This window comes from Pinus tabuliformis, chromosome 1_1 (assembly GCF_031772625.1).
Source record: "Pinus tabuliformis cultivar Carrire ecotype Pingquan chromosome 1_1, CPIR1, whole genome shotgun sequence".
Taxonomy (NCBI): domain Eukaryota; kingdom Viridiplantae; phylum Streptophyta; class Pinopsida; order Pinales; family Pinaceae; genus Pinus; species Pinus tabuliformis.
Genome location: NC_142297.1, coordinates 643,333,921 through 643,406,009, shown reverse-complemented (window position 1 = coordinate 643,406,009; position 72,089 = coordinate 643,333,921).

Sequence of the window (72,089 nt, the reverse complement as noted above, 5' to 3'; positions counted from 1 at the left end):
AGAGGAATACAAGGACCCTCGTGGTTCCCATTATGTAAAAAGCAGGAAGAAACAATTGAACACGTATTCTTAAAGTGTGATTACATAAGAGAGGTTTGGGTAAATGCAACATTGTCGCTTTCTTCTAATAATAATTGGCCAACATACATTCAAAAATAATTTGTTTCCTGGAAGAAAAATTATGCTAGGAATCTTGCGAAGAATCCCTTCCTTAAATACTATTAGAAAACACTTCCAAAGTTCATTTGATGTAAGGTATGGCTAGCTAGGAATAATCTCATTTTTAATAACATAAAAAATAACTCAGTTGTTACAGTAGTGAAAGCCTTGGTTTTACACCCAGAGTTTGGGGCCCTCAAAAACACCAAGGATAGCTCAAAGTAGGACTTAGGTTGTGCTAAAAGAGCTCTTGTTAAAATGTCACAAACTGTTGTCAAGTCTCCTGCTAAGTTGGAGAAGAGATAAGGTAATATCAAGAACATTGGAAGCTGAGAATGCCTTAGATAGACATAAAAGAATGGAAGATGAAGAGGGAAGGGATGATTCTTCACTTTGACATTGCATCTAAAACGAATCTAGGGATCGAAGGAGGGGGAGGAGTACTTCAAGACTCTAAGGAAACAAAAGTTGTTAAGTATTCATGGGGATTAGGAAGCATCACAAGTAATCAATTCGAATTTAATGCCCTCCTAAAAGGCATTCAACTAGCTAAATAAAATCAAATAGTTTCTCTCATAGTGTTAGGAGACTTCTTGCTCATTATTCAACATTAGTATAGGGCACTTCTTCAAAAGACAAAATACCAGAAAATATATTGCAAAGAATTAGGAAGCCAGGGGATCGATTAGCATCCACAAAGTACTATCATATACTTAGTGATCTTAATAAAATAGCTGATAATTGTGCCAATGAAGGCTTCCAATTAAGAATTGGTGTGTTAAAAGTTAGTGGTCGCAATAGACCATCAAATATCCCATAGATTCAATGACAATAAAATTTAACCCCCTAAGGTTGGGGGGTATGTGTTGATTTTTCAAGTGCAATAGATACAAGTAATAATTTGTGAAACTGATAATTACTTCCAATGATGTAGATACTATTTTAGCTCTTCAGATGATCATTAAGAAATTACACTTTAGAAATTAAACCATACAAGAAATAGGACAATATATATCACAATGCACAAAGATAACACAAGATTTACCCTAGGAAAACCCACTTGGGGGAAAAACCAAACAAAATTTTACTTAGATAAATTGTTTAGTTCAACAATAGATACATCTAATTCTTCTAGTCAAATACAAAGTCAAATTGACTAGCAATACAACCCTAGTTGAACTACCCTCTTGTCAAGTCACAAAGCTTCCCAAATAACCCGGTCCTATCTAATCTGCCTAGGCTGAAATTCAACCTTCTTCTCTACCCAGAAAAACATAGACTTGGTACCCATAAATAGGCCTGATTTAGAAACTTAGATTTCCGTGTCTGCTTTAGAAACTCGAATTTTTGCTTCTGCTTCAAAAACTCGGCTTTCTGCCTAGAGATGTGTCTACTTCAGAAACTTATCTTTTTGTGTCTTATCTCCTTCTCATAGATGAGAAAAATGTCTTATCTTGAGTGATCCAAATTGTGTCTTGTGGAGGAGGACAAGTGGAGTATATATAGTCTTTATGGTCAAATGAGTACCACTTCAATAGGGGCTGACTTGACTTGAGGAAGGGTTGACTTGATCACTTTGGAGCCAAAAATTCAAAATTCAAAATTTAAAAATTTCTCTTTTGATATTGAAATGGAGAACATGTCTTAAATTCATTACTACATATATTTCAACGACTAAAATATTAATTATGAGGATCAACCATAGCTAGAAAATTCAACACTCCCTCTTGGTTAGGGATGTATTCATAATGACTATCTAGATGTTCACTTGTTGACAAAGTTCTCTAATAAAAGGTTAAAATAGCTCATCATCAACACCAGTTGATTACCACAATACTAGTCAACAACTCTGACCTATGGTAAATCAATAGCATTTACTAGTTACCATAATTTTGATCAACACCTTTGTCCCATGGTACATCATTAGCATCAACTTGTCACCATAATTTTGGTCGGTGCCTTCGAACCATGGTATACAAACTAGTCCGGGTTTACATTATCCTGGTTAACATATTTTACCCATTTTAAAAACCCTAGGGACACACTCAATTCATTTGATTAATCCTTGTGCAAATCCCAAAGACCATAGTCTACATGAGTAATTATAGGCGATGAAGCTAAATGTGCTCACACAACCTATCTGGAGAGTAATTCTAATCTTGATGCTGAAAGACACCCACTAAACTCTATGGTTTTGTAATTATGGGAATCTAATCATATTGGACTATTCTTCTTAATCCTAATCCACATACTTGACCGAGGAAAAATTACTATCCCTTACTGGACCATTCTCCCTAATCCTGGTCAACATACTTGACCCAGGGAGAATGATTGTCCCTAATGTTATCATATCAATACTCCCTCTCACCAAGGGATTCATTCTCAACAACTATAAGCTTGTCCTTGAAATACACAAACTTTGCTCTAGACAAAGGCTTTGTGAGGATGTTAACTATCTTCTCATATATAGAGATGTATAGGAGCCTCACTGCTCCCTTCTGCACCATTTCATGAATATGATGGTACTTGATCTTGATGTGCTTCAGCCTTTCATGGAAAACTGGATTATCTGAAAGTTTCACACAAATTTGGTTATCACAATATATCATAGTCGGTTCCAGCACCTGATCAAATAGTCATATGACTAGCTTACAAAGCCACATTGCTTCATAACTTGCTATATTGGCTGCAATATACTCAACCTCAAAAATGTTGAGTGCAATAGATGTCTGCTTCCTGTTCATCCAAGAAATCATACTAGAACCCAAACTGAAACAACCTCCATACGTACTCTTTTTGTCTTCTACATTCCCCACCCAATCAGAATATGTATATCCATGCATATATGTATCACCATTTGAACCATATCTCAAACCATAATTAATTATACGATGTGGATATCTCAATACATGCTCTGGTGCTATCCAATGATCATATTTTAGTTCCACCTAGAATTGGCTCAGGGTTTCCATTGCAAAGAAAATATCTAGCATGGTATTAACTAAATACATCAAGGAGCCAATCAATTTCTAATACATGTATGGTTCATCTAAATCTAACTTAGAGTCTCTCAACTTCTTTAGGTTAGTTACCATGGTAGTTTCCATATATTTGCATTCCATCATTCCAAACTTCTGAAGGATCTTGATATTATACTTTCCTTGGCTAAAGAATACCTTGTCAGGTTTATACGATACTTCTAATTCCAAATAGTAGTGCATCAAGCCAAGATCCTTCATATAATATTTAGAGGCCAACTCCCTCTTACATTGAACAATGAGATTCTCTGCACTTGTCATAAATAAGTCATCAACATATAATAATAGAATCACAAGATTATTTTTCTCAACCTTGATATAGATATTTGGATTGGTATCAATTTTGGAGAAACCAAGCCTTGTTAGGTAGCCATCAATTCTAGAATATTGGGCTCTTGGTGCTTGATTAAGTCCATACAAATCTTTCTTTAATCTACAAATGTGAGACTCCTTCCCATGTGTCTCAAAACCTTGAGGTTGTTCAGTGTACACTTCTTCCTCAATCACACAATTGACGAAATAAATCTTCACATCCACCTGATGTAAATTCCAAGCCAAAGCAGAAGTAATAGAAATAATATATCTAATAGAATTGTGCTTGGAAACAGGGGAAAAGGTCTCATCATAATCCTCTCCCTCTTTCTAGGAGAGTCCTCTAGCCACAATCTTTCTTTTTACTTGTCAACATTGTCATCCATTTCATGCATGCTTAATCTTGTATATCCACTTGGAGGTTACCATCTACTTCTCTTTAGGTCTTGGTACAATTTCCCATACATCATTATTCATAATGGATTGGTACTCCTCCATCATTGCATCTCTCCAAACTTGTTTTCTATATGCTTCCTCATGGCTCGAAGGTTCATAATCAATGAGATCTGTCGTAAAAGCTACATATCCATAATACTTCTTAGGTCTCTCACTTTCACTAAAGGTTCCATGTGAATTTGCATGTCCTTCTTCTTCTTGCAAGGTGGATCTAAGTCATGCTGACCATTTCTTGATTTCAAGAACAATAGCTTGATCAAGTAATTTATTGGGCATTTTTGGCTCTTTTTGATGATCTACGAGATATTATATAGGTTTACAAGGACCTGACCCTTCCTCCTTGGGAGCTTCATGTTATTTTTCATCATCATCAGTATCCATGAGAACTTTGGAATTCCAATAGGAAAAACTTTCATCAAAGGAAACATCCCTTCTCTCTTCAACTTGTCATAGTTCCTGAACATAAATCCCATATGCCTTTGATGACTTTCTGTATCGAACAAATATTTCATTCTTTCTTGAGGGGTCTAGTTTCTTCCTCTTCTCCTTGGGTACATTAATGTAAACAGGGCAACCAAATATTCTCAAATTCCTAATCTCCAGCTTTTGGCTAGTGAACGCTTCTTCAAAAGTCTTATCTTCCAAGATTCGATGAGGACTTCTATTTTGAATATACATTGTTTTCAAGGATGCTTCTCCCCATAAGAACATATGAAAGTATTGATCATGACTCATTTCTTTAAAAACTTCTTCAATGGATCTATTATTTCTTTCAACAATTCCATTTTATTGGGGGTTGTAAGGGACCATCACATCCCTCTTAATCTATGATTCTTTGCAGAAAGCTATGAGTTCCTTGGATGTGTATTATCCTCCATTATTTGATCTCAAAGTCTTGATTTCCTTCTCTGACAAGTTTTATAAATAGGCCTTGAACTCTTGAAATATTATTAAGACTTCATCCTTGGTCTTCATGAAGTATATCCATGCCTTGCGGGAGAAATCATGAATACAGGTAACATAGTACATAAATCCTCCTAGAGATTTTACTGGCATTAGACCGCATACATCAAAATGAATTAGATCTAAGATTTCCTTGGACCTACTGTCACTACTTGGAAAATATCTCTTGACATTATTTCAAAGTGCACATCCTCTATATACTCTTCCATGCTCTACCTACAGTTTTGGAATACATGAAACCATCTGATTCAATTCTGGAAGAGATTTGTAGTGAATTTGAGCATATCTTCTATGCCATAGTTCACATAGATTAATATCATTGTGGAATAATTCTTAAGCTAGTTGTCCCAAGAGTTTATACACCCTCATTCATGAACTCCAATTATTCTAGAAGAAACTATACTTGAGCCCTTGGGCCATACAAGGACTTTTCCATCAACAAATGCTACTCTATATCCTTTATCTTCCAAACATGAAATAGAAACCAAATTCTTTTTCAATCTGGGTACATATAATATTTTGCTTATATGAATGTTTTCATTAGATTCCAGCTCAATGGACATTGACCGAACACCTTTGACTACATAACAATTGTTATCTCTAAGTTCTACTTTCCATGAAGATTTATTGTATACTAGATTTGTGAGATTCTCACAATCTCCTGTCATATGGATGGAGGCACAACAATCTACCAACCACATATCATTGTTATCTACAACAAAAGTGCAACAGAACATGCAAGTGCAAAGAAAATATATCTTTGTTACCTCGATTTCCATTCTTGGATTTATTTGGATGATCATCATGATTAGTGTTTGCTATGGAAGCATGTTGCTTTCCATTGTTTTTTCCATTATTTGATCTTTTAGGAAAATAATTTTTGTAGTGACCAAATTTGTGACAATGATAACATTGTATCTTTGACATATCTTTCTTTTCTTGTGGAGCAAGTCTTCTACCGACATTTCTTCTTTAGAAACCAAAATTATTTCTTCCTCCAACCTTCTTAGAATGAGCTGCAAATTCTTGGGAGTCACCTTATTGAGGTATCTAAATTTTTCCTTTTGATATGAATCTAGATTATTCTTGAGTACATGAGGTCCATAGTTCTTCAAAAATTGGAATCTTTTCTTTGCCACAAATATTAGATGCAAACAAGTCTAATGACTCGGGAAAATAATTATGTGTTGTAGTAAAAAGCTCTTTATCAGAAATAATTTCATCAATTGCTTGAATTTGATCTCTTAGTTGATATATCCTCATGAAATATGAGGCCACATTATCATTTCTTGTTATTTGAACATCACGAAGATCATTCTTAAAACTCATTGCTTGACCAATGTTGTTGATGGTATATAATCCAACCAGGGCATCATACATATTCTTTTAAGTGTCAATATTTGAGACATGGAACCAAATGATATATGATAGAATCCACAATAATATTCATGGATGTGATGTCATCCTTATTTTATTTTACTTTCCCTTCATTATTTGTAGGTTTAGTAACCTTTCCCTTCACAAGACCCAAAACATCATTCTTTGCAAGAATGAAGTCAATATTTGTCTCTAGGCCCTAAAATTTGTATCTCCTTCCAACTCGTTCCGTGTCTTGATAGATGAACCCATGGTCATAGATGAATAATCAAATTATAGATGTAGGTATCTTCAAGAGTGTGTGAAAATTCCTAGATATAAAAATCTCTGGAATCCTACTGCAACCAGTTGAATCTACTTCACCTAGATCGTAAATTACATTACAAACTTATTTCAGATTTCTTCTTGAAATATTGAAGCAAATTATCGAAGCAACCTACACCAAATTAAATGTGATTATGAAACACAAAAATGAGCAAGGAAATACAAACAAATAGGACACCGTTATTTTTGGACAAATGTCCCCGGAAAAATCCAATGCAGGAAAATCAATGCAGTAGCTCTGAGGGTTTATTATTATTAATCAGTAGCAAATTCTGAATACATCTCTGAATACCTCATAGCGTTATTCAGTTACAGAGAGAAATACTAGTAGAAATAATTGTGAGGTTACCTCACACTATAATTGAAATCCTGGCTGATCCATCCCTAGACTAATTACCCCCAACTTTTCTGGCTACCTCTGCGTTGCGTTTGTGCAGTATCTCTGTCAACCTAGTGTCAAGCTCTCTGGGACTATGTCACTCCTATGGCTGGTCGATTTTCTTCCCCATAGATTCGATTTCTACCTCTCGGTCTCACACCCCGGCTCCTGGCTTCTGAAATTTGAATTCCCTCTGCAAATTTCAGACTCCTCACTAGCTTCTGCGTGGCTCTGCATCAGCCCCTCTGGCTTAGCACTGCCACTACTGGATTACTCACTTCCTCTCTCTGTTGATGATTCTCCGGTAGAGAAAATCACTCTCTCTCTCTCAAAGCTATCCCTGCCCCTTCTGACTTCAGAAAATTGATTTCTTGATCTCTCTTGGTGTGTTTTCCAAATGACCCTCAAGCCCCTTCTCATATCTTCCTATTGGACAACCAACAACCTAGATGAACTCGTAGTAAAAGGCTCAGATTGTTTTGACTTGATCTCCATATTTTTCTAGAAGTTACATCCACAATTAGATTAATATCCATTAATATTTTAATTTTCCTAAGTTTAGACTTAGGAACTCCATTAAAATATTAATTACTTTAATAAAATCATATTTAGGTGGAATTTCCCAAAACGATTTCTGGGTTCTTTGGAATGCATGTGCCCAAGCCTCCCTGTAAAATTTTAGGCCTAGATCACATCCAATGCTACATTAAATCAACACTCCCTCTTAGCGAGGAATGTGCTTTAGCAATATACTGCAGCTGCATATTGCTTCGACTTTGAAACATCGTCCTCTGCGCTGCTGATGTTGGACATGTTGTCCACCAAATATTGCATTGCTGTTGTAACTGTAATGTTTCCTTTGACACTGCCACTACCAATGCTACATCTGTACTACATCTCCCTCTCAAATGCTGCATCTGCTATTCTGCGAGCACTGCCACTTCTAACACTGCATCCATACTGCAACTCAATTGTTGAGAGAATCAACTAAAAAATATTCAAAATTACTCAACTAACTGTGTTCAGTATGATACCACGTGAATGTTGGAATTGATTGCTGCTAGTCTCTGCACTGGCCCTCTGAATCTATTGTGTTGTTGGTGACCTCTTCTTTGTGCCATCTGCACTGCTTCCAACTCTACTCTTTTTTGTTTAGTATCTAGCGCTCCTAGCCACTACAACTGTCTCCCCGACACTCCTCGTCACTATCCTACACTAGTCCATCCTGCTATTGCAAAATTGGGCTCCTGTAGCAAGGTATTGATCTAAGAGGTGGAATTCTCAAGGATCTTGCCCATTTTTAGTTTTTTCGAGCTACATTTCCAAATAAACCCACCTCCCTCTTGGAGGTATCTTGGCTGTCATGGCTAACTCCTCCTCCAATTCAATATTTGCAGAAACAACCTTAGGATCGTGCTTCTCATCCTTGTCCTTTTTCTTCAAAGGACACTAGGAGGCATAGTGGCCCATCTCGCCACATTTGAAACACTTCACCTTGGAGACATCCTTCTTTCATCTATGTTTCCCCTACTGCCCCTTCGATGTAAGGGCTGCATTCTCCTCCTCCTCTTTGGGCTTCAACCCACTGTTGCTGCTGCTTCCGTCAAGTTTGACCTTGACTAGGTCTCTCCTCAACTCTTCTTGTTTTAGATTTGCCCACATCTCATCCCAATTAGGCAATAATTCTCTACCCATGATACTCTAGACAAAGACTTTCCACTCATCTGAGACATAATTGAGGGCTAGTCTCATTAACACTGAATCTTGAGGTCTATACCCCACAATCGACTACTCATCACGGGTCTCTTTCAACTTTTTGAGGAATGGATCCACACGTTCTCCCTTCTGCATCTGAACAAATCTCAACTTTTTCTCTAAGTACATCTTCCACTACTCAGAAGATCCTTGATACAACGTGGACAAGGCATCCCACATCTCCTTAGCAGTTGCTTTGCTAGCAACATGGCATACCACATGATCCTTAACTCCATCCAGGATCATCCTCTTGGCCTTTTCCATCTCAACCTTGTACTTCTTTAGCAGATCTGCATCTGTAGGTTCAACCACCACATTGTTGATGTACGCCTTGAGGGAATGCTCATCTATAAGGAAAGATATTATAGCCTTCCAGATGACGTAGTTCGATGCTCCGTCCAACCTATCTTGATCCCTCAAGCCACTAGTTTCCATATCCTTTGAAAACTTCCAAACAACTCCCTCTTTCTCCCTATTGCGTAGCTTCTAGGCTGACTTACGTACTCCTTGATGGAGCTGGTGAGTCTTTTGCTCCTCTGCTGCCCAACAAATGAGAAATATTGATTCCCTCGATAAGAAACCACTGAGGAAATATTCCCTCACTATGCCATCTGCTTCCTTCTTCTAATGACTTTTTTGCCGAGCACTTAGCTTGCAGAAAATTATGTCCCTCGAGCTTTGTGCTGAGGCTCTACGTGGCTCCCTCTACCTTGGTAGATTCTCGATCTGACAGTCTTACCTCTCCGTCAACTCACTCAGATAGAGAGAACCTCAAAAATATATCCCTCCTATCTAGAACTGCGCAATCCCTTAGGGGATTCAAACCGCTGCTTGTTGCAGCAAGTTGGCCCTTGCTTTAGTGCTAGATCTTCTCTTCTTGTTTCACATCAAACAACTCTGATACCATGTGAAAATTCCTAGATCTAAAAATCTTTGGAATCCTACTACTACTAGTTGAATCTACTTCACCTAGATCGTAAATTACATTACAAACTTATTTCAAATATCTTCTTGAAATATTGAAGCAAATTACTGAAGTGACCTACACCAAATTAAATATGATTCTGAAATATAGAAATTGAGCAAGGAAATACAAACACATAGGACACTATTATTTTTGGACAAATGTCCCTGGAAAAACCCAACGCGAGAAAACCAGTGCAGCAGCTATGAGGGTTTATTATTATTAAGCAGTAGAAAATTATGAATACATCTCTGAATACCTCACAGGATTATTCAGTTACAATGAGAAATGCTAGCAGAAAGAATTGTGAGGTTACATCACACTATAACTGGAAATCCTCGCTTATCATGCCCCAGTCTAATTGTCCTCGACTTTTATGGTTGCCTCTATGTAGTATCTACGTCAGCCCAGTTTCAAGCTCTTGGGGACTACGCCACTCCTCTAGCTAGTCGATTTGTTGCCCCTGAGATTTGGTTTCTTCCTCCCGGTCTCACACCCTGTTCCTGGCTTCTGAAACTCGAATTCCCTCTGCAAATTTCAGACTCCTCACTGGCTTTTGTATTGCCTTTGCGTGGCTCTATGTCAACCCTTTTGGCTCATTGCTACCACTTCTAGATTATGCTGCCACTGGTGGATTACTCTCTGCCTCTCTTTGTTGATGATTCTCCAGCTCAGAAAATCACTCTCTCTCGAGAAGCTATCCCTACCCCTCACCTGAAATAAATCTCCTCAATCAAATTTTCCTCTTAAGAACTTCTCACTTCATAAAATCGATTTCTTGATCTCTCTTGGTGTGTTTTCCAAATGACCCTTAAGCCCCTTCTTATATCTTACTATTGGACAACTAATGACCTAGATCATGGTAAATTTTAGGGGTGAAATTTAAGGGGTTTTGCATTTTAGAGGGGCAAATTTTTTATAAAACACCCATTTCATATAGTTAGCCCAACTTTTATTTAAAAATAATTTTTTTTTTTCATTTTAGACCAAAAAAGGGGCGGATAAACCATGCAAAGACTCATTTGACCTAATTCGCCTGGTTTGGGAGGTTATATTCCCTTACAATCGCCCGATTTTCTGCTTTGAAATGTTAAATTCGTTGGAAATTGGCCATTTTCCAGTTTGGGAGGTGGTTTGGGAGGTTGCCTTTGGTCCCAATCGCCCTGATTTATTGGTTTTCAAATGGAGGGAAAGGGTGATTCGGTGAATGGTTCCCTGTTTTCAAATCTGGTTTTCATTGATTGAAAGGGTGTATAAATTTGATAGTTTTGGATTCCTCAGTTTGTGAATCCTCCATTTTTGATTTCTAAATTGGTGACTCCTTTCAAGCAGCACCAGAGACCTACGTAGAGATAGATTGTAAGCAGAGAAAATCACTCAAGAACAGAATAGTATAGCTGAACCCTTGAGCTTCTCTTCTCTCCTTAATGAACCCTCCTTTCACCTACATGCAACTTTTAAGCCCTTGGGAGCAACACATGAAGACTACATACTTCTTCTATAAGGCATGCCTAATTCAAGATACAACTAGGACCTTGGAACTAGAACTTGAGGTACGTGAAATGAGTTCTTATCCTTTCCAGGTATTCTTTAGTGATATAGAAATTTGATTTATGATGGTAGCATTTATTTTCCTAATTTGGTGATCTGATTTGCTCGATTTTCAATATTCTTTGCCTTCTAAAAAGTGGAAATTTGGACTATAATTTTGAGTTCAATATTTGATCTTAATTTCATGATTTTGAATTTTGTCGTCATGGATAGTTTGTTGACTTCAGTCCTCGGAGAATCTTCACCAATTTGGGACATGCTCGAAGGATCATTCTTGGATTTCATTTCTCGTTTCTTATTTCGGGCATTGCCCCTCATTCTCTTTGGGTCACAACAGAGGAATAGGACTGAGTTTGACATTCAATCCTTACTATTCCCCTCCTCTATGGTCACAAATGTTCACCATGCTGATCGAATGACAATTCTTGTCTATTAGTACTTTGCCTTGGCTCGACGTAATTTATTTTCAGATATTCTGTAATTTTGTACTTTTCAGACTTAAAGCCTAGTATTCTAAAATAAATTACAAAATTGATTTCCTGCTTGTATCTCCCATCCATGTTGTCTTTGACCTTGATTTCAACGTAGGAACAAGGCTCTCTATCAATGATGCAACAAAACTAATGTAAGCCATGTAATTATTCCTTGGATCTGTCAAGTGTGCTCAAATGGAATCTCATGGTAAAGAGCACCTCTGAAGAAGTCTCCAACAAGGCAACCATACTTCTTCTACACCTTTGTCCATTCCCTAAACAATGAGTGGTGCTTGGGCAAGACAGAACAAGGTGGATAACCTCCAGGTTTCCCTCAAACTACCACTAAAATCCAAGGCTCTTTCGCTATGCTTGGTGAGAGAGGAAAGCCCATGAAACTATGAAATCCCCCCTTCATTTTCATGGGGTAACATTATGAGAACTGATAAACAACTCAATTCTTGTACTATAATACCACTTTTCAAAGTTGTTCACAAGTCAAGTTCAAGCCTTCACCAATGCTTATGCTTTTCTTTATTCCACTCTGACTATTTTTGCACTTTAGAAGATTGACAGCTAGGAACAAGTAGAGGTCCTCAAAATTGATAACGAAGAAAAATAAGGAACAACAAAGGTCCAAGGCATGGAAGAAGTAGCACAATATTATGATTGACTAAATTTTTCTTCTCACTCACCTCATATTCTCTTATGTGTATTTCGTTACTTTGTACAGTTTTGTTTACTATGTGTAAGATTATGCACAAGGAAAGGGTTTTTTCAATGTAAAAAGTAGGATGAGATCCTAGGAACATATATGTTAAAGTAACTAAAAGAGATGGATAGATATGTGTGGAGTATTATATAGCAGAAAATGCATAAATAGCTCACCAATCATCCATTTTGAGGGCAAGAAATTGGCTAAATGCAATGAGTATCTACTTATAAACTTTTGTGATAAAGAAGGAATTTCATTGACTAACACTGTTGCATTATTCGTTGATTGTGAGGATTGTGATCTATAGTTAGTTGTACAGTTCCATGTTCTTTTTCATGTTGACCTTCAGTATTACAATACCTTTAATCTTAAGAAGGCAACCAACCATGAAATACTAACTTGAACCATTTGCATTTTTACAAAGCTTTCTCTCACTCTCTCAACACAATCACATAGATGATCACACACATGCAGATGTGGACATAATGCCATTGTTTTTTAAAGGAAAATAAGCTACATGTCAAATCTCATTTATGTAGATTTAATTAGTACATTTAATACAGTCTTCAATATCTCATCAGGAGACCATTGGAAAGATACAATAAACATCAGTTGGATATTCTTGTGTTTATGCTTTTTATTCTTGTATTGTTGGGTCCTAAATACTACTTTTTTTTGATAAATATTCCTACTCTCCAGTAAGCTATGCAGTGAAATTCAAATTTAAAAAATGTTCACTTGAACCTATATGATAATGTTAGTTTATCTTGGTTTAGTCCATGCTGCAAAACCTGTTCAGTGCAAATCATAAATTTATAACAATTGAGAAATATTTTTCATCTTCTCTCTCAAGGAATGCAACTAAGGGTTTATGTTTCCTTAGTAAAATATGCTTGTCTCTCAGAAAATAATTTGAATACTGAAAAAACACTGGCAAGTGTGATTTTTTTATTTTTCTATCTTTGAGCTGAACAGTTCTTAGAATTTGGTTGAAGGGAAAGTACCCCTAGGGTCCTTTGGGCTAAGACTCTACCAGACTGAAAATTGCTTATTCAAAGAAACACACACACAACCATTGTCTTTACTTTAAGCAAATTCTAATGTTAAGGGTACGTACCTAAGGTCCTACGTTCGAGAAGGCCTTTAGGGTCCAAACCCTTCTTGGAGTTCCCTTCTTCTTCCTTTGACTTGTAAAACAAACAAATCAAAGAACACAACAGTACATGGACCAATACTTATATATAAACCATCTTCATGCTATAAGGTTAGTTATAAAAATCTTTAAGTAACTACTTGCATAAGAATTCAAGACAAGAATCTCATAAGCATAAAGAAAGATTGTTTCGGGAACCAAGACGTGTTTCTTTTATATAAAGGCAAATAAAGTACATATAACGGAAAGATATCACCTAAAACACCTTCAGCAGGCTCCAAGCAAAGCTTCCTCCCGGATTCGTTCCAGCCTCAAGCCTCCAACAAGAGCTCCTTCCAAGTCCTACTCAATGATGACATAAAGGATGCATGATCACCAATACACATGGAAACAAGGGTTTCCTATGCAAAATGGGGGAAGTGCAGAAAGCACCAAGGACTTCAGACCTGGTCTATGGGGAAAATCTCAGCATAATAATCTTGCTCTTCTTTTCTCTCTCCCTTAGGCCTTCCCTTTGATGTCTTTTTATACCATCTCCAAAGCAGTTTTTTAGTTAGGAGTTGGTTGGGAATAGTTGGGCCACGGGCACTAACAGGTGATCAGCAGGTAAAACCCGCGATCTTCGCCTAAAAATAAGGAATTATTTATTTTTTTTAAGTGTTTTAATACATACACGCGGGTTGGGTATACACAGACCCGCGTGTACACGCATTTAACTCAGGGCAACGTCGTGTATAGGGAATAAAACACTATTTTTTAAATTTTTGGACCAGGTCTGGAAGGAGGGGTTGCCCTAGGCCATGAGTGCAGCATCACAAACCATAAGAGTGAGATTTGGAGCTATAACAGATGCCCCCTAATGTATGAGGTCAGAAGGGGAACATGATGGCCGAAATATATTATGTAAGTACATGGAAAGGAACTCTGTCGAAAAACCGAGGAGGACTGCACCAGAATTCAGCCTGCCAAGCCACCGAAAGGAGATCAGAAAGAAACACTGTCTAAGGCGGGCATACCCATGCTCAGGAAAAGTAAAGCATGTCCGCATAGCAAGTACAAGCGGATCCACTAAGTATACAAGTATAAATGACTGGAAGATACATAATGGATCATCTGATCATTATGAGTAAGTACATGTCTGAATATCACATATAAAACTGTCAATGATGCTGAAAGATGCAACGGATCACTGATATCAAAGACTGATCCCAAAAGGTACCAACTGAACATGATGGAATAGGATGGTACTATACTGTAAACTCAGGTGCCAGCATATAGAATGTCGCCATGACTGACTGCAACATATAAGGTGGAGTGGTATCAACTAGCAGTAACAGGAGCAACTGTCAAGTGAACCAATGAATGCTGATACAACCTGAGGTCTTCACCGACCGCCGTGGTACATTTCTACACCATGGGAATAAATGATCTGAAGTCGACCATGTGAGAAATCGTTTGATTACCGGTCATTGATGTATACCGTTAACAAACGCGAGACTACTCACCGATAATGATAATGAGCGTCAAGGTACCCAGTACAATCTAACAAGTGTGAATAGATGAGCTGAAGTCGAACACCTGTAAGAATCTATCGATCAGGAGACAATGATGGTTTCCCACTGTCGATAGCGAAGGATCTGCCACTAATGACTGCAAACCCCAAGGTACTGCCAAATGGACTCTAGATCTTTGCCCCAGAGTAATGAGTCGGAGTCGATAGGGAAAGATCCGCTAGAAGGAAGGCATTAAGGCATCCTCCATCAATCTAGCGCGAGTGTAACCCGTAGGCCAATAATGTGGAAGGAATCAGACGAAAAAGATGTAGTAACCCAACCGAAGTATGTTTCCGGCGTACACAAGATGTGGCTAGCGCACGACAGAAACCCTCTGAACCAACCAATAATGAAAGCTGACACAGAAGCGAGGTATCCACCAATAGGGTCAAATGGAAACCAAGGTACTGCACGAATCCCAATGTGTGATAATGTATGCTGATGTCGAACACAAGGGAAACCACTCAGTCAAAGACCCATGATACTGATCGATGCTGAGCACAAGGTGACCTATCAATAATGAAAATAGGGCCAGGGTGCGGCTCTAGGCCTGTCCTTAGAGCAAGGTGTCGTTGTCGATAAGGACAAGACCCGCCAGCAAGAAGTCAATGGGGACCTTCTCAAACCGGCACGAGTAAAGGACCAATATAACTGATGTGATGATAGACATGACATTGACAACTAGGGATGGCCGACTGAAAAATGAGTCAAGAGACACCGCATAAAGGCCGACTCAGGCTAACTTCCCTTGAACAAAAGCACGATTCAATGTGACTATGTGGCAGCATATGATGAATCTGTATAAGTTCGTCATGCAGGAGGCATGAACGAACTCTCCATATGATTGGAAGAGATAACCAATCGGGGGAGAACTGACTCGATAATAAGGTTATGGCGTACCTAAGTCAAACTAAATCCCACCCATGCAGAGGAGAATTTGTTTTGAGTGCTTTGTTCAAGGGCGACATGACTGACTCTAGTTGCCAACAATAAATGGAAATAATGTCCCTGTTCCCGCTCTTTTTTGAAATATTTAATTTTTTTTGTCTTTTTCTGATAAGCCAGAAAAAGAATAAAAGAATGCTATGGTACAGTGGAAAGAACGAGTGTCGGTGAAACAACTGATCTAGTTCCTGGGAAAGGAACGTTCCTATGCTCAATGCAGGGAGGTGAAAACTGGTCAGTGACACTCAGAGGTATGTTCCTTCCACAGATCTGGGTATGTCAAGCTGCAGAAGTCAAAGGTATGCAAGATTGATTTTGCAGACGTCATGGTCAAAAGTTGGCTTAAACACGAGTCCAAGTGAAGCCGGCTCTAGGCCAAAAGGTGCAAATGGTCAACATGCAATGCAAAAGTACAACTCGACACTCATAGGAGCCTCTAGGGTATAAGGCCAGAACGAAGCGGAGAAGCAAAGAGGAATGAGTCTTCAACGCATAAGTCATGGCGGGACTACAGAGGACTCCCGAGCCTACTCAAAACGAAGCAGCATGGGCAACAAATGTCAGTGAGGTGCTAACTAGGATGCCCATGTAAAGGGATGGCTCTACCGTCGTGTCATGATTTAAAGAATCGGCGAGTGAAAATGGCTTACGAACCATAACACGATGGGGTTGACCCTATGGCAGATGTATCGGTCAAATGGAGGCTAGTATGCATAATGCAACGGAAAAATGGTGTCCCTAACCTATATGCCAGTGAGAACATGATACCTGCCATGATGGGTCAGCAGTCATGGAACCATCTCGAACCGTCGAAAAATGTCCAAAAATGTCCTGAAAAACAACCCAATCTCGACATTCCAAGCTCCCAAGTTAAAAGTGACATGAAACCAAACAAAATAAAATTTTGAAAAAATTTTGCATTTTCAAAACTTATAAAAAGAAATTTTGGACTTACCATTTTCACCGTTTGACTTGGAGAGCAAAAATTGTGGAGCAAAAGGAGCAAACTTCCCTGTGACTTATTCAACCGTTCAAACTTGCCGAAAACTTCCAGGTAAGCACTAAACTTGTCTTGCAATTAATTGTGATAGTTTTTTGGAAGTTTAATTGATGTTTTACCGTTGGATTTTTGCAAAAAATTCCTTTTCGGCGTACACGCGGGTTGGCTATATAGAACTCGTGTATACAACGACCCTACACGCGACTGTATACAAAGGAACCCGCGTGTGCGCAGCAAACTAATTTTATACACAAAACTAACAGATGAAAATGATTTTTTCTTCCAGGATGACTCTCACATGGCGTGAAAGAGAGCACTCAGCTGTGGATAGTGAAGTTATGAACAATGATGAGGCATTAGATGCCCTACGGGGATGCGGGTTGCTAAAATTCTTCAAATTGCCAAATATGAAAGCCAACACGCGTTTGCTCGAGAGACTCATTGATTATTGGGATGTCGATGAGGAAGCATTCATCATTGATCAGATGCCACTCAGGGTAGAAGTGGAAGATATATATTTTATCACGGGCCTTTCCCGAAGGGGAGAGGTAGTACATTCCCGGGGCAGGACACGGAATAGCCTCAGTGTAGATGACTATGTACAGATTTATTGCCCGGGTCATCGGAAGGTCGGGAGCCAGATCTCTATCCCACATGTGGCGAGTTTGTCACTCAGGATAATCTTGTTCACCATAGGTCGAGTGAACGGATCATCCTCACTACATCAAGCGTCACGGGTAAACATGAGCGTGGCAGTGGACTGTCTCACTACAGTGTTTGACTAGTGTATTCCTCTCCTTGCCAACATGAAGGAACAACTCACTTCCATCAGGAGGGGACAGACCAAGAACTTTGGGTTCGGAACCATCTTGTGCACTTTCTTCTTCGAGAAGGTTCCCGCACTCCGCCCCAGGGTAGCAGTTTCCATCAGTAGTCCACGTGATCCACGCATGGGCCGGTGGGCTGACTTGATGAAACGTCTGGGGGGTGGGGAAGTCCCTAGGAATGCATTCGACGATGATTTCTTTACCTGGTGGGAGCAACAAATCATCGCCGTGGATGATTACCCCTATGCTGGACTGGATTTCCGAGGAGATCCTGATCTAGTGTTACCACCGGATGCAGCATGGGGCGAGATTGGTAAGATTTTTTTATTTTTATGATTTTATGATTTTTTGGATTTTTCAAATATAATGATGAACTTTGAAAAATATTTTTTGATGATATTCAAATGACTAATATGATGATCATGTTCCAGACATTGGGCCCGTACGACCAGATGGATTCCCGCGGCATGGACGGCGTGGCCGAGGAGCTGAAGAGGCGGCTGCAGATGCGGAACGGACCTTAAACAACGTCCAGCGACACTTGGCGAGACTGAGCTGCCAAGTACTGATGGCCGAGATAGAGGACCTTCCTCCAGATATGCAGCGTCATGTGGTTGGGATGCCACGTGACTGGGTTCACATCTTTCGGCGCGTGGCCCACGCTATAGTTACTTATTTAGATGCTCATCCAGAGCCGAGGCATTAGATATGCCTGACATGATTATGGGCATTTGAGTCCCAATTTTGTATATTTTTGGACACACATATGTACACTCGAGACGCTTTGCGATATATATATATATATATATATATATACAGTTTGACTTTTTGATGCATGATTTTATGATGATGAATGATTGATATGCCAGTCTAATGCTTGATTAGCGATAGAATCAGCTAACCAATTTTGAGATCTTGGAATGTGCAAATAATTAATGTAAACAAATGATCTTTGCAACAACCTCACCCTTAAATATTGGTGATATAATAATGGATCTCTAACCCAATAAATGTTATTTAACTGAGACACTATCAATTGAGAATCAAGATATACTACCAAAGAGTCGATCCCATAAGAGATTGCCTCGGATAATAGATTGATAACAGCTGTATACCCGGCCATATTGTTTGAAGCAGGACCGATACACACGCCTCTCGATATCATCAACTGACCAGTTGGGTAATAAAGTACCCAAGCTGCGGAAGCAAGATTCCGAGTGTGCCGACTAGCACCATCGGCGAACCCAAAATAGACCAAAACATCCATCAGCACCTGCCACAGCAGACCAAAAAGCACTGATATCAGAAAATGCTCGACAATATATGTATAAATATATACATAAAATACAAAGAAGTCATCGCCCAGCCTGAACTAAGAAAAGTACTTCTTTAGGTAGAGCCCATTTCAGGGCTCCGCCAGCTTGTTTCCTTCGAAATCAATTAACTCATACGATCCTTTTTCTAAAACTCGTTTGATAATGAAAGGACCGTACCACATAGGCTTGAATTTGCCTGCCCCCAAGGCGTCCTTATCTTGGTCATAGACCAAGACAAGGTCACCTTCAGAAAAGACACGAGGACAGACAGACTTATCATACTGTGTTTTGACCCTTTTCTTATGGGCCTCATTCATCGTGGCGGCATCTCGACGCTGCTCATCGAGATGTTGCAAGTGAACTAGGCGCTCCTCGAGACTTGAAGTCTCAGGAAGAAGCTCAACAGCCAACTTTAGAGATGGGATTTCACATTCAACTGGAAAGATAGATTCCATCCCATAAACCAACTGAAAAGGAGTAAAACCAGTAGCCGTTTTGACGGAGGTTCGGTATGCCCAAAGAACCGAATACAACATAATGTGCCAATTGGACCGATTTTTATCGATTGTCCTTTGGAGTATCGTCTTAAGAGTTTTATTGACCGCCTTGACCTGTCCATAATAAGGGGATGAATGCTCCTGACGGAAACCTAATTTAAGAGCCAATTCGGACATTAGCTGGTTTTGGAAATGACTGCCATGGTCAGTGACAATCTCCCTTGGGATACCGAATCTTGAGATAACCTGATTGAAAAGAAACAAAGATGCCGTGCCACTGTCGTTCTTATAAGTAGGCATGGCCTCAGCCCACTTCGTGAAGTAGTCTACAGCCACGATAATGTACTTGTGATTCGCCGCTGAAGGCGGATTACAAGTCGTAAAATCAATGCCCCACTTAGTGAAGGGACCGACGGTGACAACGGGAAAAAGGGGATCTGGATGCGCGTGCATCTTGTGAGTAAAAATTTGACACGGGTGGCAGCGTTTGACCGCTTCCACACAGTCCTTAAAGAGTGAAGGCCAAAAGTAGCCGGCATGTAAGATGCGCTGGGCTGTAGCAAGCCCTGATAGATGACCACCACAAGCTCCACTGTGGCAGTCATTAAGAACAGACTCTGCTTCCTCTAAGGTTAAACAACGTCGAAGAATGGAATCAACCTCTCGACGGTATAATGTGTCACCAATAATAACATAGTTTTTAGCCAGGTGACGTAACTTGCGACGTTCATCCTTGGAGAAAGTAGAGGGAAACTTCGAAGTCTGGAGATAAACAATGATATCTCCATACCAAGGGTCTTGTGAAGAGATGAGGAATATATGTTCGTTGGGTAAACTTTCCTCATAAACAATATCCTCTCCACAAGGAAGCTCAGAAATTAGCGCCGCGAAGACCATAGATTTCTTAGACTTGGCGGACAAAAATTCGAGATCGAATTCTTGTAAAATGACTATCCATCTATTATATTTGCCCCCAATCACTCGCCTACTGAGGACAAATTGAAATGGATTGACCGCCGCTAAGACAAAAGTTTTGCGTAGCAAAATATAATGACGGAGCCTCTGGACAGCATGGACAGCTGCCAAGGCCAATTTCTCAACCGGAGAATAGCGGAGTTCAGGACCTATTAAGCCTCGACTCAAATAATAAATCACGTGCTCGACAAGAGCATCGTCCTCCTGAACTAGAACCATACCAATGGTAGATTCTGCTGCAGCGAGATATAAAAGGAAGTCTCTACCATAATCTAGTGGACTCAAAAGCGGGGCAGAGACTAATGCCTTTTTCAAAGCATCAAACGGCCGCTGCGCAAAGTCGTCCCACACAAATGGAACTCCTTTTCGTAGCAAACGCATGAACCCTTTAGTGATCTCGACATAGTTTGCTATAAACCGTCTTAAGAAATTAGCCTTCCCTTGAAGACTTTGAAGTTGACGAATTGAAGACGGGGGAGGCAACTGAACTATTGCCTCAACCTTGAAGGGATCAACCCGAATCCCTTCATTGGACACAATAAACCCTAACAGCCGACCGGATGTAACCGCGAAAATGCATTTATTGGGATTCAACTGGATTTTATAGAAACGACATCGCCCAAAGACTAATCGATGATGACTAGGATGATCAGTTTTCTTTCGAGAGCGAGTAGCGAGATCATCCAAGTATGCCTCGATGACATGTTTGATGTCGTGGAAAGCGTATGACATGGCCCGCTGAAAAGTGGCTCCAGCATTTTTAAGACCAAAAGGCATCTTTTGATATGCAAAGGTACCCCAGGGACATATGAAGGGTGTCTTATGTTGGTCTTCAGGACGGATAGAGATTTGATTATAACCCGAAAAACCATCCATGAAGGAAAAAATTTCATTACCCGCACACTCATCGATAATCTGATCAATGAATGGCGTGGGGTAATTTTCTTTCGGACAAGCCTTGTTTAAGTCCCTAAAATCAATGCATACTCGGATTGTTCCTTGCTTTTTATCCACAGGGACTGGGTTAGAAACCCAATCCGTAAGAGGAACAGGGTATATAAAACCCGCCCTTAGCAGCTTCTCAACCTCAGCTTTGATAGCCGCTGCTTTCCTGTAAGGACTCTGGACACCACATATCTCCACAATGGTATGATATTGTCCACTTTGGGCCTAAGCCCTCATGGATTTGCTTTTGGACTTACCCCAAAAGGCCTCATACCAATGGAGATATTTGTCCATCCTTATATATCCATGATCCTCCCCACCTCTAGTCAATGTGGGACTTTTTCGTATACCCAACAATCCTCCCCTCGAACAAAGGACCATCGAGCCTCCCCTCAAACGATTATCCATCCGTCCACTCTCTACCAACTAGGATTCTCCGCTCCAATGCGTTGGAAGCACATGCCTTACATGGAGCACCACCTGCCTCGAGAGCTTGCTCTATCCCAGGTCAAATCCTCTTCACCGTGTTGGGGCCAGGACACGTCCATGAAGAATCCGGAGCACACCGCCTGTCTAACCGAGCTCATCCACGGATCCCATCGTGATATTACCGAGGCCCACCACCTTTGTTCGGTATTCCGAGGATTCATCCACTTGGCTAACTTCGGGGCATGGCTCTGATACCACTTGTAAGGACTCTGGACACCACATATCTCCACAATGGTATGATATTGTCCACTTTGGGCCTAAGCCCTCATGGATTTGCTTTTGGACTTACCCCAAAAGGCCTCATACCAATGGAGATATTTGTCCATCCTTATATATCCATGATCCTCCCCACCTCTAGTCAATGTGGGACTTTTTTGTATACCCAACATTTCCTAGGGTTAACCGGCCGAAGCCTTTGATGAATCGGTTTTGCGTTTTTGTATGTCTTGATCTCATGTTGGACTATAGAAGGATCAATGCCAGGCATTTCCTCATAAGACCAAGAAAACACATCGCGATATTCCTTGAATAGGTCGGTGTAAATTTGAATTTCTTCAGGGGAACACTCAATTCCGATGAAGATATTCTCGATGATGTTAGGATCCTTAGAGATGTTTATAGGTATCGTTTTTGAAATTACCGACATATTACCTTCGGCACGTACGTGTGTTGGAGCCAAAGGGTTCGATACCATACAAACATCACTACCATCGAGCTCGGAGAATCTAGATTCTACTTCCCGCAATGGAGGAAGAAAATATGAACGATGGTGTAAGTCTTCCCAAGGTCGATCTATACCCATCATTACTTCGAGGATTGCCTCTTCAGAAGGTAGAACCGAATCTAAGCAGTCCAAGGCAGAGGTAGAATCAAAGCTCCAAGCCGGGGCCACATGACCATCTAACTCCTCTTCGGAAAAAGGAGTAGAATGGTTATCTGTAGAGTCTACGATAGACTGATATCTATGTTCAGCTGCAGATATAGGAAACGCCATTCCATTAACTTGTCCTTCAACTGATGTGGTCGTAGGTGAAGGCAAGGTCCAAGGGTCAGAAAAATAATGAGTTCGGAAGAACTCTTCTGGAGGAGACTCCTTGGATGATGAAATAGCATTGATTCTTGCAAAATGAGAGGGAAGATCAAACGTACCCATCAATGAGGAATACATCCCTACTCCTAAATTCTCAGTCGGCGGGCGAGGGTTATCCACCAAAGGAATAGTAGAGTCGGATCTTGCTTGAGGATCGATTGGGGAATAGTCCAATTGATCAACCTTAACGATTTTCCCCTCATGAGGAAAGCAAATGACACGAAACAGAGTCGACACGACGACTTCCATCTCGTATACCCAGTTCCTTCCTAATAGGAGATTATAGTCTAGGTTAGCATCTACGACTTCAACTTCGATATTAACGACCTTCCCTCCAACACATATAGGAACGGCCGGGATAATCCCATGCGGCTTGTGAGAATGGCCATCAAATGCAGTTAAGACGGTTGGTGAAGGAACAGCCGAAGGTGAACCAATAGCCTTCCAACATGACATGGACATGACACATGTGGAAGCTCCTTCATCTATAACAGTGCGAAAAATATTGATTTTCCGGTATGTAGACTTTATCTGAAAAGCCATATGATGAGGGAGTCTCTTTTTGACATTTGACATGTCAAAAGAGAGCACTAAAGAGTTAGCTGGATCCACTGCTCCAATGGCAGAGAGTAAAGCACTTCTCTGAGACGGACACTACTGGAGAACTTCCAAAGCGGACATAGCACATGGGATTTGAGCCAAATCCTCCACAATGGAGTAATTTTGGGCAGCCCTAGCATTAGGGTTAATCGTCGCGCGTTTGGCGGAACCTTTCGGTATCCTAGGTATAGTCTCAACAGGGGGCCGCTCAATATGAAGGTCACTACCTCCGGGAACAGTTTTATCCTTAGATGTTTCGGCTTCACCATAATCACGTGACCGAGTAGTCACATGGACATTTGAACCCATCATAAAAACATTTGATGCTTTTTCTCCTTCCTGGTTGCCCCCTGAGGAGGTCCTAGGATTCGAATTTGCGCCAGCAAGAAGTTGCTGCCCTTGGGGAAACGGGTTAGTTAACACAGCTTGCGAACTGGAAGTCCCTTGCTGTCCTAACAAGCGCTGAGCGTCTTCAATTCTAGGGCAGAGATGAGTTAGATGGTCCCCACTGCATAACTTGCAAGGAAACTTAACTTTCTTTCTCGACTCACCTTTACCACCACCAGCGTTGTTTCTGGATTTATTTGCATAAGGCTTCCCATCCGAGTTCTTTTTCTTACCACGTCCTTTCTTTTTCCCATTGGAATTTTGATTTCCTTTGGGGTTATCGGATTGGACGGCGTTAATTGAAGAAGTTTGGGAAGCGGGAGGATTAGACAATGTGACTTGGTTGTTAGAAGCAGTTTGCAAATACAACTGCTGCAATTGATTCAACAAGTTCACTGTAGATGTGTCTACATACCCAACGATACCGTCCGCGTGCGGACCTGGCTTCGGCTTAGCTAAATCAACCTTAGATCCAGGAGCATCTGGCAAGTACTTTTGGAGGATCCCAGACTGAGAGTAAATCAGTTCTAACTGCTAGGCCCTGAAAATGGCTTGCTCCTCAGAATAGACCCCAGACATGGAGACATCCTTGGAGATCTCAGGTTGCAAAGACTTCAAAAACCACTCTAGACAGTACTCCGGAGGGATTTCGGCTTTAATGAGCCTCTTTCTCCGTCTCCATTCCTGAATGTGATCAGAAATGTGGGTTGCCTTATCCTGACGAAAGGTGGCCAGAAGTTCAGTTCCGGCATCATAGCGGACAGGCAACTGGAAGTGATTTAAGAAGATATTGGCTAAGTCAGCGAACGATGTAAAGCTGCCCCCTGGCAACTCTATGTACCATTTAGCTGCATTACCAATCAAGGTGCGCTGAAAGAGTCTCAACCTAATCGAATCCTCGATGAGGGAGTTGGATGAGCACCGCAAATGGAATGTGGTTACATGATCGCCCGGATCTTCACCACTCTTCCCTTCGAATTTTGGAATTTCCGAAGGGAGTTTGGTTGGGACCGGAGGCCAAGCCAGATTATACCTGATTGGGTCGTTTGTTAACTTTGTGAGATCTGGCAGGTTTAACGTTGCCAGAAATGGAAGCCTAGGAGGACCTAGGGGATTCCACCCAGACTGGGCAGAACTCCCAAAGTTTGAAAAGATTGTCCTGGGATTTGGGAGGCACCAGGCTGCCCGAAGTGACCAGTAGAACCGGCTGAACCAAAAGGCAAGCCTTGTGGTCCAGCAAAATTTGGAGTTTGACCAACTCCTGCCGTATAACCTCCATAGCCCGCAAAGTTTCCTCCTAAAGAATGGTAAGGAGTTGATAACCCCTGATATGGGTTCCAAGCCGAAGCAAGGGGAGGAATACTTTGAAACGAACTAACCGTGGTGTATGGCCTATTCCCTTGTTGGCCGATAAATGGATTCCCAGTTCCTGCATTACTAACCCGAGGGTTATTCCAACCTTGGAAAGGATTGCTGCTTTGTCCTATAGAAGAAAAAGGCATGGATCCTACCATCGGGTTGGAATGTGGTATATGACCACTTCCGAAAGGAAAACCCTGGAATGAGGCCGATCCGCCCATCATGGACGTAGCCACACTAAACGAAACTGATGGAATACCCTGTGATTGGGTGCCAAAAGAGAAGAGTCCAGTACTAAAAGCATTGGTTTGGGAATTTCCACTCGTCGATGGAATGGAGGTAGACCCAAGTAGAGATGTGGTAGACCCAAGTAGAGATGTGCTCGCAAAAGATCCAAACAAGGAAGTGGAGGGGATGGAAATGGTTCCTCCCCCTTGCACCGATGTAGGGGTTTGCATAGTCGCAGCACTCGTAGAAGCCATGCTTCCAGTAGTGGTCATGAATGGTAAGCGCGTAGCATAACCTGGACTTGCTGGTCTATGTGACGGAGTCCCAACGTATTGAAATACGTCTGGATGACTAAATGGTAGAGGAGAATTTGAAACCACTAATGATTCTGAAAGTTCTTCTACCTCTACGTTATTCTCTGCTTGAAAGCGAACTCGAGAAAGGACTGGAGTGTCCCTCTCTTGCTCAGAAGTACCAGGCCTTACTTGGTCGCTAATGTCCCCGAGAGGAGGATCAATCCCCGATGCGTCAACCGACGTGGGACGAATCCCACCGGTAGTACTGCCTCTGCGCCTTCTAGGAGAAGGCTCTAAACTTGGTGGCGAGAGACCACGAAGTCTTCGAGACCGTCTTGGAGATCGGTCAGCCACTTTGAATTTTTTGTTATGATCTAACTAAAGACTCAAAAAATTAAAAGCTAAGCCGACTAGGAGCAGAGAGCACACACTATAAAGTCCCTAAAGATACAACCAGTCAAACAACTTCCAAGTATTTCCGCTCCGGGTGATTAGGACCGGACACCAAAATACGAGAAAGTGAACCAAGGGACCTTCCAAAGATAGTCTGGGATGATGAGGGCCCAGTCCTATCAGTGAAGGTATCAGAGGAAGTTACGCTGACCTCCTAACAACAGCCTGCGCCGGTGCAAGCCCCCAAGCTTCGCAAGGGTGCCCTCCAGTAGTACTGTCGAGAGTGATACAACGTCAACCTCAGGTGCCACGGGATTCCCCTCCACAGCCACCTATGCATATCCCTAGGAGAGGCAACTATGGATACCAACTCGTCGCAGAAGCCAGGCGGAACAGTCGTGAGGTAAGTTCGGACAAGTAGGAGAGGGGGTATCTCTCTTCCCTGTCTTCATAGACCCTCGTGCTTAACTCCCAGATCTGGAGCTTTCCTGGTCTTCCTAACGCTATTGGATTTACTCTCGTTAATCAGACTCTTATGTTTGACGTTTTATGTGGCCTTGGAGAGTTAACTCTCCACTCGCCTAATCCAAGGCCCTAAAATCCTAAACTTGTTGGTGTAACTGACTAAAACAAAAAAGTTCTAGTGAATTTTAATTTAGCGCTTGATTTTATTAGGCTGTTCTTTAAGTCACAAGGTAATGGAGATGAAACTTTTGGTGTTTTTATGGACGCAAAAGAAATTGATAAAACTTAGCTACATGCACATGCACTTTTTATTTTCGATGAAGAGCAATTTCTATGAGGTTCAGAGGTACTTCTAATATAAACAAATTTTCTTTTTCTTTTCAGACTCCACACTCACAAAAACTAACAAAACTAAATATGCCTAAAAAGAGATGCAAATCTATCCTAATGCAAGAACTATATGTGGATGCAAGATTTAAAGACTACTTCTAAAAACAAAGAAGGAAAGTTGCTGCTTTACCAAATTTTGTCTTGCCACTAAAATGCTTAGATAGAAGATGATGTGTTACCAATCATTTCGTCCAAACAATAAAAACAAGTTTTAAGATAAAAACAAAGCACTTTCACTTCGAAAAAAAGGAAATCAAATGAAAAGCAAGTTTAAGAAAGCGAAACTCAACTTTCAAAAGATTTTCTTTCAATCAAACCAAAAAGTCTTTTTCAAAGGAAAGCTCTCAAAAATACTGACACCAATGAATGATAAATAGGCAACCAAACACTTTTGTGAATTGACACCTTTCAAATGATGAAAACACAACAAAAATAAATGTGTTTGAAATCGCTTTTGACAATCAGAAGCAGCAATGAAAGTCCAAAAGATCAAAAGACAAGTTTCAAGAAAATGGTAACAAACAAATTTCCCGAAACGAAGGAGCAAATGGTCACAAAAATGGTTTCGTTAAGCAAACAAAAGGGTCATCAAAACAAAAATGAACACAAAGCTTGAAATCCAATCTTCCTACTTTGCCAAAACAGAGCAGTCAAGATTCTTAACCAAAAATCTTGTGTGTCAAAAATCAATGACGCTTTCAATCAACGAAAACAAGACTAATACTCCTTATAACTAGAGAGAGTTCAGAACAAGATGCCCCCTGTTAAACAGAGGACTGTTACTGGAAAATGACTGCTTGAAACTAACCCAAACCACCAGACAAACATTCAACAAAAAGAAAATTTATAAATCTTGAAAATTATATGGTATACGCACTTGCAGGGATGTGCAGAGTGCATGTACACGCGACTGTAACTGAGGAAACCTGCGTATACGCGAGTTCACTTAGTACAACTTGCGTATATACGCTTCTGTAATCCAGCAAAACAACGTATATGAAGACTTTCAAGAAAAATAAAAAACACAGACTGAAAAAACTGGAAAAGCTTAGAGTTCAAGAACAGATCAGACAGTCAGAGCCAACAAACAGAGGGGCTGAGCCTTGATTGGCTTGAAGACTACCCAAACTAGGAACAACAAGAGTGTTGTCCCCAGCGGAGTCACCAATTCTGGTTGAAGGGAAAGTACCCCTAGGGTCCTTTGGGCTAAGACTCTACCAGACTGAAAATTGCTTATTCAAAGAAACACACACACAACCATTGTCTTTACTTTAAGCAAATTCTAATGTTAAGGGTATGTACCTAAGGTCCTACGTTCGAGAAGGCCTTTAGGGTCGAAACCCTTCTTAGAGTTCCCTTCTTCTTCCTTTGACCTGTAAAACAAACAAATCAAAGAACACAACAGTACATGGACCAATACTTATATATAAACCATCTTCATGCTATAAAGTTAGTTATAAAAATCTTTAAGTAACTACTTGCATAAGAATTCAAGACAAGAATCTCATAAGCATAAAGAAAGATTGTTTCGGGAACCAAGACGTGTTTCTTTTATATAAAGGCAAATAAAGTACATATAACGGAAAGATATCACCTGAAACACCTTCAGCAGGCTCCAAGCAAAGCTTCCTCCCGGATTTGTTCCAACCTCAAGCATCCAACAAGAGCTCCTTCCAAGTCCTACTCAATGATGACATAAAGGATGCATGATCACCAATACACATGGAAACAAGGGTTTCCTATGCAAAATGGGGGAAGTGCAGAAAGCACCAAGGACTTCAGACCTGGTCTATGGGGAAAATCTCAGCATAATAATCTTGCTCTTCTTTTCTCTCTCCCTTAGGCCTTCCCTTTGATGTCTTTTTATACCATCTCAAAAGTAGTTTTTTAGTTAGGATTTGGCTGGGAATAGTTGGGCCACGGGCACTAACAGGTGATCAGCAGGTAAAACCCGCGATCTCCGCCTGAAAATAAGGAATTTTTTTTTTTTTTTTAAGTGTTTTAATACATACACGCGGGTTGGGTATACACAGACCTACGTGTACACGCGTTTAACTCAGGGCGACGTTGCGTATAGGGAATAAAACACTGTTTTTTTAAATTTTTGGACCAGGTCTGGAAGGAGGGGTTGCCCTAGGCCATGAGTGCAGCATCACAAACCATAAGAGTGAGATTTGGAGCTATAACAGAATTCTCATCTTATCATGGCCATTTTAGACCTGAGTCTACATGATGGATGTTTAGTGAACTCTTTACATAAGTTTTGAAGGTCGGTTCTGTGTTGGGTAATGTCGTGCATTAGTATTGCACTTGGGTTTTATGATGAACAATTATGTGCACTAGCACTTCAATTTGGCTTTTGTGATAGATAATTTTACACCTTAATATTCCATTTTCAACTTTGATATCATAATGTTGATATTTTATTGTTCTTTAAAACATTATCACGTTGCATGTAGGGACTATCCTCATTCAAGGCATTGTTGCACAAGTTTTCCTTTCAAGAGCACACCTCATGAGAAACAGTGTGCCTTGGTAAGATTATTGAGGCACAATCTATTTAAGTACAAAAAGTTTGGAAGAAAAGATATTATTTGTTAAAGTTTGGTTTGAATTGTATAAGTGATGTTGTGATGTATGTTGTATTTTTATGTGCTTGGTATGTACATAGATATTTCTTGTGATATTATTGTATTTGAAGAGTACTTATCTAGAACATTTCTTCTCATATAATTCAATTGTGCAGTGCCATTACTATGTATGTGACAAGCCTACTCCATGTTTGACTTGGGGCCATGGAAAGTCCATGACTGATCACTACCATGCCTCAGAGAAAGAAGAGAAATGGAGGAAATTAAGAAATTCCTACAAGCTGAATAAAACACAGATGATATCACCACCCATAATTGATGTTGTCATACCTCTATTATCTAGTGGGAGATCTACATTTCTAGTTGGTGGATGTAATCAAGAGGGTGTAGAGGTAGTTACATATATTCCCTCGAACATTTTCCAAAATGAAACAAGTCAATCTAGGCCTTATTCATTGACTGACCCTGTCTTTTTAGAATGGCCTTTTTTATTTTGTTGCTCTATCTAGTCATTTGACTGGCCAGAGTAGAGGCATTCTTGCAAGCTCAATGAGTTCCATAGATCTAGTTGGCAGAAATAATAGCATTGGTAGAAAAGCAGTCACTTCTACTTTTCCAATAAGTAGTCATGGTGGTGTGCATCAATTCAGGTCTTGCTCATCTACAAAACATCTGAATACTGGGCTTTAAGTCTGAATACTCCTGCATTAACCACCCGTGGGCTTCTTGAGGATGACTTTATTAAGGTTGCAGATTTTATCCATGAGGGGGTGTAGATAGCCATTAAGGCTAAGGGCTCTGTGAAAAGTACAAAATTAAAAGATTTTATAGAATTTATTAAGTCAGACAATTTCCAACTACGAAATAGCATTGTTGATCTCAAAAAGTAGGTTGAATCATTTGCTAGCCAATTTCCATTGTTTGGTGTTGGCACTGAAAATATTAGTTAGAGATATGACGTGCTCACAAGCTCAGAAGTGTCCTTTATTAACTTTTAGGTTGGGCTTCAGTGACGATAACCAGGTTGGTAAGATTTGGTTCCATGTGTATATTATAGTGATGAATAATGTTTTAAGCTGAATTTTGTCTGAATTTATGTGCTTTCCCAACATTGGCATTAACAAATTCTATTCCGATGTGTTGGATGTTGAGTTTTCCATTTTATTTATTGGAAATTATGTACGACTCTCTTTTTGTTCATCACAAGAATTTTGGGTTGAAAAATATTGATAACTTGTATGGAAGCTATTATAACACTTATTTATGTGGTGTGACTATGGATATTTTATATAGCCTGGAAAGCAATATTCCATACTTCTCAAGGGCCTAGGTATTGGGCCAATTACACAGTTTCATAAAGTGTGTTCACTAAGATACTTCTACACATGCACATATTCCATGTATACATGACACATTTGAAATCAATTGGGCTTCTAAGATTTTATTGTTACATTCATCATCTCACATAAGCTGGCAAGAATTGGTCCCATTTGTAGATTATAGAAATGAACCATGTTGAGATCTGTATTTTGCTTGAATTTATGTGCTTTCCCAGTATAAGCATACAATTTCTGTTTTGGTGTGATGGATTTTGAGTTTTCTATTTTAATTATTAGCAAAAAAAGTCTACATAATTTGTATTTTACACCCTTTCAATCCTTCATTTTCCTAAGCAATTATTTACACTCACTTCTATTGGTTAGGAATAATTAATAGGAACAATAGGCATAAAGACTTAGGTAGGAATAAATAGAAAGAAAGTGATACTATTACATTTATTGTACACACCCTTTATAGAATGAATTTACCACCCTATCCATGGTTTATAGATAGAATTGACGTAGCTTGAGTAGGTATTTACACAAGGTTTGATTACTGAATTTACCACTTTACACACCCTTTCTGTGTTTCATTTGAATGATTGAATACTCTTATTGTTTTGAATTATATTAGTATTAGTCAGTGTATTAGATCGTTTGGGACTTACACTATTAGGAAGTTACATCCTGAGTTTATTGAGTCTATAAAATCAAGCTCTCATTTAGTCTATAGGACAGAGGAATGCAAAGTATATAGAGACAAATTTGAGAGCCAAAAACACAAAAAAATAAGTGGAGTATTTGATCCAATTACTATTGGATTCACTTATTCAAAACAAGTGTATAGATAATTTGTTATGGAGTTTTATGGGGTGAAGAAATAAGTGCAAGGATTGTTGGATTAAGGCTTAATCAGACCTTGTGCATCTCCATTAGGGTCACCTATTGTGTTGGTACCTAAGAAGGATGGAGCCCAAATAATGTGCATTGACTTTTCTTGAACAATATTATGTTTAAGAATAGGCATCCATTTCTCGACATAGATTATTTTCTTGAAATATACAAGAATGAAAGAGAAAGAGATATGGAAAAGAACCTTTAAGACCAAGAAAGATCTTTATGAGTGGTTAGTTATGCCATTTGGTTTAACCAATGCACCTGCTACATTCATGAGGCCAATGAATGATGTGCTCAAACCTTGATTGGATGAGTGAGTGTTAGTATTCTTGAATTATGGTTTGGTTTTTAGTATAACATGGGAAGAGAATATGAAAGATTGGAATTTTGTGCTCTTATTACTATAGAACAATTAGTTCAAGTTCACTTTGAGTTTTGAAAAGGTTTTCTAATTAATCTAGTTTGTTAATCAGACATAAACTCAAAGATACTTTCTATAAGGAGACACTCCTAATATCTATAAAGAAACTTGAAATCTCCTAAAGCTACTCTTTATCTCCATACCATATTTCCAAAAGCATACTTAACCACTCCTTTTAGTATATCTCCTAAGCTACTGACTAGTTCCTCCTCTCATGTTGGTCGAGTCATTCCTTTGTTCCTCTTGTTAGTGTCAGTCTTTCCAGCCTTCCTACAGTGATCAAATATGCTCTTACAAAGTGTTCTCAGAGTGTCAAGGTCAAATTTTGTTATTTCAGTGAGTCTTCAAGCAAAATTTGGTCACTAGGCATTAGGTCTAGGGTTTGCCCAAATGTCAGTCCATGTCATCATTCAGCTGAGTCTATCATCATTCATATGGTTTTCATTATCATGTCAGTGTCTAATGAGTCGTTTTACATCTTATTCATGCTTCAGTTGCGCCTTGGCAAGGTCATTTCCCTCTCCTAGGGTTTTGAAAGCCAATTTCTCTTGGACGGTCAAGTCATCGGAAAAAATTGTATCCAGATGTTCATACACCTTCCCCTATCCTTAAAATACCCTATCAAATGCTTCCCATCCCTTAGATCCCCCAAATTCCTCATTTTTGCACAAACCCTAGTTTCTAGCTACAACTTGGCAATTTTCTAGGTTGGGCCTGTGTTTTGCCCATTTGGACCCCTTCCCCTCACTCAATATCTGAGGTTCCACTTTCCCCTGCTTCCTAACATTCCTCCCCACTCCTAAAAATTTCCCCAAGAATTTAGAAGCCCCCTATCCCCTTCATTTCGCTCCATTTTGACAAAAATCCCTTGTTTCACACATCGGGACAAGTTGCACTCAAACAATGTTTCAGAGCCATCAGAGATCAATTTTGCAAAACTAAGAGAGGTTTTTACTCACAACATGCCAAGGAAGGAAAACCTCTTTCACTTTTTGCACAGGTGTCATGGTTTTAGAGAAATGCCAAAATTACAATCGCCGGATCCAAGGAGTTTGGCCAAGGCACAAAAACGGAAAAAGAAGACCAATCCCCTCCGTATCTTGGCTGAGTCTTTACTCAAAGATCATGGCACTCAATAGCCTAGCCACAGCTCAAATCCCAAAATTTTTTGAGAATATTGGGTAATTTTGGCATTTTTTGGAAATTTACAGGTTTTGGCTCCTCAACGGATCTCACCCCCGGTGAGACCCTTTGTCATCGTAGCTTCGTTTTGCAAAAAATCAACATTTTTGGATTTTTCATGCAAAGTTACACATGCCTATGGATGGACTTGAGTTTTTATGGAGTTTTGGGCCTCCAAAGGATCAAAATACAGCCAAATTTTGACTTTCTGCCCCTTTTTTGAGCTGCAGAAGTAGTCTTGGGAGAATTGACTTTTGACTGGTCAAATGACCTCCAAATCCAAAAATTCTGATTGGGTTGGAAATTAGACTCAGAGACCTTTCCAACTAGCTATCCTACACCTCATTCTGATACCGGGAAGGCCTCCAAACAGGGCTCCAAAGTGCGAGACCCGTTGAGGAAGATGTGCGCGACCCGTTGAGGAAAAGTTGCCAGATTTGACCAGTTCAGCCCAGAAATTGCAGTTTTGACCTTTTTCGACTTTCTGAGGTTAATGATGATCTTGATGGATGTAATTATGACACTTTTTGGATACTTTTACTCTAGCTTATCTCTTCTAGAAGTTTCTTGCATGTAAAGGGGTAAAATTGACTATATGAACTGGTTTCCAAGTTTATAGAGGCAAGTAGTTTTGACTGCCTATTTTGTAGTGCTTAGTTTAGAAGTGGTTCAAACAGCTCCTAGGATAGTGAGCTCGACCCATGGAGGCAGGGAAAGAGGTTAGATCATCTATATTATGTACTTTCTTGCTCATTTTTCATGGTTGGACTCTTGAGGGAGAAGCTATCATTGTATTATTCACTTGTATCTCTGCAATTTTTGGCTAAGGAAGACCAGGGTTTTGCAGTCATCTTTGGGATTCTTGTGGACTCATTGTGTTGATGGTGTGTCTCTTCATGTTATTGTAAGCTTTTTTATGTGATTCATTTCCTTTCTTTACTGCTGCATATTAAACAAATGAAGTGATAAAGTTAGAATTCATGCTTGCCATGCTCTGCTTTCAAATTTGTTTAATTTCTATGTTTTCTGCTGTCTAAAGAGAATTCAAATCCATTGTTTGTTCTCTTTAGCCTTCTTTTCTTTCTTCCTAATCATCCACTTCAGCTAAAGACATCAATACAGGTTCCTACCTTGCCCCAAAGACCCCCCTGCAGAAACTGTGTCCAATCCCCGCACCCTAAATTGCAATTCCTCAAATTGCCACCAAAAACCCAAAAAACCCCCAAATCAACCTTTTTAATCAGTTTACTAGCCTAATATCAGTGTTTCCTTGATTGGTCATCTCTTCCTATTGAAAATTTACCGAGATTGACCGGAGAGAGCCTTCTCCTGCCCCGTAGGTCTAACTACGAGGCTGAATGGTTTAATGTAGCTTTGAGATTTGCCTTTTCAGCCTGAGGTGAAATTTCAAGTGCTAACATACTGGCGACCATACTGGGGAGATCATCTAAACCTTTGCTCATTGAACGTGTTATTTCATAAGTCTTAGACGGAGCCTGAAGTTACGCTAGGTAGCCTTCGAAAACGCTCTTGTTTTACATCAGCGCAAGTAGATAAACGCTGCTTCAGTCTATCTCCGTGAGCTTGTGCAAATAGCACTTCATTGACATCTTTAACCCAGTTCATTTGTAAACTCTGAAACTTTCGATGATAAGTTGAGAGTTTTCAAGGCTGAAATCATTCACTTGGCGACTCCTTTCACTGAAGAATCAAGCGATCAGTGCTTCATGGTGACTTCACTGCAGAGAGATCAGTAGCTTTGAGCTTTTCACGATGGATCGGATTGCAAGAAGATATGCCCCCTTGAGCCGAGATCACATTCCAGGTTTTCCAAATAAAATTCCAAAGGTAGATTGGTCAAGGAATCTGCCTATATTTAATGATGATGGTAAGAAGGATGCTGCTTTACATCTAGTTAGATTTCATATGCATATTCGCAAGTTGAAGGTGGATTTTCCTGAAGATTGCTTGATGAAGATATTCTTGGCCACTTTGGAAGGTGAAGCCCAATCATGGTATGAAGGTTTGCCGCCTGCTTGTATTTATTGTTTAAAGGATTTTCATGCTATGTTCATTCAAAGATATAAGGACTCTTATCCATCATTGAATTTAGTTCAAGACTGTTGCAAGCATGCTTATAGTTTTATTGAAAGCCTTGAGAAGTTTTATGAAGATGATAATTTCATGGATGAAGAGATCATGGAAGCATTGTATGAACATGCAATTCAGCAACATGAAGAGAATCTAGTGGATACCCATCAAGATGATCAGGAAATTTTGCAGCAGAATCAAGATCAGCAAGCTGAAGATGGTCATATGGTGGAAAATGAGGAAAGAGTGAATGTTGTTTCAGATCTGTCCATAGAAGAAGACAACATGCAGGTAACGCAGGAAAGTAATGTTCCAATCTCAGAAAGTGATGATGATAAATCAGATTGGGAGATAAATTGTGATGAGGCAAAACATGTTGTTCCGGATCTCATCAAAGAGAGTTGTATTGTCGCGGCTGCCCCAAATGAAGAAAATGGAGTAGCAGACCTAAATGCTCTCATCTTACCAACACTAGATCTTCATGAGGAGGTAGTTCATTGCCTTTGTGAAAAACAAGACAAGATCTTCGTTCAAGTAAGTGAAAAGGTTTCTCTGGATGAATCTATGATAGCTGATAGAAATGTTAGTGTTGGGTTTCACGAAGCATCTGAAATTTCTTTTCTTATGATTGATGAATGTAATGAGAATCTGACAATCATGTCATATGAGGATGACTTACCATGTATTCAAACTACAAAAGATCAGATCATTCAGGATTCCATTTCAGATTCTTCCTCATATGTCTCATGTTTTGAAATGTTATTTCAAGAGGAGATCTGCTCATCTACTTGTTCAGAGTTTTTTGAAGCCCATGAGCATACTTTTACCGAAGCACATGATGAAGGCAGATCAGAATTTGAAGCAAAGGAAACCTTGTTCTTTCAGAAGGAGGTGGCAATGGCAAATCTTCATGTTTTTCACGATCCTCTAGCAAGTTTGTTGCAGCCAGCAGTGAAGGTGATTATTGCAGTATTCAGTGATGAAGGAGAATATGGTCAACTATGTTTTTGGATGCCCAGTGATAGGTTTGTATTATTGACCAGAAGATCTAATCAGGAGAATCAATCAAGAAGGCATCTGCTTGATTGGTTGCATTGGCATTTTGATATAGTTTGATGGTATATTGTCTTGAAAGAAACACAGGTGGTTGTCATCATGATTTCAAATCTTGATGGACTGCTGCCCTTCAAAAGCTTTGTAAGTTCTTATTTTAGTTAAGTCAGTCATGAGTCATTTGTCTTTGGTCTGTTGAGTGAGTTTTTCAAGTTATTTCAGTCTGCCATCGAGTCAGTTTGAGTCAAGCTTCAATTAAGTTTCAGTCAGTTTTCAGTCAAGTTTTCATTCAATAAATGAGTCAAAGTCTTGTGTCGTTTGCCGAAATAATGACTCCATCGCCCAATGGTTGAAAGCACTGGTCTGCTCTCCGAGAGGTCTAAGGTTCTTGGCACCTCCAAGGAGCTACCATCCCCATTGGAGACAATGTTAGTGTCAGTCTTTCCAGCTTTCCTACAGTGGTCAAATATGCTCTTACAAAGTGTTCTCAGAGTGTCAAGGTCAAATTTTGTCATTTCAGTGAGTCTTCAAGCAAAATTTGGTCACTAGGAATTAGGTCTAGGGTTTGCCCAAATGTCAGTCCATGTCATCATTCAGCTGAGTCTATCATCATTCATAGGGTTTTCATTATCATGTCAGTGTCTAATGAGTCGTTTTACATCTTATTCATGCTTCAGTTGCGCCTTGGCAAGGTCATTTCCCTCTCCTAGGGTTTTGAAAGCCAATTTCTCTTGGACGGTCAAGTCATCGGAAAACCTTGTATCCAGATGTTCATACACCTTCCCCTATCCTTAAAATACCCTATCAAATGCTTCCCATCCCTTAGATCCCCCAAATTTCTCATTTTTGCACAAACCCTAGTTTCTAGCTACAACTTGGCAATTTTCTAGGTTGGGCTTGTGTTTTGCCCATTTGGACCCCTTCCCCTCACTCAATCTTTGAGATTCCACTTTCCCCTGCTTCCTGACATTCCTCCCCACTCCTAAAAATTTCCCCAAGAATTTAGAAGCCCCCTATCCCCTTCATTTCGCTCCATTTCGACAAAACTCCCTTGTTTCACACATCGGCACAAGTTGCACTCAAACAATGTTTCAGAGCAATCAGAGATCAATTTTGCGAAACTGAGAGAGGTTTTTGCTCACAACATGCCAAGGAAGAAAAACCTCTTTCACATTTTTCACAGGTGTCATGGTTTTAGAGAAATGCCAAAATTACAATCGACGGATCCAAGGAGTTTGGCCAAGGCACAAAAACGGAAAAAGAAGACCAATCCCCTCCGTATCTTGGCAGAGGCTTTACTCAAAGATCATGGCACTCAATAGCCTAGCCACAGCTCAAATCCCAAATTTTTTTGAGAATTTTGGGTAATTTTGCCATTTTTTGGAAATTTACAGGTTTTGGCTCCTCAACGGGTCTCACCCCCGGTGAGACCCTTTGTCATCGTAGCTCCGTTTTGCAAAAACTCAACATTTTTGGATTTTTCATGCAAAGTTACACATGCCTATGGATGGAATTGAGTTTTTATGGAGTTTTGGGCCTCCAAAGGGTCAAAATACAGCCAAATTTTGACTTTCTGCCCCTTTTTTGAGCTGCAGAAGTAGTCTTGGGAGAATTGACTTTTGACTGTGCAAATGACCTCCAAATCCAACAATTCTGGTTGGGTTGGAAAGTAGACTCAGGGACCTTTCCAACGAGCTATCCTAAACCTCATTCTGACACCGGGAAGGCCTCCAAACAGGGCTCCAAAGTGCGCGACCCGTTGAGGAAGATGTGCGCGACCCGTTGAGGAAAAGTTGCCAGATTTGACCAATTCAGCCCAGAAATTGCAGTTTTGACCTTTTTCGACTTTCTGAGGTTAATGATGATCTTGATGGATGTAATTATGACACTTTTTGGATACTTTTTCTCTAGCTTATCTCTTCTAGAAGTTTCTTGCATGTAAAGGGGTAAAATTGACTGTATGAATTGGTTTCCAAGTTTATAGAGGCAAGTTGTTTTGACTGCCTATTTTGTAGTGCTTGGTTTAGAAGTGGTTCAAACAGCTCCTAGGATAGTGAGCTCGACCCATGGAGGCAGGGAAAGAGGTTATATCATCTATATTATGTACTTTCTTGCTCATTTTTCATGGTTGGACTCTTGAGGGAGAAGCTATCATTGTATTATTCACTTGTATCTCTGCAATTTTTGGCTAAGGAAGACCAGGGTTTTGCAGTCATCTTTGGGATTCTTGTGGACTCATTGTGTTGATGGTGTGTCTCTTCATGTTATTGTAAGCTTTGTTATGTGATTCATTTCCTTTCTTTACTGCTGCATATTAAACAAATGAAGTGATAAAGTTAGAATTCATGCTTGCCATGCTCTGCTTTCAAATTTGTTTAATTTCTATGTTTTCTGCTGTCTAAAGAGAATTCAAATCCATTGTTTGCTCTCTTTAGCCTTCTTTTCTTTCTTCCTAATCATCCACTTCAGCTAAAGACATCAATACAGGTTCCTACCTTGCCCCAAAGACCCCCCTGCAGAAACTGTGTCCAATCCCCGCACCCTAAATTGCAATTCCTCAAATTGCCACCAAAAACCCAAAAAACCCCCAAATCAACCTTTTTAATCAGTTTACTAGCCTAATATCAGTGTTTCCTTGATTGGTCATCTCTTCCTATTGAAAATTTACCGAGAATGACCGGAGAGAGCCTTCTCCTGCCCCGTAGGGCTAGCTACGAGGCTGATTGGTTTAATGTAGCTTTGAGATTTGCCTTTTCAGCCTGAGGTGAAATTTCAAGTGCTAACATACTGGCGACCATACTGGGGAGAACATCTAAACCTTTGCTCATTGAACGTGTTATTTCATAAGTCTTAGACGGAGCCTGAAGTTACGCCAGGTAGCCTTCGAAAACGCTCTTGTTTTACATCAGCGCAAGTAGATAAACGCTGCTTCAGTCTATCTCCGTGAGCTTGTGCAAATAGCGCTTCATTGACATCTTTACCCCAGTTCATTTGTAAACTCTGAAACTTTCGATGATAAGTTGAGAGTTTTCAAGGCTGAAATCATTCACTTGGCGACTCCTTTCACTGAAGAATCCAGCGATCAGTGCTTCATGGTGACTTCACTGCAGAGAGATTAGTAGCTTTGAGCTTTTCACGATGGATCGGATTGCAAGAAGATATGCCCCCTTGAGCCGAGATCACATTCCAGGTTTTCCAAATAAAATTCCAAAGGTAGATTGGTCAAGGAATCTGCCTATATTTAATGATGATGGTAAGAAGGATGCTGCTTTACATCTAGTTAGATTTCATATGCATATTCGCAAGTTGAAGGTGGATTTTCCTGAAGATTGCTTGATGAAGATATTCTTGGCCACTTTGGAAGGTGAAGCCCAATCATGGTATGAAGGTTTGTCGCCTGCTTGTATTTATTGTTTAAAGGATTTTCATGCTATGTTCATTCAAAGATATAAGGACTCTTATCCATCATTGAATTTAGTTCAAGACTGTTGCAAGCATGCTTATAGTTTTATTGAAAGCCTTGAGAAGTTTTATGAAGATGATAATTTCATGGATGAAGAGATCATGGAAGCATTGTATGAACATGCAATTCAGCAACATGAAGAGAATCTAGTGGATACCCATCAAGATGATCAGGAAATTTTGCAGCAGAATCAAGATCAACAAGCTGAAGATGGTCATATGGTGGAAAATGAGGAAAGAGCGAATGTTGTTTCAGATCTGTCCATAGAAGAAGACAACATGCAGGTAACACAGGAAAGTAATGTTCCAATCTCAGAAAGTGATGATGATAAATCAGATCGGGAGATAAATTGTGATGAGGCAAAACATGTTGTTCCGGATCTCATCAAAGAGAGTTGTATTGTCGCGGCTGCCCCAAATGAAGAAAATGGAGTAGCAGACCTAAATGCTCTCATCTTACCAGCACTAGATCTTCATGAGGAGGTAGTTCATTACCTTTGTGAAAAACAAGACAAGATCTTCGTTCAAGTAAGTGAAAAGGTTTCTCTGGATGAATCTATGATAGCTGATAGAAATGTTAGTGTTGGGTTTCACGAAGCATCTGAAATTTCTTTTCTTATGATTGATGAATGTAATGAGAATCTGACAATCATGTCATATGAGGATGACTTACCATGTATTCAAACTACAAAAGATCAGATCATTCAGGATTCCATTTCAGATTCTTCCTCATATGTCTCATGTTTTGAAATGTTATTTCAAGAGGAGATCTGCTCATCTACTTGTTCATAGTTTTTTGAAGCCCATGAGCATACTTTTACCGAAGCACATGATGAAGGCAGATCAGAATTTGAAGCAAAGGAAACCTTGTTCTTTCAGCAGGAGGTGGCAATGGAAAATCTTCATGTTTTTCACGATCCTCTAGCAAGTTTGTTGCAGCCAGCAGTGAAGGTGATTATTGCAGTATTCAGTGATGAAGGAGAATATGGTCAACTATGTTTTTGGATGCCCAGTGATAGGTTTGTATTGTTGACCAGAAGATCTAATCAGGAGAATCAATCAAGAAGGCATCTGCTTGATTGGTTGCATTGGCATTTTGATATAGTTTGATGGTATATTGTCTTGAAAGAAACACAGGTGGTTGTCATCATGATTTCAAATCTTGATGGACTGCTGCCCTTCAAAAGCTTTGTAAGTTCTTATTTTAGTTAAGTCAGTCATGAGTCATTTGTCTTTGGTCTGTTGAGTGAGTTTTTCAAGTTATTTCAGTTTTCCATCGAGTCGGTTTGAGTCAAGCTTCAGTTAAGTTTCAGTCAGTTTTCAGTCAAGTTTTCATTCAATAAATGAGTCAAAGTCTTGTGTCGTTTGCCGAAATAATGACTCCATCGCCCAATGGTTGAAAGCACTGGTCTGCTCTCCGAGAGGTCTAAGGTTCTTGGCACCTCCAAGGAGCTACCATCCCCATTGGAGCCAACGTTAGTGTCAGTCTTTCCAGCCTTCCTACAGTGATCAAATATGCTCTTACAAAGTGTTCTCAGAGTGTCAAGGTCAAATTTTGTCATTTCAGTGAGTCTTCAAGCAAAATTTGGTCACTAGGAATTAGGTCTAGGGTTTGCCCAAATGTCAGTCCATGTCATCATTCAGCTGAGTCTATCATCATTCATAGGGTTTTCATTATCATGTCATTGTCTAATGAGTCGTTTTACATCTTATTCATGCTTCAGTTGCGCCTTGGCAAGGTCATTTCCCTCTCCTAGGGTTTTGAAAGCCAATTTCTCTTGGATGGTCAAGTCATCGGAAAAACTTGTATCCAGATGTTCATACACCTTCCCCTATCCTTAAAATACCCTATCAAATGCTTCCCATCCCTTAGATCCCCCAAATTCCTCATTTTTGCACAAACCCTAGTTTCTAGCTACAACTTGGCAATTTTCTAGGTTGGGCCTGTGTTTTGCCCATTTGGACCCCTTCCCCTCACTCAATCTCTGAGATTCCACTTTCCCCTGCTTCCTAACATTCCTCCCCACTCCTAAAAATTTCCCCAAGAATTTAGAAGCCCCCTATCCCCTTCATTTCGCTCCATTTCGACAAACATCCCTTGTTTCACACATCGGGACAAGTTGCACTCAAACAATGTTTCAGAGAAATCAGAGATGAATTTTGCAAAACTGAGAGAGGTTTGTGCTCACAACATTCCAAGGAAGAAAAACCTCTTTCACTTTTTTCACAGGTGTCATGGTTTTAGAGAAATGCCAAAATTACAATCGCTGGATCCAAGGAGTTTGGCCAAGGCACAAAAACGGAAAAAGAAGACCAATGCCCTCCGTATCTTGGATGAGGCTTTACTAAAAGATCATGGCACTCAATAGCCTAGCCACAGCTGAAATCCCAAAAATTTGTGAGAATTTTGGGTAATTTTGGCATTTTTTGGAAATTTACAGGTTTTGGCTCCTCAACGGTCTCACCCCCGGTGAGACCCTTTGTCATCGTAGCTCCGTTTTGCAAAAACTCAACATTTTTGGATTTTTCATGCAAAGTTACACATGCCTATGGATGGACTTGAGTTTTTATGGAGTTTTGGGCCTCCAAAGGGTCAAAATACAGCCAAATTTTGACTTTCTGCCCCTTTTTTGAGCTGCAGAAGTAGCCTTGGGAGAATTGACTTTTGACTAGTCAAATGACCTCCAAATCCAAAAATTTCCTGTTGGGTTGGAAAGTAGACTCAGAGACCTTTCCAAATAGCTATCCTGCACCTCATTCTGACACCGAGAAGGCCTCCAAACAGGGCTCCAAAGTGTGCGACCCGTTGAGGAAGATGTGCGTGACCCGTTGAGGAAAAGTTGCCAGATTTTACCAATTCAGCCCAGAAATTGCAGTTTTGACCTTTTTCGACTTTCTGAGGTTAATGATGATCTTGATGGATGTAATTATGACACTTTTTGGATACTTTTACTCTAGCTTATCTCTTCTAGAAGTTTCTTGCATGTAAAGGGGTAAAATTGACTGTATGAACCGGTTTCCAAGTTTATAGAGGCAAGTTGTTTTGACTGCCTATTTTGTAGTGCTTAGTTTAGAAGTGGTTCAAACAGCTCCTAGGATAGTGAGCTCGACCCATGGAGGCAGGGAAAGAGGTTAGATCATCTATATTATGTACTTTCTTGCTCATTTTTCATGGTTGGACTCTTGAGGGAGAAGCTATCATTGTATTATTCACTTGTATCTCTGCAATTTTTGGCTAAGGAAGACCAGGGTTTTGCAGTCATCTTTGGGATTCTTGTGGACTCATTGTGTTGATGGTGTGTCTCTTCATGTTATTGTAAGCTTTGTTATGTGATTCATTTCCTTTCTTTACTGCTGCATATTAAACAAATGAAGTGATAAAGTTAGAATTCATGCTTGCCATGCTCTGCTTTCAAATTTGTTTAATTTCTATGTTTTCTGCTGTCTAAAGAGAATTCAAATCCATTGTTTGTTCTCTTTAGCCTTCTTTTCTTTCTTCCTAATCATCCACTTCAGCTAAAGACATCAATACAGGTTCCTACCTTGCCCCAAAGACCCCCCTGCAGAAACTCTGTCCAATCCCCGCACCCTAAATTGCAATTCCTCAAATTGCCACCAAAAACCCAAAAAACCCCAAAATCAACCTTTTTAATCAGTTTACTATCCTAATATCAGTGTTTCCTTGATTGGTCATCTATTCCTATTGAAAATTTACCGAGATTGACCGGAGAGAGCCTTCTCCTGCCCCGTAGGGCTAGCTACGAGGCTGAATGGTTTGATGTAGCTTTGAGATTTGCCTTTTCAGCCTGAGGTGAAATTTCAAGTGCTAACACCTCTCTTTTTTCCTAAGCTACTTTATAGCTCCTAAAGACACTTTACTACAAAATAAACTTACTAGTTCTTAATTTCACTCTACTACAACTAGTAATAGAAGTCAAGTTCCTACACTTATGATTCAATACATAAACCCTAATAATAAAGCTTCCTACTATTACTTATTACTCTTCAATATATATAAGACGCCTATAAGTTAAGTTCTAACTCTCACTACTAAGCATACTGACTACAACTCCTAATCCTTTCTCTTTCCTAAGCTACATTCTATTTCCTACACATTAAACTATCAATACATAATATTTCTAATTACTAATCATACTACTCATACTTCTAAACCTTCTTATAAATAACGTCATATTCATTTATCATTCTATGAAGATCATCTTATAAATAAAATACCTCCCCCTGAGTATTTGAATTTTTTAAAAATCAAGGCTATGTTCAAGAATATTTAAAAGTTTTGGCCCTTCCTCTGTTTTGTTTGTTTGTTTTTTCCAAAGATATATGACTTTATCTTCTTCATTCTTCACTAGATGAAGAACATCATCTTACAGATTATATATACCCATTTCTTGAATTTTGTACAGATGGATAAGTAAGAGGCTTGCATATCCACAAAACCAGTATGGAATTCATTATTTATGAGAAATATCTTTAGGAGTGGGCTATTGTAGGGAAGGAACAGAGTTGAGGTGACAACTCCCCTAACGTCGACGACCTGATCCTGGTGACCCATCCTCCTCTAGTCACCTGATGGGCACCACCTAACACCGCCTCCTCCTCCTTCGCCATCCTCCTCCCCTGCCCACACCCTCCACAACCCTGCCCTGCCATGTTCCACATTAATTGTCTGAAACCAAATATTTTGAACGTCACAAATTTGTTGTTTGTGTGTGCAAGGGACCATTACACTTTCCCTAACGTACCAGATCCAAAAGGTATTCCATCATGGTTTCATAGAGAATTAACCTCTAGAAATTATAGATGCATGCAATCTTACAACAACAACATGTCAACATATTTTGATGTGAACATTTATTCATTAACTTCAAGGATCGACATAGAATTACAAATGAGGATTTATACTTACAAGCATCTTCAAGGACAATATTTGAACAATTTGAACCTGGCAACTGTGCAAAGTACTTATTTTACAATTTTAATTCTAGGTTTTCTCTTACAGGCACATATACATTGGTTCCTAGAACAACCTCAACAACCAATTCTAAAGATTTCCAAACAAATGACAACGTGCATGTAACAATTGCTTGCATTAAAATTGCAACAGAAAATTTCATAAAGAAATTTCACCTTCTGTTACAGATTTAATGAGAAGAGCACAAGAGTTGCTTTATCTTGCTGCAATAGACTTCAGAAGGCACTCCATGAACATAGTTATGGTTCATTTGCCATTTTTTATTTTTTCCAAAGAACTATTCATTTACAGGCGAAACTTTGGTACTTTTGTGGGATATAACCCTTTCTCTAGCGAGGGAGATACCAGCTTTTCGAATTACATCAACTCTTCAAAACTTGTAATTTTTTTTCCAAGAAAGTCACCAGCTCTTGCTGCAGCACAAAACCAAATCAGTATAGTTTAGAGAAACATTTCAAATTAAGATATTTAAGATCTCTTAACTAGAAGATTCTAAGGCTCAAGATGTTATCCAAGTAGTGACTTTGGAGTCCTTAATACAGTTGGGAAAAGATAAATCTAATGATTTGCATGCAGTTTGGTAGTGAAACATCCTGTTGTAGATGGAAAGAATTCATTCAATGCAGTAAGTTCTACTTTCATACTTTTTAGAAGCCCACAACACTTACCAAAAAAGGTCTACAACCTGCAACTAATCAAGAAGACAATAGTTCCATGCTTTTCTTTTGAAACATTAATTTACATAAATAAATAATACGTTAGTTTGATGATAATACATTAGTTTGAAACATTAGAAATCTATGTGTGGACATCATTTTTGTGAAAAAAACTTTCAAACAAAGCAGGGATTATTTGGAGACTCCAAGTTATAGTCTTATAGATTGTTATAAGTACATCTTAACAACTCTGGTTCTTTAAGCATGGAGAAATTTGCACCATGGTTTCTTTTTTATTGCTCTTAATGCTTAATAGATATTGAGTTAAGATGAATCTACACTGGTGTAGAAACAACACGAGCATCACTATTGATATAGTGTCAAGGAAATCATTCAAGATAGCGCAAGACTTACCATCAAACATAATAGAATGCATCTTGTTGCTCCAGGAAATATGGAGTACCACCATTGCAGGTGTTGAAACTTTGGTCCATCAATGAAAAGTATAGGCAGTCCAACAACTGCAAAAAATGCTCCAAAATTTAGATATTTTATAAAGATATCAAATCAACGTTGTGTCACAGGCCCAACATCAAATTGAAATTACAACAAATTGAAGCGAATTTGATTAAAAATGCAACAACAGGTTTGAGTTTTAAGTGAAATTGATTCCAAGTAATGTGATATTGTATAGATACAATTTCCAAGAATGGGATAAATGAATGGAAACACACAAGGAGAATGGAAAGAACCAGAATATATCATGAATGCCATAGATGCAGCTAGGGCAACACTACGGGCAACCCAACTTGGGCCAAAAATAGCTAATGCAATCACTCCAAGTGCTGCACAACCAATATGAAAAATGAACATATTGTATTTCTGCATATGAAGTTCAAAATCAAAGTTGTCAAATTTACAAAATGCTCAAAAAGACGCCTGATTGTCTATTTCTTGTATTAGATGGTTTAATATAGTACTGATTTTACATGATCAATTCAGTATGTTTATAGTAATTTTAGAGCTGGTGTTTAAGTCTGAGTTTAACCATATCACTCTTGGAATTGTGATTTCTACTTTCTTTGAGATATAGCTCAAAACAGAAAAATGGATCATAAATGTTTAAAGACTACCTGTGCTGCCGGTGAGGTTGGAGCAGTAAACAACACAACAAAAACAACACCAAAGGGAACAATTGTCAATTTCATCCCTTTGGGTGCAATCATAATATCTATGAGTTCCATGATTTCCATTGCTACAAATTCCCCTGCACATATCAATGGAATAAGCTGAGCCAATCTACTAGATTTTAGGCCCCAAGAGAAAAGCACAACTTTGACAATACTGATTGACCTGGACAATGAGCCTTCTTTGAGTCACAAAAGACAAGATATCATCTCTTTGAAATTCAATATGACCTCCTATTCAGGAAAAATTTAAGGAAACTTACCAATGCAAGACATCAACTTAAATCACCTTATGAACTAATTCCTGCTTTTTCCTAGAGTGAGTAGAGATGTGTGTGATTCGTACTGAATCTGTAAAACATTCCTTAAGTGACAATGAATATAGGGAGTGGCTAGTCTTTTTTATCAGATTTTTCCTCTATTCTGTCAAGTACAAAGCAAGCATCTTAATTTGAATCATTGTATGTAAATAAGCTTTAATCTGCTTTAATCCAATTTGCCTCATCCATGAGTCGATACTTGGTTCTAAAATTGAATGTGAGTTTTGTCCAGTTTGTGGTGATCCTAACATAATATAATAATTAATGTTATTAAGTGCATCATCCCAAAATATAGGGCTACATGAGCACCAGTAAACTAGCAGAGATATAAAACATGAAAAATCATTTAACACAGTGTCACAATTCTTAGTCTTAGTATTTTGAAATTTTCTTTATAATCTCTTGAAGTGTAACCCCCTTGTAATTTGGGAGCAATGCTCCTCCTAAACAATATTTTATTTATACTTTCCATACAAACACAATTTTTTGTTATACTTGATATTATGGGCATATATTATCAACCATATATTTGATACTTTGAGAATCAGATAGAAGATCACTACATAGTGAGTAGAACATGGAAGTTTTCACCTAGCTAACATGATTCTAGAATCTAAAACAAATAGTCATTATTCAACTAGCCAGAACAAAGTAGCCCCAATTATGAATTGCCCTTGTCTTTATCATGTTCATGAAGCTCAACCCTTTTGTAATTTCCTCCAACAACATGGTTACATCACCATTTCCTTTCACATAAGGTTTGACAAACATTTTGCACTTTCATCACTAAAAATGGGTTTCTTGATCATGCTATCTACCTCCTGCTTAATTGTGAGTCCTCTATGAACAAGGCATAATTCTAACATCTGAACCCTTTTGAAAAGGGTGAATTGAAACATTCTCCATGTCATGAGGGTTGCTACAGATGAAAATATAAATTTTAAAACTATAATCATAAAAAATTCTAAAAGGGCTTGTAGGGAACTGCCAAGCAAAAGAGAGAACAAATTTTGAGCCCTGGGCTTTCCCAACTTAAAGTCAAAATAATGGATATAAGGAAAGAGGCTGCAAATTTGTAGAAGAAAGAAAGTCCTTTGTCACAGTTAGGCTGGCATTTGAGAAATTGGTTTGATATGGAATCAACAAGGTAGTTATGGAAACACTCAAGGAAAGAGAAGTTGGGAGAAAAGTAAAACAAAATTTGTGCAAACATTAATCTCTCATAGCTTGAAAAAAGTGGTAGAGAAAATATTATTCTCTCCTACCTTGACAGAACTGGTGGTCAATATCAACATGTACAAGAAATTTGTGGTGGAATATTATCAAAACTAATAGAAGGATATGCAAGAGTGTACAATAAAAACCTTAACAAACACGCCCACTGAAACTTTCAACATTGTTTGTAGTAAGAGAAAATAATGTTTCATTTTTCCATACATGTATGTTAGTATGTTACAGTTTAATTGAATATGTTTTCCTATTATCATATATGGTTTCATACTTTAATAAAACATTCGCCAAGACTTCACAATGTTTTATTATTCAGTGTAAGATTTGCCAAGATCTTACAAGATTTTATAATTCAGTGAAAGATTCGCCATGATTTTACAAGATAATATAATATGGTGAGATATTCGCCAAAAAAATTATATATACATATTATATTATTGATAAAATCGCCTTCCATTTTTCCTATGTATCACGGGGATTCACCCATTTATTATACATATAAATTTAGGGTAGTTCTTAAAATTTTCTCTGTCTATGACATGAAATTCCATTGCTTGAGTGTTATAATTATTCTTGGCATGGGATAAATCATTGGAGTTATAAGCACATGGATGTCCTCCCTTGCTAAAAAATGGTGCATATGGTGAATTCAAACAAACTTCTCTCCCCTTCAAAAAGGGTCCAAATGTTGAGTGTAAGTACACATGTTAAATAGATGCCTTGATTGATATATTAGAAATATGTTTATGTTCCACACATAACCCATCCACACCCCACCCCACCTCCAATATAAAAAAAATAATATAATACTTTAAGCATGCCGATTCACCAAAATATCATTTATACATTAAACATAGTGGAAATCAAATTATCCTTCATTCTCCTTTTTGAATCAACAAGGCTAGAGATATATGAGGACATGTGATGGATGGAAACTCACCTCGTTAATTTAATATATTGGTTCTTTCTCTAATTTAGCACTATTAGATATAATTACACAAAAAAGCTAATTAGGAAGTTGCTACCTTGAAATGAGCTCAATAAATTGTTGAATGGTTTTCAAAGGAAGAAAAATATTACATTCCATGAAGAAATCTAAGGATCTAAAAGTGATGTTGGGAGGGTGAATTTGTTGTTGCATGCATGCTTATGAATCCTATTTAAGACTAGAGATTTATGCTTGAAATCGTTATGATGATATCTCACGAAAACCATGTGCATGTGATACAGGCAAGTTGATGAAATATTTATACAAGAAAGATAATTGATGGTTGTTGAGATGGAAATTCATACAACGAAGCCATTGTGGTGACACTAGAACCCTATGAGATGCCTTGATTTCCATGGTTCATATATGTGAAATATGTTGTGTATGTTAGAGAAAGTTGGATGGATTCCTTAGCTATAATACTCTATAAGTATTTATAACCTTCCTATAAAATAAATCCTTGGCAAGAAGGATCATCTAAGGGGATGATTAACAGACAAGGGGATGTTTGAGCTTAGATAGTGAGTCATTACAAGGAAGGAGACTTGAATAAACTAGTTTTTGAAGAATTCATGTCACATACTCACTAGGTGTGTCTAAGAAAATAGTGATCTAAACCTATTTCGTATTTTAAAATGCAATGTCATGAGTATGCATTAAGAATTGCATGGTTATGTGATATGCATTAATTGAATACAAGCTATAGTGAATAAATATGCCAAGAGAACTAATTTGTGTGTGAACCTATATTGATGATGCATATGAAAGGATATTGCATTGTATAGCTGTCCATGATCTCCCTACACATTTGGAATTTGGTATCTAACCTTCTAAACAACATTCAATAGCATCTATAAAGACATGACACCCAAGGGGTTGTGTGGAAGAGAAGGGTTACATGCTTATTGTTATGTTTGTTTAGGAGTAAGGTGTCCAAAGGGTTGATCAAGTGTGAGGGAGATGGCTATATGATGTGTGGGGGCATTGGTTTGACATTCTAAAGTCATCATGGTAGAATGCATAATGCATGACATGGGATAAGACATTCTACAAACCAATGCAGGGATGCATTGTGTGCTTGAGGCCATGAAAAACGACACAATAGTTTCAAATTTAAAATTTGTGATTTTATTATGCAATGATGAGTGTTGGTAATGCACATGTGATTAAATAATTAATTTCATTGTGAATGAAAGTTGAAAGTAATGGATTTATCTGTGGAAACTTGAAGGTCATGTTGTAAGTTACTAAACATGTTGCAATAAATAATTTTATGTTTGAATGCTTATGATTGTTTGTTTGATTATTGATGACATTCATTATTCTAGCAACATTTTTTAGCCCCAACGATCTTAATTTTAACATGTCAACACTATGTCCGTACAAACTTAAGAGGTATCACACATTATATATGAAATTTACAATTTCTCTTTTCTTTTAATGCACACTTCCCCATGATAACAATGACTTTCTTGATCAAGTGAGCAAAGTTGGAATAATCTATTAGCAATCACTTTAATTGATCTAGCCTATTAGGAGGTGAATATTCAAGGAACCACAAAATTAAAGTTGCAAGAATACAAAGGAAAAAAATTGTAGAAGTAAAGTGTTGGAAAGAAAAGTTGTAAGAAATCAAACTTATTAATGAAATTTATCAAAATACACTATGTTGCAAGGAAATTTAGTGCTATACTAATCTTGTGGAAAAGTGTAATGTCCCAAACTAGGAAATACAATGAATATAAAAAACATGCACTAAGTTACAACAAGGAATTCCACACATGCAAGCACACATTTACATAAGCAGATATAAATCAATGAACCATAAAAAATTCGAGCCATTTTATTGATATTAAAGTTGGAACTAAATACAATGGAGTGAATAGATAGAACCTGGGCTTGCAATTGGAAGCGTGCAATATCTATGTGTAAAGCTAAGTGAAATCTCTATCTGAAATTTTTCAATTTGTGTAAATGCACTACCTAGAAATTTTTGTTGATGTTGATACTTCTACTAGAGGCAAACTATGAAATCAACCCTCAAAACTACTCCAATTTTTTTTTTTTTTTTAATTAGAGAGAGGCTCCTCACACCCCAACTAACAAAACCTATAATTTTTTTGGGGTTGATTCCAGTTGACCCAGAATGTCCAAATTTGGATGAAATTCCCAACAAATGGGTTTTATGTCTAACTAAGAATATCTGCTGCAAATTAGCTCCAATTTCCTCCCTTAGCGACTGGAAATTATTTTCCAAAATTTCTTTGAAAATAAGCTTTAAATATCATCTCAACTCCTGCACAAAATCCCCGCTTCAATCTTTGCACTTAAGAATAACTAGAAAACCCCTGTGCAGGCCCTAGAGGCATAAATTTGGTCCTCTGTGTAGCAGTTCTCTCAACCCATGAAAATCACCAAGAAAACTCATCACCCACTAAAGAATTTTCCTACAAATTCTTTGACCCATAAACTACCAAATGCCTTCTCTCCAAAACACCATGAATTGCATCCTCCTGGAACTTGCACGGGCTGAATAATCTATGAAAATCAGCCCTCCAAATGCCAAACTCTACTCACAAATTTTCTTCTAGAGTGACACTCAAAGTTCATTGAAGAAGAGATGGAATTTCCGCTTGGAAATTACTTGTGTTGTAAAATACTGGTTCACTTGGCTAAGCATCCGAAGAAAACCCTCTAATTCTAAAAATGAAATGCCAAAAGATGAAAAAGTTAGGCTCTTCTTTTCCTTTTATAATTATTTCTCATCCCTTCCTTGTGGGCTCCACCAATTCGACCCCATTTCTCATCCCCTTTCCTTCTGGTTTGGTTTTTCCTAGGGATTTTGATTTCTCCTTTTTTGAGTTGTCCCCACAATCCATTACCACTTTAATTTTTCTTTTCTCTCCAAAAATTAAATTGAGCCTCCACAAACCATTTTTTCTAAGTTTATATGCCAAAATTATTTATTAATCACCAAAATTGCAAAATTAGAAATTCCCTTAGCAAAATTATTAATTGGGGACATGAAAATCCTCCCCTCCCAAATGTTGTTTGTCCTCAAGCATCTGTAATGTTGGCTGTTGTAGAATCTACTCACCCTCCCAAGTGGAATCCTCATATGGTAGTTCCTTCCATATCACAGGGTACTCTCTATTAGTCCTATTCCTGAGCTTCCTCTCCCTGTCCTACAAGATGACCTCATGTATCAAAATTAAGTGTCCCTCATCATCCAAGGGTGGAATATACATACTAGTTGTAACTTTTTGTCCCAAGGCATTTTTCAGGCAAGACACATGGAACACATTATGCACCTTTCTCCTTGATGAAAGCTCTAGCTCATAGGCCACCTATTCAACTCGCTGAATCACCTTGTATGACCCATATAAATATAGCTAGTTTGACCTTCTCAACTCCCTTATGATCCAGTGTTGAGTGCTTGTACAGTTGGAGACATAAGAAAACTAAGTCTTCAACCTCAAAATTCATCTCCATGTGGTGTCGGTCTACGTACATATTATGATGGTTCTTCATAGTCTACACGTTATACTTAAGAGCCCTTGGGATCTCTTGACTCTCCTGTATTCAATCATTTACCCTAGGGGCTCAGTTGTCTCCAAAAATCATGTCAACAGATGATAATGCATCATAACCATAAAGGGCATGGAAAGCTGAAACACCAATAGACATATGGTGAGTGGTGTTGTAGCATTACTCTCCCAAATGAAGCCACCTCACCCATGTGCTTCTACCTAGTCACATAATTCTATAAATACCCCTCCAACCATTTATTCACAATATTTGCATTCCCATCTGTTTTGGGGTGGTAGATAATGCTAGGAGTGAGCCTGGTGCCCACCAATATAAATAACTACTACCAAAATTCCCCCATAAATTTGTTGTCTCAGTCACTGATGATGGTTTTAGGAAGACCATGCAACTTGAACACCTCCTTGAAAAAGATCTTAGTTATCTGTGTTGTTGAGGATATAGATGGAATGGCGAAGAAATGAGAAAACTTGTTCAATATATCCACCACCACATATATTCAATCACACCCCTACACAACTGGAAGTTTGATGATAAAGTCCATATATATGATCTCCCACTTCCTCTTTGGGATTGGAAGGGGCTGAAGTAAACGAGCTGGATGTGTTTGATCTCCTTTGTTACTCTAACGAGTATCACACTCTTGAACATGCCTTAGATCATCCTCCTTGAGGCCTCTCCAAGTGAAATGCTCCCTAATGGTCCTGAAGGTTTTGAAAAACCCTTGATACCCAACCAATGGTGATCATGAGCTGCCTACAGGATCTTCTCCTGCAAATGTGAGCCTAGTATAAAATGGATATTTTCCTTGTAATAAATTACCTCATCCATCACTCGTACATGTTATCCCCTGTAGTACCATCCAATATCTCACATGCATGTCGGTCCTTGGAGTACTCCACCAATAACTGTGCCTTCCATTCCTAAGTGATATCCATCAGTGAGAGTGTTGTGGGTTTCCTAGATAAAAAATCAACTATTATATGCTACTTTCCCTTGACATACTCTATCTCAAAATCGTAGGTCTGGGTCTTACTAAGCCACTTTTGCTGCCTCTCCTGAAGCTTCCTATGCTCCAAAAAGAATTGAAGATTTTTTTGACCAGTCTTCACCTTGAACCTATTATCCACCAAGTACTGTCAAAATTTGGCCAACGCATGCATTATGGCTAACATCTCCTTATCATAGATAGAATAAAATCTCTCATGTGGTTGTATCTTTTGGATCCCAAATGAAATTAGGTGGCCTCCCTACATCAAACCTGATCCAATACCCTCTCTAGATGAACCACACTCTAAAATGAAGTGTTGTGAAAAATCTAGTAAAGGAAAAACTAGACATCTGCTCATCACCCTCTTGAGGCAATCAAAATCCTTTTGTGCCATATCTATCCACTATAATGTTCCATTCTTCATCAATTTTGTGAGGGGTGCTGCCAACTGAGAAAATCCCTTCACAAACCTCCTGTAGTAAGTGCATATACCCAAGAAGCCCCACAACTACATCACATTCCTGGGTGTAGGCCAATCTAAAATAGCCTCGATCTTATTTTGATGGACCCTGACTCCATCATCCCCAATCACGTTTCCAAGATACAACATCTCTATCAATCAAAACTTGCACTTAAACATCTTGGCATAGAACAGTTGCTCCTCTAATATGTGCAAGACCTCCTCCAAGTGTGGAAAATGCACCTCCCACGTCCTTTTGTATATTAGAATATCATTGAAGAATAGCAACACAAACATATGCAACTTCTTGCGAAACACATGGTTCATGCAAGACTAAAAAGTAGTTGGTGCGTTGGTTAGCCCAAAGGGCATCACCAAGAACTGAAAATGTCCATATTGGCATCAAAACGTTGTCTTTAGGATATCCTGCTCTCTCACCTGAATCTAATGGTATCCCAAGTTCAAGAATATCTTATATCAATACGTAACTCCTATAATCTTGTCCATAAACTCATCAATGTGTGGGATCCAGTACCTATTCTTTAGTGTCTTCTTGTTTAGGGCCCTATAATCAATGCATGTGTGAAGTGTCCCATCCTTCCTCTTCATTGACACAACTGAAGAAGCAAAGGCACCATAAATAGGTATGATGTGTCCCAAGGGAAACAAATTATGTATGGCTCTCTCGATCTCATCCCGGTATGCCTTGGGATGTATGTAGGGAGTAGTGATTATTGCATTCACTCCCTCCTCGAGCTCTATAATATGCTCCAAACCTTTATTTGGTGGATGACCTAGAGGAATGTCCTTGAATATTTCTTGATGCTTCTCTAGTAGTGCCAAGATATATTGATGTAGTTGTTGTTGCTTCCCCGCCTATGAAATACACAAATCTACTTCCCATGATATGTCCCCACGTCTCCAGTTAGCATCCATCATGTGAGATGACATTGTTTGTTGTGGATATGAGTGCATGCCCCTCAATATTACTTGCTTCCCATGAAATCCATCTCTAAATTCTTTTAGTTAGTAGTGACATGCCCCAAAGAATATAGTTGCTAAACACCCAACACCACATTGGTCTCTGGAACATCAACCACAAATAAGTGATCTATCATCGAATAATTCCCCATAGTTAGGGTTAAGTTGGGAACATATATGGTGCACTACATGGCCTGATATCCTGGTACAAGCATTGAAAACCCCTCAAATGTCTCTGTGTGTATGACTATCTGTTCCATCATCTAAGAATAAATAAAATTGTGGGTAGACCCACTGTCCACTAGCATTGAAACATGTTTCCCCTGCATCATGCCCCTGATCCATAGTATTTGATAATTCGAAACTTCCTAAAGAAAAGAAATAAACGCTCAAGTAGGAAAAATAGGCCCCCCCTCCATGTGGTGGTGGTGATGGTGAAGGTCCACCTTCTATAGACTAGGGTCCTCCATCTCTTGTGTCAACCTCCTGCTCCATCTTGTGATAAGGCTCGATATCTTAATACATCTCAATGTAATGGGCCTTGCCATTAGTGCACTTGTGCCCCTATGCCCATAGCTCCTGACACGTGAAACACAATTTCCTCCTCCGAAGGTCTATCCTAGTCTCATCATCTAGTTGTCCATGCCCAATCTCTCTATGTATATGTCTAGTGTCTCATCCCCCTTGGGGTGCAGTGTATTTGTAAGGTATAGGGGCCTTGGTTTTGGGTAAGGCATCAATCATATCTCCGACCATATATATGTCATACTACAATGTTGTGGGCCTATAGGCCCTCACCCAACCACATAGGGGATCATCTAGCCCCTCAATGATCAAAATAATCAGTCAAGTCTTCAAAATGTATATAACCATCACAACCAATCGCTGGAACTCTAATATGTAGGCCTTGGGGCTACCAATCTGTCTAAGGTGTGCTAATTCCTTGAAGTGTAGCTCTGGGTCCTTCCTGAAAAATCTCTCGATCAAACTCCTGGTGAACTTAGTATAGGAAGTAATGTGCATGTGGCCAAGAGTGATCGATCCATGGTACCACCACTCCTATGCATCTCCCTCCAAATGAAGGGTAGAAAATCGGATAACACCAGTCTCTCACATGGGCTTTAGAAGGAGATAAGTGTCTCGCTTCTGGACCCACACTCTAGTTGATATATTTCTTGACCCATCAAAGTATGGAAGTGTGACCTTCCTTACTACCTTTTGCACCTCCTGGTTCAATTTTCTTCCCCTATAAGATGTTCCAACTCCAGTCTTGGGTCTCTCCCTAAGGTGTATAAACTCCAAAAAACACATGACGCACTGAATCTTGGGATCCATACCCTCATACTCATCAATCCCAGTCTCCACAAAATGCACCAAATCTGCAACATGATTTGGTTCCCTCTCTCTCTCTGAATCATCCACAAATTGTGGCATAGTGGGATGACTAGCCTGTCCAATAGGTTGCTAAAATGTATGCCCATGTGTGTGGTGGCTTCCACCTCCTTCTCTGGAACTCCCATATCCATTACGGGCATTCCCTGGCTGATTTTGAAATTTCATTCTCATCAACTACTATATCATATCCATCATCAATTATCCCTTCCTCAACATATGTTTATTTACCCTCAACAACTTGTCCATAACTTGGTTCTGACCTCCTTGCCTTGGTTGTTCATTACCCTCATTACCACCCTGGCCCTCTATGCATTCTCTAGAATTGTTAAGCTCTGTATCATAACATTGCCCAAGAACATGCTTTGATACCACTGTAATGTCCCAAAATAGGAAATACAATTAATATAAAAAACATGCACTAAGTTACAGCAAGGAATTTCACACATGAAAGCACAAATTTACATAAGCATATATGAATCAATGAACCATAGAATAGAAGCCATAAATCTGAGCCATTTTATTGATAATAAAGCTATAGATGAATACAACAGAGTAAATAGATAGAACCTTAGCTTGCCACTATAAGCATGAAATACCCAGGTGTAAATATACATGAAATTTGTAATTGAAATGGCTCAAGAAAGGAATTCCACACATGAAAGCACAAATTTACACAAGCATATATGAATAAGTGAACCATAGAATAACAATCATAAATCTAAGCCATTTTATTGATATTAAATCTAGAGCTGAATTCAATGGAGTCAATAGATAGAACTCAGGCTTTCCACTGCAAGCATGAAATACCCAAGTGTAAAGCTAAGTGAAATATCTAATTGAAATTGCTCAATTTGTCCAAATGCACTGCCCAAAATTTTTTGTTGTTGATGCTATTGCTACTGGAGGCCGACTATGAATAAACCCTCAAAATTGCTCCAAAAATCATTTGGGCTTATTCTTGCTAAATCAGAATGCCCAAATTTGGACGAAATTCCTAGCAAATGGGTTCTACATCCAACCAAGAATATTTGCTGCAAATTAGCTCCAATTTACTCCCTCAGCTACTAGAAATTCCTTTCCAAAATTTCTCTGGAAATAAGCTTGAAATCTCAACTCAACACTTACAAAAAGTCCCCACTTCAATATTTGCACTGAAGAATGTCCAGAAAAACCCCTGTGTAGATGCTAGATGTAGAACATTCAACCCTTATAATAGCATTTTTTTCAGAGCTTAAAAATCTCGAAGAAAACTCGTCACCCACTAAAGAAATTTCCAACAAATTCTTTGACCCGGAAAACAATAAATGCCTTCTCCGAAAACACCACGAATTCCATAACTATGTCCTCCTATAACTCGCATAGGCTAATTAATATCTTTAGATAGAGGAGGAATGACCTATTGTAGAGTTATGTGAACCCAACGTTTCAGACTACCAAGTGAGTCCATCATCAGGGGAGGATGCGTCAATAGATATTCTCTAGATCTTAATGATGTATCCAAGAGCTATAATTAGGGTATATATATAGGTTATTAAAGAAAAGAAATAAGAAAATAGGTCGGCTCTTATCCTACTAGTTGTTTTATTATTATTATTATTTTTAAGGGATAACTTAATTAATTAATTTTATTATTTATAGAATTAATTATTATGTTTATTAATTTTATTTTAAATAATTGGCATCTTCCATTGATTCATTAATAATTAATTAATTTGTTTGATTAATAAAATTAATTAATTTAATTATTTATTCTATATTAATATGTTTATTAATTTGATTAATTAATTTATTAATTAATAAGTTTAAAGGGATAAATTAATTATTTTTCTATTTGTTGATTTCATTATTAGGTTAATTACTTTTATGATTTTTTTTGGATTAATTAATTCATTACTATGTTTTACTAATTAACTAATTTGTTTGATTAGTTAATTAAAATAGTAGATTAATTAACTAAATTTATTATTTATTATTTGTTAATATGTTTATTAATTTAATTTTATGTATTTATTTCTTTGTTTAATTATTTATTTATTTTATTTATTTGATTAATTAATTTGATTAATTGATTTATTATAGATATAGTGAGTTATTTTGCTATATATAATTTCTAGAGTTAAGTTTTTTTTTTTTTTTTTACTTGTTTAGATTTGAGTAATTACACCTATATGCATTTTATTAGTTATTTTTTAATGATATCAAATGATTATATGTGAAGAAATCAATTACTAATTTATGTTTATGTTTGTTAATTGAATCTATTGTTTAAGGAGGATGTTACATAATTGACGTTTTTGATGTTTTTTAGTTAATTGATTTTTTTTAATATTTTATTATAAATAAAATATTAGCAAAAACATCAATAATTAACTATTTTCCCTTAAAAAACCTTAAAAAAAATATATAATATATTAATTAACAAAAACATCAATTATGTAACATCCTCCTTAAACAACAATTAACAAACATAAACATAAATTAGTAATTGATTTCTTCACATATAATCATTTGATATCATTAAAAAATAACTAATAAAATGCATATAGATGTAATTACTCAAATCTAAACAAGTAAAAAAAAAAAAAAAACTATAGAAATTATAGATATTATTATAGCAAAATAACTCACTATATCTATAATAAATCAATTAATTAAATTAATTCATCAAATAAAACAAATTAATAAAATAAATAAATAAATAAACAAAAGAATAAATACATAAAATTAAATTAATAAGCATATTAACAAATAATAAATAATAAATTTAGTTAATTAATCTATTCTTTTAATTAACTAATCAAACAAATTAGTTAATTAGTAAAACATACTAATGAATTAATTAATAAAATAAAAATAAAAAAATTCATAAAAATAATTAACCTAATAATTAAATCAAAAAATAGAAAAATAAGTAATATATTTATCCCTTTAAACTTATTAATTAATAAATTAATTAATCAAATTAATAAATTAATAAACATATTAATAAAGAATAAAGAATTAAATAAATTAATTATATTAATAAAAAAAATTAATTAATTATTAATGAATCAATGGAAGATGCCAATTATTTAAAATAAAATTAATAAACATAATAATTAATTCTATAAATAATAAAATTAATTAATTAAGTTATCCCTTAAAAAAAAAAAAAAAAACTAGTAGGATAAGAGCCGACCTATTTTCTTATTTCTTTTCTTTAATAACCTATATATATACCCTAATTATAGCTCATGGATACATCATTAAGATCTGGAGAATATCTATTGACACATCCTCACCTGATGATGGACTCACTTGGTAGTCCGAAACGTTGGGTTCACAAAACTCTACAACAAGCCATTCCTCCTCTATCTAAAACTATCCTCACCTGTATGGATTCTTTATTTAACAAAATCAAGCCTCCAAATTCCAAAATTTGGTCACAAATTTTCTTCTAGAGTAACACTCAAAGTTCGCTGAAGAAGAGATGGAATTCTCGCTTGGAAATTCCTTGTGTTGAATAAAACTAATTAACTTGGCTAAGCAACTCACTAAAACTCTCTAGTTCTGAAAATAAAATGCCAAAAGATGCAAAAATTAGGCTCTTCTCTTCCTTTTATAATTTTTTCTCATCCCCTTTCTTTGTGGTTCAATTTTTCCTTGGGAGTTTGATTTCCCCTTTTTGAGTGGTCCCCACAACCCATTACCACTTTAAATTTTATTTTCTCCTAAGTTTACCTTTCTTTTATCTCCAAAAATTAAATTGAGCATCCACAACCCACTTTTCCTAAGTTTATATGCCAAAGTTATTTATTAATCGCCAAAATTGGAAAATTGGAAATTTCCTTAGCAAAATTATTAATCGGGGACATGAAAAAAGTAAAGCAATCCACTCAGCAAAATGGAAATAAAACAATATTTGATCCTATAGGAAATCATATAGCTATGATAACTTCTTTCTCAATTCCTACTCATTCACTTAATCATATTAAATTGACTAACTAAAATATTATACAAATAACCAACATGAAATATTAAAGAATCAAGAAAAAAAATGTTCTCTGGTATGTTCTATAGGAAACTCTTTATTTCTATCGGATGTCCTGTAACCCTACAGGAAACTCTAAAAATGATATAAATGCAGCCAATCAATGAAAGAAAGGTGAAATCAAGCACATGAAGCTATTAATAACTCATGGAAACTAATACCATCACCTCAACAAATAAGAAATGTTGTCCTCTAACATATACAAGAACATGAAACTATGTCAGTATCATTATATAGTAAGAAAAAAATATAAAAGCTTAAAGAAACATGTATAAATGAGGTGCAGAATGTACAAGAACGGTTCCATCGTGTTTGTGAGTGGTCCCTCCCAGATTTCTTAGGAAATATAGCAAAATCAACTCATAAAACTTGTAGAAATATGTCTTTTCATTAATGGAAAATTATCATTATAGAGATGGAAATGTAAAAAATAGAAATATGCAAAGTAACAATATGACTCTCTTCTCTACAAAAAGGGAGTCCTCTTTACTAGTTCGATTTCCTCTTCTTATAGAATATGTGAGGGAGCATCCTTTTTGATAGGAGGGATATGTTCCCCTCCAAAAATCCTTGGAATCATGGTGATTTCCCCCAAGGGATTTTTTTGAAGCCACCTCCTCTCTAATTGTTGATAACTCCATTTTTTTGGTGATCCTATAGGTGTATATTAACAGTCAAGGGGACAGGGCCCCTAACTTCATGGTAAGCTACTAGTGGGATTCTAAAGGAAATTTTTGGCCTTCAAAAACTTGTACACATTAGCATGCTAAGGTTTTCAAAGACCACAAAAGTCATAAGTATGATTAAATCTCTTAGGAACACATTTCAACATAAGGAATGACATGTAAACTAGAAAAATGTACAATAATCAAGATTAGAAGTACATGTATTCCTAGGTGATAGAGTTTATATATGTGACTTTAAATATACAATTCAAGGGTACATCATACCCCCCTCCTTGTATGTTTTCCGGTCCTTGGGAAAATTTACCTTTTTCAATCTTCTTGATCCTTAAGTTGTTGCTCCCTTAAATCTTTAGTAGACTGTCTAGAATCCCATGTTATAAACTTAGGCAGTTCTCCTAGTAAATAAAACCAACTACTTTTCCTATTTCCTTCCATTCTCTTTATTCTTCTTCTTGACTAGTGTGTTCAATCATCCTCAGAAATAATGGGGGATTGAAAATCAGTCCAATCCATTATATCCCCATTCTTTGAATTATCCTCTCATAAAGTGGGGTCCTAAATAAAGCATTATGTAGCTTGGTGGGTGTGTGGACTTCGTTTGAATGCAAGTTCAATGGTAGATCCTACCATCTCCCATGGAATGCTTATATGGCTTCACCATCTAATAGTCTAACCATTTCTTTAAGGTGGAGGATAGCCTCGCGTTCTCTTTATATCCAAAATGAGGCCACTTGTTGGTCTTCCCTAAGGATGTTTTCAGATGTAATAATGGTTAGGAGGTTAGGTACTTCTACTCTTACCCATAGTAGTGTGGTCATATCCTCTTCCAATGTCTTCTTTACTTCCTCAACCCTCATTTATTCATGCCTTATCCAGTAGGAAAAGGCCAAAAGTTGGATATCCCCCACATGGGGGTTTGGATCCCATGTTGGTGAATCAAGTAGTACCATATTATATAAGTATAATTAGGATAGCTTTTATTTCTCCTTGGTGTTGTAGTTTTGGAAAATCTTGATGATTTCCTTGGGTGTCTATAGCTGCATTTCTCCTTGTCATGTTAAACATGAGATATTTAATTTACACCACTACTCCTTCAAGAACAAATTGTAAGTCGTGTATGCTTGTCTATAAGTGGCCATATCTAAGGATAAGTATGCCATTCCTCCCAAATTATTCTCCATTCTTCTTAATTGATAATTTCAAACTATCCTAGTTGATTCAAATTGTGATAGTTGTCATTTTGTTTTTTGTTTTTTCTAAGTCTTCCATCCTGCAAGCACCTTGGTGTTTGAGGAATGCCATTTCTTCTCTAAGTTGGTGAACCTCATCCACTAGATATCCCACATATTTAACCCCTTTCTTTGTTTCTATCCACTTCCACCTATGTATTTTTATCTTTTCCTTCTCAATATCCAACAAGGCATGGAGCAAAAGGTGATGTGGTTTTAGCTATCCCATAGGAGGGAGTCTCAAGTATTTCAGCTGCATCCACCTTCCCACTAATATGAATTTATGAAGGGAATGAAATGACATATATATTTATAACAAAAACATATTAGAAATACCATGAAACTTGAATTCTATTAATAAATGGAAAATGTTAAAATCATATAAATGCGGAATGAAAACAAACTAGCTTGAATAGTGGTAGATTATCTCTGAGAAGAGATTTGAATGCTACACGTCTTCATGAGTTGTATTATAATTAGGCTCGAAGGAATTTTTATCATAAATAAGTAATGATAAATCATAAACATCCAAAAAAATAACCCTAGAGGATGAAGCACCAAAGAATTGTGGGCCCTGATGGGGTAAGTTGGAATGTCAACTTCATGGGGTCATAACTTTGGCAGACAATATTTGTTTGGCACACACGATAGCCTATTGGAAGGTATATTTGAGAAGTACATTTTCTCACTACACTTATAATTATATAACTTTTGAGTGCTCGTTACCCCAAAAAACATCATTGAGGGCCTAAAAATGGCTCTGAAAGTTGAGGATCTAAAAATTGTGAAAAAAAAAGAGAAAACTGCCAAAATAGGAAAATTGTGATGTGAACTAGTGGAATAGGTGGGTGGCCACCAATATCCACCTATATCAGTCCTTCACCCTTAGGAATAAATGGTATACATTTCATTGAGTGCATCCATGAGATGGGGAAATTTATGCTAAACTTGGCCCCTAGTGAGCCACATGCCTTGGTGCGGGAGTTGTCTTGCTTTAACAACCTGATACAAATGGACCCTCTATTGGTGATTTATATTAATATATGTGTCCATGATCTAATCATTTATTTAATTTTCAATGCAATCTAGGTTAAGCTCTGTTGGTGTCAATTGCTCGACAATTTCTAATGTTTCCAACAATGGTGGAAAGTATGGCCGAAGGTGGTCCACACTAGACATTTGGCGTGGGCCAAGGAATGGGGGGAGACTTAGCTCAAAATAATTACCACCCACAACCTTGGTGGTGGTGTAAGGTCCATATCGAAGTTTCTAAAGCTTCTGATGGGCCCCTACAAGGTTTTCCTTCTATAGATGCAACCAAACCTCGTCTCTCACTTGAAACTTGTGTGGCACATAATGTTGATCATGACATTATTTATACTTAATATTGTATTTCTATAATTTATCATGGACCTGCTAGTAGATGTACTGAATTCATGCAATAAACTTGGTAGTTTTCTCGACTTCATATTGAACATGTGCAAATTCTACTTGTGTAGTTGCAAGGGCCAATGCAACATCAATGGGGCCTAATGGTTGAAATATCAGGCCCATCTGAAAGGGGATATGGTCATTTGAGCTATGGAGAGTTATGTTGTAGTTGTTCTAAAAATAGGGGAGACTCTCATCCCATATGTGTGGATGCTTGGAGTTGTACATGCGCAAAATGTGCATGATCATCTTGTTGATGACCTCTACCTGGCCATCAATATAGGGGTGGAAAGAAATTGATTTGGTGAGCTTGGTGTCCAATAATTACCAAAGGATTGAATAAAATGCACTTAGGAACATGTTATCCTAAATTGATATGATGGTTTGTGGGATCCCAATATGTATCCACACTTGTTCAAAGAAGAGCTTAGCAGTGGCTACTGTTGTGATACTTTTTTTGTAGGAAGTCAAGATACCCATCTTAGAAAATATATCAAAAACCAAAAACACACAGTCATTATCATTCTTGGTAGAAGGAACTCCATACACATAGTCCATTGAGATGGATTCCCAAGGCCAGTTAGGAGTAGCCATAGGGGTGTACAAGCCTTTCTTCTTAATGGTTGGTTTGGAAATGGCATAGGTTGTGTAAGCCATGATACAGTTTCTAACATCCTATCGAAGATTCAACCAATAAAAATATTTCATAAGTACTGCCACAATATTCTCCACATCAAAGTTCCCTACTACCTAACTTTAATGTGCCTCCCAAATCAGCTTGGCACACTCACTTGAAGAAACAAAAAAGTGTCATAGGTAGCACAAGTGGAATTATGGAAATTTCTTTCCTGTCATCAACATATGGTAGGTGGCAAAATTTTTTGAGTCACTATTGTATAAATGTGGCCACCCAGAGGTCTTGTACCAAAAAGAGTTGAGAATAGTGGTAAGTGACACAATAGGGGCTAAGTAAGGAAATTTGCAAAAGTATTGGTGCTACCATTATTGTATTTAATGCTCAAATGGATTTTTTGCAAATATGTGGCCATTTTTTATGGAGGTTATTTTGTAACTTCCCTTGTGTCTGCATAAATTGAATATTCATGTGATTTGTGTAGATGATCATTTCCTTTCCCAAAATATAATGTTTCCATTGTCAGTAGACCTCCAAGATGGAATACATCTCCCTATCATAGGTGGGGTATCTCTGGATAGTATCAAATAGTATCTCACCCTTATAGGCCACCAAATGTCCTTGATAAATTAGGACTACATCAATAGCATAGTTAGAGGCATCTATCTGAATCTTGAATAGTTTATGTAGGTCTAGTGGGGTGAGGACTAGTGTAGAGCAAAGGTGATGTTTCAATTCATCAAAGTCATTGCTAAAACAAAAAAAAAAGTTATTTTTCTCTTCCCTTGGTAATTTGACTTAAGGGCCAAGAGATATAAGAGAACCCCAACACAAATCTTCAATGGAAATCAACAAGGCCAAAGAAGTTGTGAATCTATATTAGATTCGCTAGTGCCAATCAATCTTGAATGACTTGTATTATGGTCGGATTCACATGAACACCTTTCTCATCAATAATGTAACCTAGATAATGGAAATTTTCCATGTCAAAGGAGTATTTTTCCAAGTTATCACATGGATTGTGCTACCATAGAGTGTGAAGGACTTGTCGAATATATTGCAAGTGATCTACCCAACTCTCGTTGAAGATGAGGATATCATCTAGATATAGAACCATGAAAGAGCGGGTGTAAGGCTGCAAGATATCTTCCATCAACCTCATGGAAGTTGTTGGGGAATTCATCAAACTAAAGGGCATGATCAACCATTCAAAAAGACCCTCCTTGGACTTGAAATTGGTCTTCCACGCATCTATTGGTTCTATTAAGACTTGGTCATAACCAAAATTCCAATCAATATTACTCAAGTAATTGACCCCCTTGAGTTGATCAAGAAGGTCGTCAATAAGGGGAATCAAGTACCTGTTCCTAACTGTGATTTTGTTAAGAGCCTTATAGTCAATGCAGAGTCTCCAAGTCCCATCTTTCTTCTACAAAAGTACAATTAGGCTTCCACAAGGTGAGGAACTTAATCGAATGTGCCCCTTTTGTAGCATCTCTTACATCTACCGCTTAATTTCCTCATTGTCTAGAAGAGAGCAACGATATATTGGCCCATTGGATATATATGCACTAAGGTTCATATCAATTGAATGCTTGACCTAACAATGTAGAGATACCCCCATGGGTGAGGATAATATGTATCTCTATTCTTCCATGACCTTATCCACTTACCTCTATTGCGTGGAGGAGCCCTATGTGGCCACAATATTCTCCTTACTTTAACATTAAATCAAGAACAATACAATTTTTTTGGTATGGGAGATGACCCTTCTGCATTTCTTAATAGAGATCGAAGAAATGGCAATATGCATAGCTATCTATGGTATCCTTCATATTTTTTTGCCAAAATTAATAATCACACTACAAGGTCTAGACTCATACATATGACACTTCGATAAGTATGGTTGGCATAAAAAAATCACAAACTTCAAGGGGAGAAACATCACACAATACCTCGTCCCTGAAGGCTTTATGTTGTAGAGAAATTGACACTATTAATTGACATGGATATCTCACCCTTAGTGGAGCCACCTGATGGTGTATTGTTGCGGGTGGGGTGTTGTTAACAAGCCCAACCACTTAGTGAACTTTGTTAAGATGAATTTATTTTGACTCCTGCTATCAAAACTAAAATGTAGTGGAGCACCCTTCACCCACATTTGTGAGTGGAAGAGGTGCTCACCTTCCTATGGATCTTGGGGCTCACTATGTTGGACCTTGGTGGTGGAAACAATGGCATTGGATTTCACATCAAGGATTTGTTTCCCCTTGTATAGGTTTAGTTTAGAGTCAAAAATTGTGTCTGACTACGTGTTTATTCTTCTTCTTCTTCTTTTTTAATTTTATCTTAGCCACTAGTGACTTTCTTGTGTGACATTCATTGGTGTTATGACTAGGGCTGTTATGGAACACACACTACTTTCTCATGTCTTTATTCATCTTACCATTACCATTATTTGTTTGCAACATTGATGGGTTTTTTTGGGGTGGCCCACCCTAGACCTATCCTTTATTATGTGGTTTAGGGACGCCCTTACCCCATTTATGTAATGAAGGATTCAAATATCCAAAGTCTCTATTCTTTTGTTTAAAAAGTTTTACTCAATTTTGACAACATTTTAGTATGTTGAGCCAAACAATGAGATGTTCAAGAACTCCATTTATGTCATTATGTATATGTGCAGATACCATGGTACTTGAGCATCGGATTCACTTAGATTCCTCGATACCCATCTTGGTGCACAAGGTATGAAAGATATTTGTGAACTCTGGCACTTCTTGGTCCCTTTCTTGTCATAGTGTGGTCCATCTCATGTATTGGTCTTTGTAGCTTCCAACAAGGTAATATTATTCCTTAACAACATCCCTAAAAGAGTCCCAAGTGGGTGTGACTAAAAATAGTGTAGATTCCTCCATGAACCTTTTCTCACAACAAGTTTCCCACAAATCCTTGACATGGGGGTTGACTATAAAGAGTGCATAGGTAATATTTTCTATATCAGAAAAATTATGGACCAAAAAATAACCTTCTAGTAGATTTAACAACTTATCTAGAGCATATGCATCTGTCTAGCCTTCAAATATAGGAATATCAAAATTAAATTATACCTTAAAGGGGGCTTCACCTTGAAAATGGTCACTTGATGAAGATGTGTCACCTATTAGCATCAATCGAAGCATCTAGGAAAAATTATCCATCATCTCATTCATTTGTCACTCAAGAGATTCTTCGAGCAATGGTTTGATAGGATCTCCTTCTCCCTCATATTTATTTTCTTCCACCATGGGAGGGAATCGAGGTCAGTGAGGATGGTCATACAAGGTCTCAAAGAATTTGAATCCCAACTCCTTAAACCTCAACCTTGTTAGGGGCATGCACGGAAAAACAGGTAAAGAACATACTGCTCCAATACCATTGATTAGAATTTATGAAGGGAATGCAATGAAATGCAAATTTATAACCAAAACACATAGATACAGTGAAACTTGACTTCAATCAACAAATGGAAAATGTTGAAAATGTATACATGTAGAATGAAAGAAAACTACCTTGAATGGTGGTAGCATATCTCCGAGAATAGATATGAAAACTATGTGCCTTCCTGAACTATGTTACAATGGGGTTCAGATGCATTTTTATCATGAAGAAGCAATGAGAAAATCTAAACATCCAAAAAACTAACCTTATAAGATGAGGCACCAAAGGCTTATGAGCTCCAATGGGGTAGGTTTGAATGTTAACTTCCCAAGGTCGTAACTTTGGCACATGATCTATGCTTGGTGTGCACAATAGCTTGTTGGAAATGTCTATCCAAGGAGTGCATTTGTTTTTATTTCTAATGGTAGTCTATGAATTTTTTCTTCATGTTTCCCCAAAAAACATTGTTTAGGGCCTCAAAACAAATTTGGAAGTTCATGACTTAAAAAATTTGAAAAATAGAAAACAACCAGAATAGGAAAATTATTTTGTGAGGTAGTGGAATAGGTGGGTGATCACCGATATCCACCTAGATAACCATCTCATTGCCTACTAGCCTTAGACTCATCCTAAGTATTTTCTTGGATACAATCATCCCAAAGCCTATCCCAATAAAGAAGTTTCTCTCAAGTACAAATTCTCTAGAAAAATGGTTCCCATGACTTGGGAAAACCATTCAATTCCACAGTGACGAGCTCTGCATCCTCCACTTTAGCTTCAATGGTTGCAAGCTAATCCCATGTATGGGTGATCCTCACTAAGTAACTAGTAATGTTATAAGGCATCAACATCTAGATGAATCTGAGCTTGTTTGTTAAGATCATCTTCTTATTCATGTTGTCACTCTAAAATAGGTCCACTAGAGCCTTCAACATCGCCTTGAATGTCTTATTCTCTACAAAGTGAGGGATCAAATGATCCTTCACTACATCCACGATGACTTGTTAAGATTTAATTTCCTTCTTTTCATGGAGTTGTAACTATGTTGTATCTATTAGTGGATAAATTTGTTTATCGACAATTTGCCAAAGATCATTTTCTTTCAGTATAAGGGTAACTCTTTCCTTCCAAGGTATAAAATTAAATTCTCCATATAATTGGTCTTCAAACCTAAGACTTACTGTTGTCATTTCTAAATTTGATATTTGTTCTACCTTTGTGCTAAGTATTTTTAGCACCCACAAGAATAATAGGGTTGATAGTTTATATATTTGCTAATATCCCCTTGTGGATTTGTCCTAGTCCTTTAAAACATCCATGAAATTAATTTTTTTCCAAAAACTTGAATGGTACGGTCTATACCTCTCTTAAACAATGTCCTTTTCCCATCTTTTTAACTATGAAATATAAGTCCGTTGTGTACTTTTGTGCAGTCTGGTGGGTTATGTATGCTCTATTATAATTTTCCTTTGTACCTTTCACTGCTAGTGATTACTAAGTATGAAAATGGTCATATTGTCATCCTGACATATTCTTCCTGCACTTTTCATACATCGCAGACTAACACATTTTTTCTTGTTTGTTGTACCTTGTATGTATGGTTTTCTACGTAACTTATACACATGAGTTCTCTATGCTTGTTGTACCCTCCATGCAAATGCTCTAGAAACCATGAGTGCTTGTCACTCTAGATGACTAGCAGTTGTGATAGCTGGAAGTTACATATTTTTTCTTTTTTTGTGTAGGATTTTTCTCTCTATCATCATACTACTTTTCTCCCATGTCTTAGGATACAGATTTTTATATCTTACTCATTATAGTTCCTTTGTATGCGTTGTTAATTCTTTTTTTACAACTGACTATATTAGGACCTCTACTTCAAATTTTCTTCCCACACTGTGCTACTCCACATGAACTCTTGAGTATTTCTTCGTTAGACTAGTAAACAATGCCTAAGCTTCCATCATATGGCATGATTCACCATTATCCAGTTACCAAGCACTCGTAGTGATGGTGTTGGTAGATAGACAACTGGCCATTAAGATGTCTTTGTTGAAATTCATTTCAAACTCATTATGTTGTACCTTTTTTAATGTTATGAATTCCCCTTTCCCTTTCTTCTTCTTTGGACATTGTGATGCATAATATCCATTCCTATGGGAAATGAAGCACTAAGTGCTCTCTAAATTCCTTTTTCCTTGCATAAGAGTGTGCTTCCTCGTTATGATTGATGAGTGAGATCAAATATTAACATCACTTGATATCAGTGGTTGAGATTAATTAATTCATTAATGCAAATAACCTTTAGATTTCATCAAATTAACTCACTTTATCTCATAAAAGTCAATTCCTTTAATAACTAAATTAATTTCTAAGGTTAAGGTGACTTATGCATGTCTAGACACTTAGGCTTGTGTATAAATACTTTCCCAAGCTACAAACATTAACAATCCCTTAACTAGGAAGGTAAATTTGGAAGAACCACTTAGGATTAGATTGCCCTATAGTCCTGATACAATGTACCATGCACCATCCTTCACTATGGATTTCCTCCAAATCTACTGGTATTCTGCCTCTTCAATGATGATACCCATCAGTGCCATGTAGTTCAAAAACTTCTTTGGAGGCTTTCTCTCCTTGAATATCCTCCTAGGAGCCTCCAAATGCTCCTAAGAATCCATCAATGTATGCTAAAACCACTTAGTTCTCCTGACAAAACTGGAAGGAGCTACTAATTCCTCCCCAAATGAAGGTTAACTCCTTGAATTTGAAATCTCTACATGTTGCTCTCCTTTCAAATCCTCCTACTTCTTGTCTTCTATCATTGTTAGTGGTAACTCATGAGACTTCATCGGATAAACCTTTCCAATGGGCTATCATTCGCCCCAAACAAAGATCATATGCCAAATTTAGAACCAAAGGAATTTGAAATTCCTACTTACCCCATCAAGGTCGATAATCCTTTGATGCTTCATCTCCTACAATTAGGTTTTTGGATGTTTAGGATTTCTCTTTGCTTTTTTATGATAAAATGGCCTCCAAGCCACATTATAACATATTTCATGAAGGTGCATAATTGCCACATCTCTTCTTAAAGATAAGCTACAATTTCTCAAGCTAGTTTTCTTTCTTTCTACATGTATCCAGTTTGAACATTTTCCACTTAATAATTGAAGTTAAGTTTCACTATATCTCTGTGTTTTGGTTATAAATGTGTATTTCATTTTGTTCCTTTCATAAATTCATATCAGATGGAGAGGAGAACCTAGCCCTGGTCAATATGGTCAAGAAAGGAAAATGGAAGTGTTCCAAGGGTAACAATGACTAGGCACCCTCTTAGCCAAGTAAAAAGGAATTTAGCAAGCTCAAGTTCTTCATTTTCCATAGGAATGGAAATTTGCATCATAATGTCTAGAGAAGAAGACTGGGAAGGGGAATTCACAACATTATCAAAGTTATATCTTGATGAGATTGCAATTAAATTCAACAAGGACATCTCATTGGTCTCCTATCTATCTACTA